The following is a 72089-nucleotide window of genomic DNA, read 5'->3' on the forward strand; positions in this document are numbered from 1 at the left end:
AGACTTCTTTAAAATTACTATGCTGCAAGTCAAGCACAACAAGGTTCTCTAGATAAAGGTTTTGCGGTAGAATTTTCATTGGGCAATTATGCCAACAAAGCCATCTTAGCTCTTTGGAAAGAAGCTCAAAGCGTCCTATGAGACGCACATTTTTGATCTAGAGCAACCTCAAATTCTTCATCTTTGCAAATGCATCGGTTTTCAGATGTAAGTCCGCAAGTGAGGGTGGATTTAGCATGAGACTCTTCATTACTTCAGATGCCTAGCAAAATATGAAGTTAGATTAGCAACATATTCCTCCTCTTTCTAAGGCTAGAACATACTTGAACTGGAGTAGGCCTAGATATTCTGTTCATAACTTAAAAGTCAAACACTTGAGAGATTTAGATATGAATAGCAATGTTTAAACCGAGATTGAATAATTTTTAATATTGTAAGTTGAGCTTTCAACTAACTCTAGAGAAGTTTTGGATCAAATGACATATAGTTAAAATATCTTCACACAATGATGCAGGAAAGCTAACAAGATAGAACTCTCATGCAAGCCAAGAGATCATTTATATATATCTTACCATATGTTCACTGTGTAGTACATTTAACGCGTCCTCGTAAAACCACAACCTACTATGTCTTCCTGGATATTTACGTGAACTTTTGCGAACAATCTCCCTTCCTATATCTTGAATCAAATCGTGCATCCTCAGCTTACCATGGAGATCTATTATTACAACAGACCTGCGAACAAGATTATTAATACGAATATCCAGAGAAAAACCACAACTATGGAGAATTTTGGCAACATATTCTCTATCTATCCCTATAAAGAAGCATGCAATATCAAGGAATATGTCCATTGTTTCCTCATCTTATGAATCAATGCTTACTTGAAGTACTTTTTGAATATCATGGTCAGGCATTTTTTGTAATTTTTCCACTGTGCTTTTCCATTCGATAATGCTTTTTCCCACGAGAAAAGAACCCAAAACTTTAAGAGCTAATGGATGCCCTCCAGTATACTTTACTACACTAATGGACAGCTCATGGTAATCTTCCATTGGATGGGGCATCTTGAAGGCATGCCAGCTAAAAAGTTCAAGAGAGTCTGTGCAAGTCAATTCTTCCACTTTATATTTTTCATAGTTTCCTAATTGCTTTAGCAAATCTTTATCTTTCGTCGTTGCAATGATTCTACTCCCAGCACCAAACCAGTTTGTGTTTCCAGCTAATGCCTCTAGTTGATCCACGTGATCCATGTCATCAAGAACAAGAAGAACTTTTTTTCTAGCAAGGAGTTTCTTAATCCAATAGATTCCTGTATCAACATTTTCAAATGGCCAATCTCTGTTTTTCGAGATATCAGTAAGAAGAGTTTTTTGTAAATTGACTAAACCATTAAACTGTCTTGAAGTTTCTTTAATTTCTCGGAGAAAACTACTTCCTTCAAATCCATCACATACTTGGTTATAAACAGCTTCTGCTATGAATGTTTTACCTATTCCACTCATCCCATGGATGCTAACAATGCGAACATCATTATTTTCCAGATGTAATAAGGCTTTCATCTCCACAACACGAGAATCTAATCCTATCGGGTGTTTGGCCACATTCAAGTGATAAGGGTGTAATTGATGGGAAATTTCTTTGATGATCATATCGATGAACTTTGCTTCATACCTGCAGATTACAATTCAAATGGAAAATAAGACAGTAAGTTATTCTAAGCAATTAAGTTATCAAAGTTATTGAGAATATAAATTATATTTATTTTTGTATAAGTTCTTGTCATATAGCACACATAGCAGACCCACCAAACTCATCACACTTGCTAAGATTTTGCAGCATATAAAGTTTACAATTGGAGATACAGACACATAGATCGACACCTATATCTGAGATTTAGCAAACAAGTCCTACACAGTGAACATAAAGAAAAGAGAGAATTAAAGGAAATAGAATCTTAGGGACTTGATGGGGCTTTCTTGTTTTTGTTTGCTTGCTGTTAAGATCAAGAACAATAAATTTCATTAAAGGAGGGTAGATATATTTCTTTGGTTGAATGGTCTCTCCATGAAATTGTCGTGTCAAAAACAAGTCTTTTGAAGCACCATTTCAACATTCCTTTTAGCTGTGTTTGTATGTATGTATGTATGTACATACGTATATATACATTCACATACATACATACACGACACGCGCGCGCGCAAATAGATATATATTATATATATATATATATATATATATGCATATATGAGAATATTTCAGAATTCTTGGATTATAATGTGTCCGTCCAAACAGCACAAGCATGACCAAACTAAGCCCAACGTGAAGCATGACGTAATAATTTGAAATTGTTTTTGTATAATACCCGTTGGAAACACTCTCGAGATCCAAGCCGGAACAGTTTGAAGCTTCAGTTAGAGCTGCTCTCCACCTTTTTACCCTCATCATGTCCTCCTGAAACTGCTCTTCATGCCGCGCAAATGATTCGGCAAAAGTTCCAGTCTGGTTTCGAACATCTGTCGGGCTCACATGATAAAATACAGGAAAAAAAGTGTGACGTTTCGTATTCTTGCAACGCACAATTTCTGCAAGCTCTTCAAGACACCTCTTAGAAGAAGCATACCCTTGGGAAAAGACAACAATGGAAATCCTTGATCCACGGATCGCATTGAGTATTTCGGTAGAGATGTTTTCCCCTCTTCGAAGCGCGTCGTCATCTCGGAAGGTTTTAATTCCGGCTCTCACCAAAGCGGAGTAGAGGTGATCGACGAAACTCTTGCGAGTGTCTTCACCTCTGAAACTCAGGAAGAGTTCATAAACCCACTGATCATCAGAACGGTGTTCCAAAGATGATGGAAGGTTTGGAGTAGCCATGGAAACGAAGGTGTTTCTTGGGATTGAGATTGATTGGACTGGAAAAGAGACAAAACTTGTGAGTTAACAAACGGGATATAGAGAGGTTGTCACTTCTCAGAATCAGAGAAAGAGAGAACGAAGAGCATAGAGAGAGAGAGAGAGAGAGAGAGAGAGAGAACTAAGAGCTTAGAGAGAGAGAGAAGTTGTCGGCAATCTTTTGAGTTTTGAAGCCTTCGTGCGTTGACAATTTCCTAGTGGTACTGCTCAGTCAATTGCAATGCTGAGCGAGTAGGGTATGTTGCATCGATCCTATTCGTCCATTTTTCGTCAACGAAGTGGCTGCCATGGCAGCTTACCTTCCCCGACAGTCACAGCTTCGTTATATAAATTCAAAATAATGCAAATTGCGTTATCCTGTGTAATTTTGTTTTTCTTGCTTTCACACACATTCACACCCGTCCAGTGTTTGTCTATACTCCAAAGTGAATGGATTTTGAAGCCATCTAAATTACGTGCTATAGGATGCAGATCGAGGAGATTTTCTAATCCACATTCCCAAGCTCTCTTTGTGGGTGGGTTTCCAGAAGGACGTTCAAGCAATCAAAGCATATCGACCAGCATTCTTTGAGTGCCAGTACCTGCGAACCTCGTTCTCCGGCCAGATAAAATCGCGGCCATTCTCGGCACCTAAGCATGCAGCAGGTGTGTGAAGAAGATTTTTTCCATGCATTTGTCGGATTATAAATTCCATTCTCTGTAGAAACGCAGCTTTTATTACACGTATCCGCCTGCATCCATATGGGGGGCATTTTAGTAGAATAACGACGTTCTTATAACTAGTTTACAAAAATCTCAATGCATTTAAGAAAAATGATATTTGCTATTTTAGAGAGAAGTGTCAAGCATTTTTTTTCAATAAGTTTGGGATTTATATAAAAAGAAAATTATTTTTTTAATAATAGACCAAATATTTTTTTAAAAAATATATTTTAAGACTGTATCTAGCATAGCATTACTTTACATTTAAATCAGGATTTGAAAAGAATTTATATAAAATATTTATAAATATTTTTGTGACAAACATTGATATGGTACGTCAGATTGTAAAATTATATTTAAATACATCTAACGTATCATATAAAGTCACATTAATTTATAAATTTAATTTTATAAAATATGTTTATGAATATAGCACTTCTAAAAAATATATGGAATCCTATCATCTTCCCTCGTCAATGGTCAATGACTCGTTAGTGTAGTTATCTATCTTGAAGGTCACATCCATTTACATTGTCTCAATAATAAAATTACGTTTACAATATAACATTTTCAAAAAAAAAATCTTCTAAAAAAATAATAAATAAATAGGAATGTCACTTCACTAATATACTATAAGATATATTTTATCCATTCATATAAAAATAAATAGATATATTACACATGAGGACAACAAATTACCAATGTCAATTGTCAACTTTATCCATTTTATTAAAAAAAATATTAATGAACTCAAACATTTAATCATAATGATATGACGATTCAATGGATAAAGGATCCACATTCTTAACTAATTAAGGAGAATGGATATATAAACCATCAAATCTTGGGCTGGATATTTGACATGTACATGCATCTAACAATAACAATTCAATACAAGCATTCACATATTTAAGAAAATAATAATAATTTGTACAAATATTCATGTAACTAAAAAAAATCGAACTTGACAAGTGTCCCAAAAAGAATTTTATTATAACCAATTTATGAAACCTTTTACCTAAAAACAATTTATGTAAAAATTATTTTCGAGACTCGGATTAAACTAAAAATAATAGACGTGAACTTCTTAGACAAACTCAAAGCTCACATTTGCCAAAGGTGTCGAAAAATGGTCATGGAAAACGACTGCATGCTCCTAGGCGCACTGTGTGGGCTTTGTTTCCACTACGACAGGTTTGGAAGCTTAGATGAGATAAAAATTTTTTATCTGATCTCATTTTATCTGATTTTATTTTATTCTCAAATATAATTCAAATACAAAATTTTTAAAATAATCATTACAACTTTTTTAAATTTTAAAATAAAAAATAAAAAATAAAAAATAATTTCAACTTTTTAAATCCTCAAATAAAAATAATATTATAAAACTATATTATTATAATATTTTAACTTTATAATATTTTTTTATTTAACTTTTTTTTTCTCTCCTTTCTCAAAATCTAAAAAATACTCAATTCAAGTTATCTCACTATTATTCACAAATTATTTTACAACTATTCACAAAATTATCATCTCATTTTACTTCCCAATCAAGCCCGAAGCAACATTGTTATGATGCGGAGAGTAGGGCTGCAACCTGACCGGGTTTGTGCCCGACCTGGCTCGGGAACTAAGGAGCCAACCCGAACCGACTCGACCCCAACAAAATCAAATCGAGTTGAACTCGTATGACCTAACCTTTAAAAAAAAGGTCGTTTTCATGCTTCTAGAAATGAAAACCGATTCAATTAGGGAAAAAAAAAAAAAAAAAAAAAAAACCGATTCAATGATTTACAAACCATGGGAGAGGAAGAGAGAGAAGGGGTCTTAGGATCGAAGGAGAAGATCTTGGGCTGAGGTGAGGCATCCTAAGCCTTGACCTGCCCAGCACCAGCAGCGGCATTGGCGGCAGCAAATCTACAAACGGCGGCGTCTAGCTCGAGCAAAGTTATACTGAAGGCAGAGAACCAGATCTGTAAATGGCATGCTGAATCTGATCAAGGGGAGACCCGCCTTCGTGGAAGAAAAGGTACTCGGAGCTTGGGTCTGATAGTGGTGGTGGTGGTGGTGGAGCTGGATTAGACTCGGGTTGGGGAGCGAAAGACAGAAGAATAAAAAAGAAGCTCAAAGGATGATGAGTTGCTTTCATGGCGAATTTTTCTTGGTATCTCTAATTAATTTATTTTCTTTCTCCCAATTCATCTCTAGTTTTCGTCTTGCAAATTTTCTGTATGGTGAGCCTGCATGTGGGCTGTGTGGGCAGCTAGTGGTTTGAGTTTGAGGAATCAAAGGTCCCAAATAATGATATTTGTTCAAGCCTTAGAGGAGAAATAGTGCTAGAAAAATAGAGACGGAACACATCTAAAGGGTTTATTCTCTATGGTGTTTTAATGGAGTCTTTGCCATGAGAGAAAAGGCTTTTAATGCAAAAAAGAAAGAAATTGGAAGAGATGAGTATAAAGGGTGCAAAGGTAATGGAGGAGAGAGAGAGAGAGAGAGAGAGAGAGAGAGAGAGAGAGAGTAAAAGGCAAAGGATGAACCTGAACATTCAGAACTTGTGCTTCTCAAGGCATATCAATGGCTAGAAATGGTGAAGCTTTACAGGAGATGTAAGATATGAAAGACAATGCAAGATGGTGTCAGAGCCAATAAAAAAAAGTTGCGGGAGTCGTACTCGTACGCATTAACTTATGAGGCAAGTTTTAAATTTATAGAGTCAGTGGAATTAACACCCAAAAACAAATCTGACATTAGGTGGGTTGAGAACCGATTTGTAATGACTCGTCATATTGTTAGACGGATTGGATTGAATAAATCGGACCAATTGGTTCGTTAGCCCATGTTCATAGGCCTAGCGGAGAGTATATATTACCTCCACTGTTTCTGGCATTTTCAAACATCAAAAACACAAAATTTCGGCATACTAATGTGTATGTGTCTACATCGTGGGAAAAAAGGATCAGAAGTGTAAGGGTGATCACACTCACAAGACCAAGAGTGGGTATATCATATATGTAGCTTATAAAAACAAAGGAAGTGGGGTCGTTGACTTCTGGCTCTGGCTACAGCATCCGCTTCAAGCTCTGTCTCATAGTGGTAGTTTGCCCTCTTGTTGGGCCATAGGTTTAGCAGAAGCTACAAAATGAGTAAAGAAACCAAAGCTAGAGAGGTTCTCATGAGAGCTATAGGAGCAAGAGAGAGATGGGGGAGAAGCTTTTTTTTTTAGATTTTTTATAGGCAAGATAAACATTATGCTAAAACTAAAATAGAGTACAAATCCTAACAGAGGGGGGCTCCAACAAATATCCCAAACGAGTAATGATACACACACAACACTTTTCACAATACATGATGAAAAATGTGGATAGTTTTGTAAAGTTATAGTACTTTTATATGTTATTTTACAATAGTATCCCTCGTTTTAAAACATAATTGTGAAATATGTTGTGAAAAGTATTGTGTGTTTATCATTTTTCTTCTGTTGAGTTTTTAGTATCTTTAAAACAAACGGAGCCATCCCATTTATCAAATCTATGTGAATGCAGGTGGCACTGTATTTTTTTGGTTACTAGTGTGAGTCATTTGTTGACGTAATGTTTTGCAGGCTTGGACAACTTTACGCAAGCACTGCTCGAGCGATCACCTGCACAGTAACTAGGGAGGGACCTCGGGGTTCATTGATCCTCTGATACTTAAGTCAGTGATGATGAAGGAGATGATAAACAGTAGTCAAGACAAGAGTGTATGGTGATAGTGGAGGATTACCTTGTCTGCTACTGATAGTGTCTTATTTATAGTTACCGACCAGGTCTCCACGATTGTGGGGTGTTGCATAGCAAGGGAAAATATGCTTGTGCTGTCAATTTGCGGAGGTGCTCATGTGTCATCACCTCGCCTTGCTATGAAGTGCTCAGGGTTGCTGTGCATTGCTCGGGCCTTGGGTCGCATTGAATGCGGCATGCCTTCTGCTCTGGGCCGCATTGACTCGTTACTGAACGATGAGAACATTCGCCGTTATATTGTTCTCCCACACCATGCACACGTGTTAGGTCGAGATTTCTTATCGGTGCCACCCTTTCCTCCAAGAGAGAAGTGTTGCGTAGCTTCTCCACCCTAAGGCAACTGCCCAAAGCTGTCTCGAACGGAGGAAGGTGCTTCTGTTCCTACTCAATCGGTGCCTGCCAAGGAGATCCCTGCCACTTCCTCGCGTCTCCCTAAGCCAAGTGCTCATCGTAAAGAGAAGAGGGGTTCCCAGCAAGTTGCCCTAGAGGGCAGTTCTCACCTAGCTGCTCTAGAGAGCGATTCTCATCGAGCTGCTCCTAAAAGCAGTTCTCACCTAGCTGCCTCGGAGGGCGGATTTCACTGAACTCCTCCTAAGAGCGGTTCCCACTGAGCTACTTGGGAGGGTAGATCTCACAGAACTGCTCCTGACCATAGTTCTGACCGAGTTGCTCCAGAAAACAATCCTCCTGGAGGTAATTTTTTAAGATTTCCAAATCCCTTCCTTTTGTTACATTCGTTTAAGCAGAAGATAATAGTGTTTCGCCTTCTTCCCTAGGTCCCGCTAGGGGAGTTGAGGTAGATGTTGCCATTGCCTTTCTTTTTGCCTCAACTTTTGACCATCAGGTGCCTTAGGGTCTTGGTCCAGTGATGGGAGCTTTTACCTCTTTTGAGGAAGCTCTTACTCAGGAGGAGGTTCCCCTACGTAAGCCACCAACCCGCTTCGAGGAAAGGCTCACCGAGGTTGAGGCATCCTTCGGGGAGTGTTTAACTAACTCCCTTATTTCACCCCCAGAGCTCCCAGGTCTGGTTTCCCTTGGCGACTCTTCAATTCCCATTCCAATAGTCTTCGCCTCCCCTCCTATTCCGCCCTTGGATATAGAGGTTACTCCTGTTGGAGACGAGGGGTTAACTTCTTCTGAGATCGCAGAGCACGACTCGGAGGCTGCTGAATGGCCTGAGACTATGGAGTCGTGTTCCGAGGGGGCTATGGAACTAATTCCTCCTAAAGTTCCAGTCTCCTCATCAGTATTGGAATAAACTACCGAGTCGGTTCCTTCACGATCCCAGAAGTTTTCCCTCATCCTCCAACTTTCAGGTTTTCGCTTCTTTTACTCTTGCTTGAACTGTTTTTCCTTCTTTTCTCCTTGTTATTGTGTCTTATGCTGAGCTACTTATTTGTCTCAGGAAAACACCATTCCTCAAGCCGAGTCTTCTCCTTTGTTGCAGGAAGACGTTGTCATAGTGAAGGTGGGGGACGATTCTCCACCTGCGAGTAGTTCCCCCCATTCGGGGGCTGCCCAGGGCAAGAGTTAGGCCCAGGCTGGGGAACAACCAAGTTCTCAGTTCTTCCTCCCTCATAATCCTCAAGTCGAAGTTCCTTATCAATGTGAGGAGGAGTCCGGCTTGCCTCACGTTCCTACTGAAACTGTGCTGCCGTTAGTATGTGCAGAACCTTCCTCCTCTTCGAGGCAAGAAAATTCGCAGGAGCCCAAGCCATGTTACAGGAAGGTGTGGGCGGAATCTTTTGAAGCTCAGGCTCGGAAGTTCAGGCCCTTTTTCGCCAATGTAAGCACTTCTCCTATATTGTCGTCTTGATCTTTCATACTTTGCTAATAAATTTTGTTACTGTTGATTTTTCAAGCCACCGATCAACTAGCCGAGATGGTTTCTCGAGAGCAGGAGGCTCTTGGAGAAGATTTTAGAGCTTTCAGTGCGTTAAACAAGCTGATGAACCTACGAGGAGAGAAACTGATGGGTGACCTCTGTGCTCTAGAGGTGGAGAATGAATCCCTAAGAGGGGACAACGCGCTCTGCCATAAGAAGATGGAGCATACGATGAAGGTAATGGCCATGGAGCTTGAGCTTAAAAACAAGGAGATTCAGCTGAAAGACGTAGAGATTGATATAATCCGTACGAAGATGTCCTTAGTGGTTGAAGATTTAGAATTAGCAAAGAAAGAAATTGAGGATCTTCGAGTCCAGTCTGATCTTCTTTTTACGAAGAGGGGAGATGCCCAAGTCGAGGTCTAGAGGCTGAAGTGCGAGCTGGAGTCCGCCCAGGAAAAGCTGAGGCAAAGAGAAGAAGCCGTCAAAACATTGGTGAAGGAGAAGAAGCGTGCCATCGAAGTTCGATGCCAACTATTCCACAAATATTTGGGGATAGCCAGACGAGGAGATAAGATAAGGGCTTTAGCCCAGGTCACGGTTTCCCATCTGGAGTCTTCTCTAGAGGTAGCTTGGGACCTCGCAGACGAGATTGAGTCTCAGCTCAAAAAGACTCCCGCCCTGCGTGATCAAACCTGGATTAATGGGTATAAGGAAGGTCTCGAGCGTCTTCAAAAGGTGCTTCTTGAAAATCCCAAGACCGATCTTTGTACTCTAAATCTTCGAGAGCTCCTGCAAAATACGTTTGCTTACGAGGAAATGTTGATGTGGGGTGTCAAGGACATGCCTTTAGCCTTCCACGATGCTCTTTCTTAGTTTCCAGCTCCCATTCTGTCTTTCGTGTTACTAGACCCGCACAAATTTTCAATGTAATTTTGACAATACAAATGAATGTACTTGGTTCTGTATATATCTTCCCATTTTATCTTCTTTTAGTACTTATTGTATTTGATGGTTTTACTTCATTGAGTTGTACATCTCGATCCATTGTTGATAGAGATTGATCATATTATCTTCCAATTGATAATATTATCAATTGGAGCGGCATGTTCGTTGGGGTCAATGCGTTGTTGCGAGCGAGACCCTTTCGTATAGATGGGTACCGAGCAGGTACTTTTGTAGGGGTGATTGCCGAGTGGAAACTCTTCGCACCGATCTAAACCCTTGTTAAACCTTCATATTTGTGTGGATGTATGTTGATCACTTGTGTACTACCCCCCCCCCCTTTTTTTCCAGACCTGTATTTGGTCTTTGATGTAATTTTGATAATCTGTACAAAAGAATATACCTTTGGTTTGTCCTAGTTCGGCAGATTCAAAGCCTTTTATTTTTCTCCTTTTCTTGCTTGTTGCATTTTGTAGCTTTCCATTGCTGAGCCTGTGTCAAGCGTTTACTACACATTAAGCTTTTTGCTGAATGCATAAAGTGTTTACCGCACGGCGTCGCTTTGCTGAGTGTTTACTGTGCAGCACCACTTTGCTGATTGTTTACCTCATGGCACCACTTTTACGCACGTAGGCGTCTTGACCTACTATTGATTCCATGTTGTTACATTTATGCACATGCGCATCTCAACCTACTGTTGATTCCTTGTTGATCCTGAACCTACTTTTATTAACGTCTTTTCATTCCTTGTTTGCTTTGAATGTTGTTTAGTCTCGTCGGTATAGTTACGCCTGCAGTTAATTATGTCATTAACTTTTCCATGAACTTCATGTAGCACGCCGATTGAGGTTTCTGCATTTAACTCTGTTATTAATTTCCCCATGGACTCTGTATAATGTGCCAGTCTAGATCTCGACATTTGACTCTGTCATTAACTTCCCCACGAACTTCATGTAGAACGTCGATTGAGATCTCCGCATTTCTCGAATCTCAAGGGTCTATGATTTCCCATGAGAGATGCGTGGACAATCTGGGAGGTTTTGGAGACATATGGTCGCCTAGGGAGGTCTTGGGAGTTACAGTGCCCTGGGGTGTCAAACGTCACCATTGCCTATCAAAGGGGCCCTTCCCTTTTCCTGGGGAATTCATCCCATTCCGCTTCTTTCTTCATTCTCCAAATTTGGCAACTTCCATGGCTTTCTCCTTTTCTTTCATGTTTTACGAGGGGTGATGCCTTCTCCTCTGGTGTTCAGGCTGTCTCTGGTTATGGCGGTTTGAGTATCCAAGAAGAAACAAGCTTCCCATACCTCTTGTCCTTGCCCTTTTGCTCATGGTGCCTCGCTTGTTCTTGCCCCATTGCTTACAGGGGCCAACTCCCTTAAGTATTGTATAGGGACTCACTGCATACAAGTCTTGTATGGAGCATGAACAAGACAGCGGCACAATGGTGGTGTGTGAGGAGGACAGGAATAGACGGTCCAAGGTGGCAATCAAATCTTTGTAGTTGATTCCTCTTGTCTCCCTATTGTCCGTATGTTCTTCAAGACTTCCACCCTGCTCAACCCCGAACCCAGTTCGCTCTCCTGAGATTTTGGGTGGGGTGCCAATTGACTCCCCTCTTCTTGAGAAGGAAGATATAGTAGCGCTGAGCATCCCATTCGATGTTGCGTGGGGATGGTTCTACACTGCTGAGTGTCCTAGTTCTGCTGATTCCCCTATTCTGTCTGGATAGAACGAGATTCCACTGGACGTCTTCCTTCCTGATGGAGATATTGCACTGCTAATCATTTTGCTTTTATCTCCCTATTCTGTCTGGCCAGAACGACATTCTACTGGATGCCTTCCTCCCTAATGGAGATATTGCACTGTTGATCATTTTGCTTTTATCTGGACAAAAATTTTCTTTTTGTTTTTGTAGCTCTTGTCGATGTAATATTCTTCTTGTAACCCTGTTTGTAACCTTGTTTAGGAAATAAAATGACTTCACGATGCTTTCGTATTCCTGTTTGCACAATTTCTTGCTTTCATTCCATTCTTGTATATTAGGCTTTTGACTCCAAGCAGTGAAAAAGTCCACTAACGTGGGGTTTCACCGAGCTGTTGTTTTCCTTTAGCTTTTGCTTCATTCAATCAAGCGACTGGGCTTGTATCCTGCGAAGGTCGGACTGTACAATTAATAAAATAATTGTGTGTACCTGGCTGTTTGGTTTCCTCTTTTGCTATCTTCCTCTTTTGCTTCCTTCGTGGTTAGCCTAGAGACTGGGCTTGTATCATTTTTCGCATCTTTGCACGAAGCTCGGCAAGTCATTTTGACTGCGTTGAGAATAGCTGTTAGCAGGTCAGAGCTCATGGCTCGGTTCTTGTACTTTATACTTCGTGGATTGACCCTTATAGATTGATAGAACCCAAGGGCCCTGCTCCCTCACCAATGCATCGTTTTCGCATCCTTGCACGAAGCTCGACAAGTCATTTAGATTGCATTGAGAATAGCTGTTAGCAGGTCAGAGCTCATGGCTCGGTTCCTGTGCTTTATACTTCGTGGATTGGCCCTTATAGGTTGGCAGAGCCCGAGGGCCCTACTTTCCCACCAACGCATCATTTTCATATCCTTGCATGAAACTCGGTAAGTCATTTAGACTGCATTGAGAATAGCTATTAGCAAGTCAGAGTTCATGGCTCGGTTATTGTGCTTTATACTTCGTGGATTGGCCCTTATAGGTTGGTAGAGCCGGAGGGCCCTGCTCCCTCACCAACGCATCATTTTTGCATTCTTGCATGAAGCACATCAAGTCATTTAGACTGCATTGAGAATAGCTGTTAGCAAGTCAGAGCTCATAGCTCGGTTCTTGTGCTTTATACTTTGTGGCCAATCTAAATACCAGGCTTCTTTGATTTAAGCTGTTTGCAGGAGACACAATAATGCAACATTCGAAATTAGTCCATGAAATTTAACTAATCACAATCTTACATTGTTTGAGCTTGGCTCAGATTTTTCATACAAAATACTTCCTCAAGTGCTCGGCGTTCTATGGGTGTGGCAACTCATGTCCTTCGTGGTTCTTAAGTCGATAAGAACCAGGTCTTCCAATCGTTGTTACCAAATACGACCATTCCTATTTGGGACCTAGTTTGCCTTCATCATGTGTAGTAACTCCTGTTTGTTTCAATACCATGTCCCCCCCTTTAAAGTTGTGGGGCCGAACCCGTTTGTTAAAATATTGTTCAACTCTCCGTTTGTTGGCTGTTGCTCGGCTTACAACTTCCTCCTGCTTTTCTTCCAAGAAGTCCAAGTTTTCTCTCAATCTCTCGTTGTTGCGATCTGGATTGAAATGTTGTACTCGATATGTGGACACCACCACTTCAGCTGGTATCATAGCTTCAGTCTCATAGACGAGGGCGAAGGGAGTTTCCCCTATAGGGGTTCTTACTGACATTCGGTATGCCCACAATGTGCTGCGAAGTTTTTCAGCCCATTCCTTTTTCTGGCTTCCCAGCTTCTTCTTTAGCATGTTTAGTAATGTTTTGTTGGTTGCTTCTACTTTCCCGTTGGCTTGGGGATTTCCTGGTGATGAGTACTTAGTCTTGATTCTAAGCTTCGAGCATCACACTCGATAATGGGAGCAATCAAACTGTCTCCCATTGTCCGAAACAAAGTTTTGGGGGATCCCGAAGTGGCAGACTATAGATTTCCAGAGGAAATTTGTAATTGCCCAAGTCGTAAACGTTGCTAGAGCTTCCGTTTTCACCCATTTTGTGAAATAGTCGGCTGCAACCATGACAAACTTTACCCCTCCTTTGCCCACTGGGAGGGGGCCAATAAGGTCCAATCCCCATTGCGTGAAGGGCCATGGAGAGGTGACAGAAGTGAGTTTTTTTTTTTTTTTTTTTGGAGGGGGCAATGAGGAAGAGAAGCGTTTTCCTGGCACTTGAAACACTTTCTAGCGAACTGGTCAACATCTCTGTGAGAGTTAGGCCAATAATACCCTGCTTGAGTAGTTTGCGCCGCTAGTGCCCTTCCACTAGCTCGATTCCCACAAACTCCTTCATGTATCTCTGCTAGCACGTATTGAGCTTGTTCGGAAGAGATACATCTTAATAGAGGTTCAACGTAGCCTCTATTGTATAGGACTCCTTCTACCAAAGTGAATTTAGCTGCCTGGTTCTTAATATTTTGGGCCTCCTCCAGGTCATCTGGAAAGACTCCCTCTTGAAGAAATTTTAGAATGTCAATAGCCCATTCTGAGGGCTGTATGACCTCGATAGTGGACACTCGAATTCCCACTGCTGCCAAATCAATAGTCTGAATTACAACATGATTTGTGAGTGGCACTTCTTCTTGACTTGAGGCAGCCCTTGGCAGTCAATCAGCTTCCTAGTTTTCCCCTCTCGGGATTTGATGGATGGAAGAGTATTGGAAGAGATCACGCTTTTCTTCTACCAACAGGAGATACCTTTTCAAATTTTCCCCTTTCGTAAGGAATTGTCTAGTTACCTGTCCAACTAGTATCTGGGAGTCAGCCTTTACTTCAACTTCAGTAGCCCCCCAATGATTTGGCAATTGTTAGACCTGACAAGAGTGCTTCATACTTAGCTTCGGTATTGGTAACTATGAATCCGAGCTTGAGTGCGTAGTCAAGTTTTTCTCCTGAGTCTATTATTATATGTACTCCCACTCCTCCCCTGGTCCGACAGGACGAATCGTCAACGTAGACCTGCCACGGCTTGCCTTGGGGCATAATGATCATCTCCTCTGGAAAGTTTAAGAATTCGGCTACAAATAATTCTACCAATACCTGACACTTAGTTGTGATGCGTGAAAAGTACTCGATCTCAAACTCACTTAGCTCGATTGCCCATTCACAAATTGTCCACCAATCTCTACTTGCTTCCGTTGGGAGGCTGTGATTTGTTTCTCGGCGTCAATTGGTTATGCACCCTTAGGCCAATTTTATGGGATTTTGATAAAATTACAATGGGCTTTACTAGGCACAACATACTAATTCTTTTGAAGGGATTAATCCCATCCATGCCTACACTTATGTAATTGCATGAGTTTTGCGCCCATTCGAGTCCTCACACAAAGGGTTGTTGATTCACCTATTGTAGGCCGATTCTTCCATCTCTACTCCTGTGGTACCCCTGACACTTCAACCATTGCTTTCTACATATGCTAACGTCTTTTGGGAACCCATCGGCTTACCTCCACACGCAACCAAGACCATAAAATCCAGTTGTTTGAAGGGGCGGGTCCTGTCAGCTCAAGGCCTTACCGATATCCCTATTACCAAAAGGGTGAGATTGAAAAATTGATAACTGAAATGTTGAGCAGTGGCATTATTCGACCAAGCCAAAGTTCCTATTCCCCTCCAATCCTACTCGTACGCAAGGCTGATGGTAGTTGGCTTGTGTGCGTGGACTACCGCTCACTTAACAAAGTAACCATTAAAGATAAGTATCATATCCCTCTTATTGATGAACTTTTGGATGAATTGTGTGGGGCTATGATTTTCTCTAGACTCAATCTCCATTCCAGGTACCACCTAATTTTGGTAGCACCCGAGAATGTCCCTAAAACGACTTTCCAAACTCACCAAGAACACTATGAATTTTTAGTCATGTCGTTTGGCCTCACTAATGCCCCATCTACTTTTCAATGCATCATGAATGACATTTTCCGTCCCTGCGTGCACAAATTTGTTTTGGTTTTTTTTTTTTTAATGACATTTTGATTTATAGCAAGACTCTTACTGAACACATTTCCAAACACATTTCCCACCTAAATGTTGTTCTTAACATTTTGCAATGTCATCAACTATATGCCAAATTATCTAAATGTCATTTTGGTTGTCGTGAGATTTAATACCTTGGTCACCTAATTTCGGTACATGGTGTCAAGGCAGATCACAAAAAAATAACTTTCATACTTCAATGGCCCCTACCCAAATCAATCCGTGCTTTACGTGGTTTCCTTGGCCTGACGGGATACTATCGCAGGTTCATGAAAGACTATGGCACCATTGCCGCACCCTTGACAAAACTCCTGCGCATGGATTCCTTTCACTCCACATAGCCACCATAACTTTTGACTACCTAAAACAAGCCCTGACCACACCCCCTGTCCTAGGCCTCCTTGATTTCACTAAAACCTTTGTCATTGAATGTGATGTCTCAGGTGAAGGCATTAGTGCTGTGCTTATGTAGGACGACCGACCCTTAACTTATCTTAGCCAAGGATTGCAAGGTAAAAACCTCCATCTCTCAACCTATGAGAAGGAGCTCCTTGCCCTAGTTCTGGCAGTCAAGAAATGGCGTGCATATCTATTGGGGCAAAAGTTCAAAATCCGTATAGATCAGCAGGCTTTAAAATATCTGGTGGAACAGCGTGTTGGTAGCCCAACTCAGTAAAAATTGATCTCAAAACTTAACGGCTTTGATTTTAATGCTGAATTTAAAGCTGGCCGTGAGAATAAAGCTGCCGATGCCCTGTCCAGGATGAATCAAGATACCCAATCACTGCAAAGCCTTACCATCGCAGTGGTACAAACAACTTGGGTTCAGAAAATGCAAGATGCTTACCAATGCGACCCTCAGCTCCAAGCCTTGTACCATAAGTTGCTTCAAGAAGGTTTCCACGATCCCAAGCTGACTCTACATAATGGTTTAATCCTTTACAAGGATCGCCTTCACTTGGGCGGTTCAATCGACCTGTTCAAACAAGTAATTCATCAAATGCATAACAGTCCCTTGGTAGGACACTTAGGATACCAACAAACGTTAGCTCGTGTAAGGAAGAATTTTTACTGGCCGAGTTTGAAGACAACGATACAACTTCACATTTGGGACTGTGACATTTGTCAACGCCATAAGGTTTAGCATTGCCATCCGCCAGGTCTTCTCTAGTCGCTGCCAATCCCGAATCACCCATGGTCAGATATCAACATGGACTTCATTAAGGGCCTTCCCAAATCACGATCCAAAAATTTTACTATGGTGGTTATAGACCGATTGACCAAATACGCGCACTTCATTACTCTCAGTCACCCATACACGGCCCACACCATTGCTCAATCCTTCATTTACAACGTTTTCAAGCTCCATGGGGCTTCGAAAACAATTGTTAGCAATCATGACACCATCTTTCTTTCACATTTTTTATTAGAATTTTTGAGGTTGCAACATACACAATTGAACCTCAGCATGGCATATCATCCTCAGAGTGATGGCCAGACGGAAATTGTCAACCAATGCTTGGAGGGATACTTTAGTCGCTTTGCAAGTGATAAACCGCGGGATTGGAGCACTTGGTTGCCGCTTTCTGAGTATTGGTATAACACAACCGTACATTCCTCCACAAAGACATCGCCATTTGAAGCTGTGTACGGATTCCCACCTCCAAAAATCCTCAAGTATGTCCTAGGAACAAGCCGAGTTCCAGCCATCGACGTTGCCTTGAAAGATTGAGATGTGATCATGAAACTCTTGAAAGATAACCTGCATGAATCCCAGGACAGGATGAAGAAATTTGCTGATCTTCGGCAAACGAAGCGGGAGTTTGAACCGTCTGATTGGGTTTATTTGCACCTCAAGCCCTATCACCAACTTTCTGCATCACTTCGACGGCACCAAAAGCTCGCCCCACGTTTCTATGGCTCGTTTCAAGTGGAACGAAAAGTGGGGACGGTCGCTTACCAGCTCCGCTTGCCCGACAAGTCCAAAATACATCCCGTGTTCCATGTCTCCTACCTCAAGAAAAAGCTTGGCAACTCTGTCATTCCTTCATCGCACCTTCCTCCTGTGAACTTTGATGGATCTTATCATCTACAGCCATAGAAAATCCTAAATCGACGCCTGAAGTGGATCAACAACTCGACAGCAACAAAAGTTCTGGTGAAATGCATGGGCTTGGTGATGAAAGTGCTACTTGGGAGGAACTTAGGGATTTCCAGAAGAAATTTGGGAACCTTGCAGACAAGGTCCTCGAAGAAGGGGGGTCTGTCATGTAACAAACCACGTGCACCGATCCCAACCGTCCGATTCATCTGATGGTTATCTATTTGCACTTAATTGTTTTCTCGTTTATGTAGAAGTCTAGAAGAGTCCAGAGTCTAGTGTTTGACTCAGTCTTTTATTGAGAAATGCTTGGGAGCAGCCCGAAGCCGCAGCATATTGTGAAGATTTTTTTTTTTCACTTCAGTACGTTGAGTGTACTGGGGACTCTACAAACAATAGAGTGTGATTTAGATTTTTTCTTATTATTATTGCATCTTGGGCCACTAGGCCATCCGTAAGTTATGTTTGTTATTTTCCATAGTTCGTGGGCCACTAGGCCATTATCTTCTCATGGTTTGTTAATGGCAGATAAGTCCAAGGTCTATATAATGTAATTCCGATTGATTAATGAAGGTATTAATTTTCCTTGAATTCAATTATTGGTGTATTGGAGGTTGGCCCCTCGAAGAGCCTTATTTTTATTACTGAATACCTGACAGCTTATATCCCAACGGTAATATCTTCTTTTCTCTTATAGTGTAGACATTTCTTTAGATTAGTTTGTTAATTTGAAAATAATGGGTTGTTTATGATGCAATGACAAGAAATCTGAACTGCCCTCGACAATAAATTTCAATGTGGTCATGAGCAAGTCTGAAAAGGGGTTTTTGTTTGTGGGGTTTCTCTGAACTATTTTGGACAATGTTATTGTTGTTCTTGTTGGTATTGATGGTTGTTAATTTTTAATAACAATCGAAAAGGACATTTTTGTGTGTGGGGTTTCTTCCCTCTGTCCCTTCTTTTATAAGATGTATTTGGTAGTGTTATACATTATTAGAGGTAGGAAGTTTTGTGCATTTTATTTTTTATACGTTTTTAAATTTATGCAAACTATTTATGCAAACTAAAAGATGCTAAAGTCTACTTATAAAAAAAAAATTATACGTTCTGGGCAAATCGGTGGATTTCATTTTCTTTTTTGTACATTATTAGCAAATGTGAAAGAGTTGTTTGTAATCATTTGGAAATTTGTGATTTGTTGTTCTATTTGTGACCTTTGCCTAAGTATACTTATTTTGAATATTTGGTCATGTAGAGAACGTGAACCCTGATTGAGTGATAAACATGGATGGTTAGAGTGGTGATCTAAATACTATCACATAACAAAATGAAAGTGTGGACGAACCAATAGTTGAAATGACCTTTTTATTGGAAGAAGAAGTCAGATCATATTATACAAAATATGCTAGACACATGAGTTTTGGGGTGTCAAAATGAAGCTCTAGACCTGGAGATGATGAGAGGTTGAAGTACTTCAACCTAGCTCGCGTTCAATAAGGCCATACAAAATCTTCAAGTTCTAATGTCCTTAGGCCAAGACCAATTATATAACACCCCGCTCCCCAATAAGGTCATTTTTAGATTTTTCGGATAACCGTTATGCTACTAAACTTAAATTTAAAAACTTTTCTTTAACGAAGCCCCAGGTAAAAAAATTCTTTATAATACAATCTTTATTAAATACTTTAAATCCAAAAGAGAGTCTGCGGAAGCACTTATTTAAATTCAATAAAGTATCATGTGCTTATCAAAAGAACTTATTAAATTTTAAATCATAAAACTGAGCATGACATAAACTATCTAGGTCTCTTCCTTGCCTCCCTAGCCAAGTCCTATAATGCAGCCTCATCCTCATAAATATCATCACTCGGGGTGGTTAAAATATAAAAACATACAAAAAATGAGTCAAATACTTAATAAACAGCACATCATATAATAAACATTATAAACATAAGGTTTCTTGAAAAACATGTATACTCATAAATACATACGTAAATCACATGACCATGAACTTATCTTTCACTTGTCATACATCGGTACCCACTGTTGACCCCATGAGTTAGGGTTAGCGAATTTAAGTATATTCCGATTCAGCTCGTGGCTGCGGATTATGGAATCCATACATAAGGAAGACACACTGGGTGCACTAATGGCCGTATACAACCTGGCAATGCAATATGCCCATACCATATGGTATTGTCTTCATATCGTAACATAGGCCGTTATGTATCTTATAATTCATACTTCATCATAATCATACTTGCATACTTTTCATATCATAGGTTTCAAATGAAATCACATTCTTTCATAAAATGTTGTGATACATGTTTCCTCACATAAAATCATGCATTGCTTTTCATAAATATTTTAATGCATAACTCTCACATCAAATCATGACATTTCATAAATATTTTGTTGCATAATTCTTCACGTAAAATCATGGATTTGTATTATTTTATCATGATTTGGGTACATAAAAATGGGCTTCCAATGGAGGGCGTGCATGCAAATATTTTTATAAAAGACATGTTGTTTACCATACATATGTGTAAGGGTTTGATCAAGCTACTTATCTTGTAACGTTAATTCAATATTTTCGGCATGAAACTGATCACGTGAACTAGAAAGAGAGAGAAAATGTGAGGGAGTGGACTAGAGGTGCTTTGCATGATTTTGGATAAGTAGAAACTACACTTGGGTTTGAAAAGGGATGAGATACACGTAAAGTGCATGGGGCTGAGTGTATATATAATGAGTTGGTTTAAGAGTTTTAATGTGAAGATGATTTGTAGAATTGTAAGAAAGTTCTATTGGGGTAAGAATCCTAGTTGAATGTGGAGACATGCATGGCTTTAGAGTTTGAGAAGGCAGTCGGTTAAAGAGTTTTAACGTGAAGATGACTTGTAGAGTTGTAGAGTTGTTGGGAGAGAATTCCATTGGTGTGAATCCTAGCGGAAAGTGGAGATGTGCATGAATTAGAGTTTGAGAAGGCATTCGGTTAAAGAGTTTTAATGGGAAGATGACTTGTAGAGTTGTATCCCTATTAGGATAGAATCCCATTGGCGTGAACCCTAGTCGAAAGTGGAGACGGGCATGAATTAGAGTTTGAGAAGGCAGTCAGTTAAAGAGTTTTAACGGAAAGATGACTTATAGAGTTGTATCCCTGTTGGGAGACAATTCCATTGGGATGTGAATCCTAGTGGAAGGTGGAGACTTACATGACTTAGAGTTATTGAGCCTAATGGGTTTGAGCTCATTTCAAAGGCCAAAAATTCAGAAATTTTAATTGGGTTTCTAAGAAATCGGCTCATTAATTTTCGCTAAAATTTTCAACTAATCTTAACGACTTTAAAATAAAATTTTGGGCCTTTGGGCTTATCTAAATCCTAATAAATAATAACTCGTAGATTATCCAATATGTCCCATAAATATAATTTAGGCCCAATATAATTATCAATATTCTAATCTTAGAATTATTGGGCCTGGTTGCTACAAATTAAGAGAGTGGGAGGTAAGGCAAAGATTAATGCAACTCTTTGTCTCAATTGAAAATATGTACTTTGTATTGAGTCCAAAAAATTCTAGAATTTTTGGATGCAACAAGAAAATCAATTCAATCACAAAAGGAAGGCTGGAAAATCTATACAAAGTTGGTATAGGCATTAGAAACTTTAAGTCTTTGGTACTTGAAGCTGGTGGGTATGAGAATCTTACTTTTGGATAAAAGTATTGTCTCAATTACATTGATAAACAAGTTAGCTTAGACTTGATGAAGGAGGTGCTTAAACACTTTGAAAGTACTTTGTGAGAATGCAAAATAAGAATGATCATTTTTATTATGTAATAGATGTAGATGATGATTCTCGTCTAAAAAATGTGTTTTAGGAAGATGCACGAAGTAGGGCTGCATATGAATATTTTGGAGAACATTCGACACAACTTACTTGACGAATGCTTATATGAATATGTTGGAGAAGTAATTACATTCTGAGGAATTTGAAGACAAATGGGACACGATGCTTGACACCTTCAATCTACATGATAATGATTGGTTGGATTGGTTGTATGGGGAGAGGCGTAAGTAGGTGCCAGTGTATGTAAAAAATACTTTTTAGATTGGGATGTTGACGACACAAAGAAGCGAAAGTATAAACACATTCATTGATGATTAGATTAACTCAAGGACCTCTCTGAAGCTTTTTTTTTAGCAATATAATAATGCTTTGAAAAGAAAATTAAAGAATGAGAAGGCAACAAAATTTAGCTCTTTACATACCCAATACCATGTATAACCCATTACTTTATTCAGAAGCAATTTCAGTCACTATACACTAATGAAAAGTTCAAAGAAGTTCAAGATGAGTTTCGTGGATTTTTATATTGTCGATCTTTCTTAGTCAATTGTGAAGGCCTAGTCCACACTTATAAGGTTATTGATGATGTGAAAGTGGTAGATGGGTACATTAAACGAATGGTGCTTTGGGTTTCATACATTGACAATAGTTTTGTTGTTGAATGAAATTGTAGATCGTTTGGATTTCAGAGAATAATGTATAGGCATGCCTTGTGTATCCCGACAATACTTGATAAGATGTTGCTGCCCTCAAAATACATTCTTGATCGCTGGAAGGATTTGAAAAGAAGATATTCTCTAGTAAAGAGTAGTTATGAGGATTTGGTGGATAATCCTGAAGTAAAAAGATATGATAGACAAAAAAGGCATTTTCTGAAATTGCATTGTCGACATCGGAAAGTGAGGAAAGTTGCAACTGACTAATGAGATGTTTGGATATGTTGAAAGTTGACTTTGTACATTGTGGAAATCAATGCAGTGGCAACAAAACGTCTTGTGACCCCATTGATGCATGCCCCAATGACTATGGGGGAAGCAATTAGGTGCTAAACCCATTAGTTATTCCCTCTAAGTGAAAAGTCTCCACTGTTGAAAAGGCTACTCATAGATCAAAGGCAAAAAAAAAAAAAAAAAAAAAAACAAAAGAGGTTATCTCTTATTGATTTCATTTGTTTTGAGATTTATATAATTTATTTGACTTACAACTTTGTGTGTCTATGCCTTCTAAACCGAAGCCCGTTGAGGAAGCAAACCTTTACGCACCTTTAATGCAACATGTAATGCATCAAACACAACATCGACTAAGTCTTTCCAGAGTATTTTTTAAGATCACTATTATTCTATTTTAGGATCACTGTTATTTAGTTTTAAGATTACTAATAAGATGTCATTGTTTTTTATTTTTAGGATCACTATATTTAGAGTCAAGCAAGTACACATCTTGGTGCTCCTTCCGCCATACAAAATGATGAGTAAGGTAGATGCGGTGAAGATGTAGATCTTAATATTAGTAAACACTTTAGTCAAATGTGAAGACATGAATTTTTTTTGTTAATAACTCAAGATTGGAATTAATATTGTTAAGCACCATATTTTCAGGTTGACCCGCGCATTTTGATAGCCATTGTTGTAGGTACGTATTTTATCTTGTTTGTTTTGTAATATTTACACCAACCTTTATAACATCTAATATTTTGATCTGAAATGATGCCTTGCAGGTTGGCGTCATGATTTCGGAAGTCAAGGTAGTGGACCATTGGACAAATAATGATGCCTTATGATGTAGTGAAAAATACTAGATATGTAATTGACATGCCATGTATTTTGAGTGGAGCTTGCTGCTATTATTAGGATGTCATGTACTCAACAATTGAACTTATTTTTGGGCGACTTTGTGTGTTGAGGATTAAGGTTGTCGCTATTATTATTATGTCATGTATTGATTTTAATGGGCTTCAATTATAATGTTGATTGCTCCTTTTAGAGCATAAACTTGTGTTGAGGATTCAAGTTGTTGTTATTATTAGTGTCTCATGTATTTATTTTAAAGGGCTCCAATTATAACGTTGACTACTCATTTCAGAGTATAAACACAAATTTGGCTCAATTGTAATTCCTTTTTTATCATTATTGAATATAATAGATTCTAAAAATTGCTCAATTTCCTACCTATCATTTTTCTGATAAGGATGTGACTAAATATAATGATTCTATTTTAGCACCATTTAGAAAATCAGGAAAATCTAAAATACTTTTGGGGGCTTTGATTTTCTATTTCTTTCTTTTATTTTTCCTTTGTACATTTTTTGTAAGGGTTTGAGGAGGAAATGCAATGTTTCGCTTTTCTTTTCTGTTTATCTTACGTTCGTTTGTTTACTTTTCCATTAGTTAGCTTCTCTTTGTCTTATGTCCTTTTAAATGAATTGGTGTCAACGTAGTGTTTTACGTTTTTGTTAAGTACGGATATATACCATTTCTCTTGTGGAATACATAGCCAAACTGCACGCGACGCCTAGAAAACTATCGTTAGAGATATGGATGCCACGTTAATCACTTATATATTTTGAAGGGTTAAACTGATGGGAAGACATGTAATAAATAGATTCTTTGAAAAACATTGTCAGTATTTCATATTGTAATATAAATTGAATATTTAAATTTTTTGAACTTTTTTAAAATAAGTGATCATTTAAACTATTAAAAAGAGGTGAATTTTTAACTAATAAGTACAAAATTTATAAAGAGATCTTGTAAAAATAAGTTTAGAAATTGGTGTGACTAATACGATAAGTTAAATCTACTTTACAACAAATAATATTTTATAATCTAAGTACCATATCATATCAATATGTAATTTTTTTTTTAAGATCCATTTATAAATCAAGTATTTCTCTTTTTAATTGTTTAATTTCTATTCTATCTGTCCACAACCAAAACAAGGGCTACTTTTTAGCTTGGGTTGAGTTTTGGTACAACACAAACCATCCACACTCCTCTCCTCATTGCAGAACTTGGAAGAAGCATGGCTTTGAGAAAACACCGCAGTGGAAATCCTTGATCTGTGAATCGAATTGAGAAGATCGGTAGAGATGTTTCCCATCTTCGAAGCACATCACATCTTGAGAAGTGTAAATTCTTACTTGCATCAAGGTAGAATGGAGGTGATTGATGAAGGTCTTGCGAGTGTCTTGACCTCTAAAACTCAAGAAAATTTTGTAATTTAGGTCTCATTTGGATACAAAAAAATTTTCATCTCATCTTATCATTACAATTTTTCTAAATTTCCACACAAAATATAATAAACAATTTAACTTTTTTAAATTCTAAAACATTAATAATATTAATACTCTAACAATATTTTATTTGACTTATAACTTTTATTTAAAATATCTCATCTTATCTTACTATCCAAACGGGCATAGACTTTTTTGAACTAACTAGGTTCTTGAGATGATAGAAAGGATGGATTAACTGTGAAAAGGATGTGCTTTTTGAAATAGTGTGAAATGGAGTAACTGAAAAAGGGTTGCTTATTGGCACGTTTGGTGGTGTTGGGCCCTTGGGTTGGGGCTTGAGTAACACAAATCTAAGCTCAAAATCACTTTAACAGAGCATAGAAACTGATAGATAGATTAGAAATGTCAAGGAATTAAAGATTATGGCGTAAAAGTGGATTAGAAACCGCTGCAGGTAGTGGTGCATGTGGCTCACACAAGCCTTACAAGGAGGCGCGTGAGACCTACGTGCCATCTGAAAAGAAGCACCTCCGATGGCTTTCAGTAGGTTGGTGTGTGTAGATTATGATAGTGGTGGAGGTGTTGAGAGGTGGAGTGTTGGGCGATAGATCAAGCCATGTTATTTGTGAATTTATTTTTGTAAGATCCATTGGTGGATGAATCATTTCTCTGTTGGAATGTATTGAAAGAAGAAATTGACAATAGGTGTGGCGTAGTGGCCAAAAAGGACTCTAGGGTAAGTCGTACAATTTTGACATCCTAGATTTGAGTAGCCATTATGTGCAATCACATCTTGGAGTTATTGGACTAAAGAAATTTAATTGTCCCTTGAATTATCTGAGATACACTGAAGGAAAACTATTTTTCGAGAACTCGTGTACCTCTAGATTTAGTTGGTACTTTATTTTTCAGGTGTTCGGTGTCAAAGAAAAAAAAAGTTATAAAAGACTTCCAAATTGATCATTTTCTTTTATGTTTACTGATATGACATATTTCTACACCAAAGATGTGCTTGATATGTTAATCAAGCTTGCAAATTACGAACAGATTTTTCTTTCCATAGCAATTATTGCTTATTTATATTGAATTTTTAGCATCTTTAAAACAAACAATGCATCTCATTTATCAAATATATGTGCAGGCAGGCGGCACCGACATATTTTTTTAGTTTACAGGTGAAAGTCATTCAATGATTATTTCCATGGTAAAGCTCTCTTCATGGTTTTGTTGTGAAAAATGGTGATAGAAAAGTAAAATAGAGCAAGAATCAATCAAAACGACACAAATTTATGTGATTCGGCAATATGCTTACGTCCACAAAGTTGTAAATGATTTTATCTCTTGAAGAATATCAAAATACATTGTGAGGCAAAAATACAATGCTCAAAATGATCATACTGTTCATAACATACATATATATAGGGTTACATGGCGAAAACCCTAATTTCAAAATTATCAGGTTATTCGCTCGAGCAAACTCACCGCTCGAGTTTCGCTCGAGCCAACTGTCAAGCGAGTCTTGAGCAAACTTTATGTTTGGTCTTTGCTCAAGCCAACTATCAAGCGAGTGTCAAGTGAATTTTCGGCTTGCCTTTGCTTAAGTCACAAACCAGGCTCCACAAGCCCAACAATTCTCCCAATTAGAGATTTATATGACCAACGTATCAACACTTGCCACCAAAATTGAAATCCTCCACCTTTGCAGATCATAGCCCTTGTCTTCCAGCTAGAAGAGCACACAACTTCAGTTTGTCAAGTGTAACACCACCCTTTGTCAACATATCAGTAAGGTTCTTGATTCCACAAATCTTCTCAACATATCAGCTGTTATGGAAGATGATGCAATTGTTTTCTACAAGTTTGAACCCCAAGATACGGCAGTATCACCTAGAGTGTATACAAAACATGTGGTACTCTCTCAGCTATCAATGCCACCAGTCAAATTAGCATCAACATAACCCTATAGATTCATATCTGCTCCAATAAGGCAAAGACATGTCCCTGAGGAACCCCTCAAGTACCTCAGAATCCACTTTATTACCTCCCAATGCAGCTTTCTTGGGTTACTCATGTACATTCTGACAACTGCCACTACATGGCCAATATCTGATCTCGTACAGACCATAACATACATGAGAGAACCAATAGCAAAGGCATAGGGAACCTTACTTGTGTAGTCATGCTCCTCCTTTGACTTAGGTGATTAATCCCAAGAGTAAAGTGACTACCCAAGGGTGTACCCATTGGTTTAGCTTTGTCCATGTTGAATCTATTGAGCACTCTTTCCACATACTCTGCTTGTGAAAGTTTCAACGTCTCATTGACTCTATCACTGATGATCCTCATACCAATGGTTTGCTTCGCAACTCCTAAATCCTTCATTGCAAGCTGCTTTAACAAGTGCTTCTTTAGATTATTATTCTCCTCAATGCTGGATCCTGTAATGATCATATCATCCACATACATCAACATAATGATATAGGAGTTGTCAAATATTTAACGTAGCAGCAGTGGTTTACATAACATCTTATTTACCCTGGGCTACACAGGAAGCTATCGAACTTCTTGTACCACTGCCTGAGAGTTTGTTTTAGGCCAAACAAGCTCTTCTTCAGTTTGCAAAGTAGAATTTCCTTCCCTTTCATTGTGAACCATTCCTAGTACTAGCCCGATAGTTGTGATTTTCACAATTGCAAAGAAAACCTCAGAGTAGTGAATGTCTTTCTTCTGTTGAAAACCCTTCACAACAAGTCTTGCCTTATACTGTCGTCATGCTTAGTTTTTATCTAGTGTATCTACTTGTTGTGCAAGGCCTTCTTCCCTACTGAAAGTTCTGTCAGCTCTCATATTTGATTTACTAACAAAGAATCAATCTCCTCCTTCATAGTTGACTCTCACTTATTAGAATTCTCATCTTGCAAGGTTTCTTCATAACTTTGCGGCTCACCACCATCAGTCAGCAGAATGTAATTATGGGTGGGTGACAACCATTGTGGGGGTCTAATTGTCTTTGAAGACCTGCGAACAACAACTACAAGTGTGGATGACTATGGATTTCACTGCGGAACAATGAGAATGGACGCACTAGCCTCACTCTCCCCATAACTTACACCTCTGCTATGCACTATAATCTCAGGAAGCTCGTCCAAGCTCACATACTCAAACTAAGGAGGAGTTGCATCTGTTGCTATACTGGACCTATCCTTATACATAACTTTGTCATTAAAAATAACTTTCATACTCTTAATGATTCTCGAACTCTGCTCATCCATGAAGATAGCCAAACAACTCATCTCCATAGCCAATGAAATAACAGGTTCTTAACTTGGCTTCAAGCTTAGTATGATGAGAAACACGTAAGAAACACAACCAATATTCTAAGATGAGAAAGTTTCACATCTCTTCTGCTACAAACCTCCTCAAGTAGTTTGCACTCCAATGGAACTGATGTTCCTCGATTTATCATATAGACTACAGTGCTGACTACATTTGCCCATAATGTCAATGGTAACCCAACATGCAACCTCATCTCCTAACACACTCATTGATGATCTTTTTTAGTCACTCAGCAACACTATTCTGTTGTGGGGTCTTGGAAAGGGTATTCTCCATTCCAATACCTTGTGTTGCGCAATACTTCTTGAATCCTCTATCAATGTGCTCTCCACCAATGTCAAACTTCAAGCATTTCAGCTTTATGTCTATCTTTGTCTCAATTAGGACTTTTCATTTCTTGAATATATCAAATATGTTAGATTTCGATTTCAAGAAATAAACCCATACCTTTCAACTGTAGTCGTTGATGAATGTAAGGTAGTACCGAGAACCTCCAAAAGATGAGTTCTTGGAAGGTCCCCACAAATCCATATGTGCTAGTTTCAACCTTCTTGACCTTAGTGCTCTATCGCCCCTTAAGAAACTAACGTTTTTCTACTTCTCCAGAATGCAACTCTCACACATGTCCAAATCAATCAACTTCAACTCTGGTAGTTTTTCTTTCGATAGTAGTTCCTTCATTTCTTTTTTATTCATGTGGCCAATGCTCTATAGTACTCTCAGCCTTAGTGCTAGCAATCATGTCACTCGATCTTCATGTCATCTACATGGTACCTGTCTTCTAGCCACTAGCCAACACCATCGCTCCTCTTGTGACCTTCTGCGTGCCACTCTAGAAAACTATTGAGTGATCGCTATCATCAAGCTGTCCCACAAAGATCAGGTTCTTCTTTAGCTCAGAAATATGTTTGACTTTCTGTAAAGTTCACACATTCACGTTGGGAGTACAATATCCACATCTCTCACTCGTACTATATCCAATGCTGCTCCATCAACTAAGTACACACCAAAGTCACCAACAACGTAGTTCTACGTTATTTCTTGGTGTGAGGTGGTGTGAAAAGAAGCTCCTAAATCTAATAGCCAATCATCAATTGGATTGTGAACTGCAAGAAGTAAAACATCATGTACTTTTTCAGCTACCACGTTAGCAGGTTGATTCTTTGTTTTCTTTGGATTTTTGCAGTTCCTCTTAAAATGGATTTGCTGCTTAGACCTTGACTTGCCTTTGTCCCTTTTCCTCGATTTTGATCTGCTCCTATTTGAGTCCCTATCATGTACTCTGCCCTGAGTATCAACATTCTGTATGGAACCCGAACCCAAGGTCTCACCATAACCTCTCTTGCACACCTCCTCAGCAAGAATCCAATCTCGGATATCTTCATATTAAATTTCAACTTCCCAACAGAATTCCTCACAACCATTCTCATGGTTTCCCAACTATTCGGCAATGATGTCAATAGAATCAATGCCTAAACTCATTATCAAACTCAACTTTTACTGACGTACCTTCAATTTCTTCATCAGATGATGGGCAACTGACGCACCTTTTTTCATCTTCACGTTGAACAATTTCTTTATTAGATGCACCTTGTTATTCACCAATTTGTCATACATACTAGACAAAGCCGCCATAAGATCCATTGTGGTCTTCTCCTTAAAAACGTTGTGTGCAACTGACCTTGACAAGGTCAGCTGAAATAGCCCCAAGACCTATCGATCTAACAGGTTCCAATCAACATCTTCCATGTTGTCTAGCTTCTTCACCAATAGAGGAAGATGGAGTCTCTTCCCATTAGAAATAATCCTCATTTGGCATCCTTAACCCAAACCTTGACTCTTGATACCAATTGTTGTGAAAAACGATGACAAAAATCAATCACACGACACAAAATTTACGCGGTTCGATAACATGCCCATGTCCATGGAGCTGCAAAGAATTTTATTCTCTTGAGGAATGTCAAAATAAGGATGAAGATAAAATGCTTAGAACGGTCATACTATTCATAACACACAAACACACACACACACACATATAGGGTTACACGACGAAAGTCCTAATTTCACAATTATCGACTTATTCGCTCAAGCGATCATCCAGCAAATTCACTGCTTAAGCTTCACTCAAGCCAACTATCGAGTGAGCCTCGAGCATACTTTCTCTCTGGTCTTCACTCGAGCCAACTGTCAAGTGAGTGTCGAGCAAACTCTTTATCTGAAATTCACTCAAGCGTTGTGTAGAGTGAAAGTCAAGCAAACTTTCGACTTGCCTCTGCTTAAGTCATGAACCAGGCTCTAAGAACCCAACAAGTTTGAGGATGACATTTACCCGATCGTTGAAGTTCACATGTTTTGGTTTCATATCTTTCACACAAATCTCGCAATTCGTTTTCTATGATTTTTGGGGGAAAACAAATGGCTTCATCATGAAACAAAATTAATCTAGCTCAAGAATCTCACCACGAATTCCCAAGCCTTTTATGGGGCTTTACCAGGGACATATTTCAACAATGGTATTGACTATTATGAAACTTTAGAAAAGTTAGAAAATACTATCTCTAAAAAACATATGAAGTTTCTTCCAAACATTGAAATGCTTTCAAGATTGTACCAATTTTTAAATTGTTCAAGTCCTTTCTATTAGTAATATTGGATTACGATGTACAAGCCACAACCATAAAAGAAATAAGGCACAGAGAACATGGCCTCCTTTTATGCATACCAACCCCAAGTGACTACTGGATTTCCGAAAAGACTGAATCCATCAACTTCCCAATACACCATCTCAAGACGTGGAGATGGTTGCATAGCCTTCTTTTATGCATACCAATCCTAAGTGGCTACTACCAATTTGACGACTTGGAAAGGGGGAAGAAGGGAATACAAACAGACTACCAATCCACTATCTCAAGACATGGAGGGAGAAGCTGCTATCTCCCTAAATGCTCTTATACTGAAATTTATTACTTGCAATTTATATTCTCACTCCAAACGAAAATCTGGCCCTGCCCATTTGGATACAATAAGTTTTTATCTCATCTCATATCATCATTATAATTTTTTCAAATTCTCACACAAAATATAATAAACAATTCAATTTTCTCAAATTTTAAAATAATAATAATATTAAAAAATAATATTCTAATAATATTTATTCAACTTTCATCTCATCTCAACTCACTATCCAAACTGCAACTTAATCTTTTAATTTTTAATTTTAACTTCGTTGAACCAAACTAGGGACACAAGAATAGGTATTGGTGAGCTTACTACAACAAGTAATCTGGATTAAAGTTCAGAGACTCCCTCCATATGAGCTCCTTTATATCTTCCTCATTCAAGGATGTATGCTCAAAACTAAAGTTAAATTGGATTTTATCGAGTTTGGGTGAATACCAGTTATGCGTTTGCATGGACCAATGACTAGCATTTTCTCTGCAAGATCTATTGCCAGTGGGGACAAATTCGGAAACTTCTTTGTAAACGGTTGCTTTGGAAAATGAGGGAGCTGTTTCACATATAGTTGAGCATTATCACTTTTTAAAAACCAAGATCTGAATCATCTGGTGAACCTAATAGCTGTTTTGACAATGATTAAAAAATAGGAAAATTTTATACACCACATTACCATCTCGTTTTCATTCCACTACGTAAGATTTGATACATTTATACTATTGGATGATTCTTTATTGAATGATTCTTTATCATTCAATGGTGATAAATGTGTTACATCTTATATAGTGAGATGAAAGTACGATAGAAGTGTGGTGTATAACATTACTCTAAAAAACATATAAAAATAGCCATATAAAAAATATATACAAAACCCCCACTCTTGATTTAACTTGATTACCATCCAAATTCTATCACAAATAATACAGAAGGCTTCCATAATACAACATGGAAGCCAAATTTCTCAATATCTAATAGAAATAGTTAGAGAGAATTTTGGCATTAAGGCGTGAGTGATTTAGGTTTATTAAACCTATGTTTCGTAGATTTCCCTTTCTCCATCGTAGACATGGATTGTTCCAATCGGGCCAGTTAAGGCCCCGTTTGATAACTGACCCGATTGGTTTCACAAATGATCTCAACTCATCTCATATCAACATTCAAGCATCATTTAAAAACAAATTAACACTTCGTAATTTTAAATTTTTAACTTTTTCATCTAATCATTACCTAATCATTACAACTTTCACAAACTTTCAAACGAAACATAAAAAACAATTCAACTTTTTTAAATCTCAAAAATAAAAATTATATTAAAAAATGATATTATAACAATATTTTAATTTTATAATATTTTTATTTAACATTTTCTCTCTTCTTTTCCAAAATCTTATAAACCATCTAACTTAAACTAATTCACTACTATTCACAAACTATCTCACTACTATCTACTGGTCTCATATAATTGCTAAAATTTTATTTTATCTATCTTCTACTTCTCGCCAATCTTAAAATACCTATTTTAGAACGACATTTCATTCTACGAAGTATGGAAAAGGTGCCATAGAATTTAAGCCAGTTTCCATTAAAATGATCAAAGATGGCCAACATTGCAAAAGGGAAGAGCAATGAAAGGGAAACATGTTCTCAGTTACCTTCTTATCCATAAGCGCTCATTTCAAATAAATTTGTCAATACCCAATAAAAAATCAGTACTTGTAGAAAGCAAAAAAGAGTCAAGACCACGTGAACGAGAAATTTAGTTTATATACGGTGATAATGCATGTTGTAAAGTAAATTAATGCAAGATCAATTACAATGAATATATTACACTATACTACAAAAAAAAAAAAAAAACACACACACACACACACACACACACACCCCAAGCAATACCTTATTCTTCTAGGCACCATTGTTCCTCAAGTTTCACCTATATTTGAGAGAGAAATAATACTTTTCATCCGACATTTTTAAGTGATTATCCATTAATATGATAAACGTTCGAAATCACTTAAAATGTGTCACGTCAATAAATTGGACTAGAAATAACAAAGTCTAGGATAATAATTACTCTATATTTGTTGAATAGACCTGCACAGATACCTCATCATCTGTTGTCTTATCACGTTAAGGGACTTTACCATCTATAGCAACATGGCCTTCAAACACCACACCATCTATATTAGCATCATCTTCAAAGACCTCATCATGCGTGGCAACATGGCCTTCAAAGACCACACCATTTGTAGCGACATCTCCGTCAAAGATCTCATCCTTTGTACTAATATGATCATTTTCACAGACCTTACTATCAATAGAAAAACCTGATTCAGAGACCTCATCAACTACAAAAGCATCATCCTCAAATACCCTATCAGTAACAGCATCAGAACAGATATATTGGATATCACTTGCATTTTTGTCCGTTATGTTTGGGGCATCAACCAAGACATGAACTCCACACTTCTTCACCTCAGCAAATGCCCCTAAATCAAAGGAAAACTTGATTTCGTCTCCACTTACTAGCTCCATTATCTTGATAGAATTACCAAGCATCACAAACTTGTTTCTTAAAATAGACCATTGGAATAGAAACAAATTATCTAAATAGCTCACATGCAGGGAACTTGGTGCAGCTGGAAGAATAACCTGTTGGTAGCCTTTGGTTTTATTGTGAACTTCCATCTTGATTCGAGGCCACTCGATATAGTTATCTTCTAACCACCACATATGGGACGTTTCTGTGCATGTGTAAACAACACAAATATATAATATACGAAAATCACCCTCTGAAAGCGAAGGTACATGAAACGATATGGAAGATCCCATTTCCTTATTGCTGAACCAATTTGGAATCTCACTAGTAGGGAAGATAATCAAACTGCTACAAGGAGCATAGTTGGTCCGTGTACACTGTATCAAACAAAAAAGGGTTCAAAGAATTGTTAAGAGAGAGATAGAGAGAGAGAGAGAGAGAGAGAGAGAGAGAGAGAGAGAGAGAGAGAGAACCTGAAGAACACTCTTGCTAAAATCAGATGACAGATTGTTGCACCCAACCAAATCAACTTGTATGTTAGATTCCAAGTTTAAGCCTTGAATATCAACCAGGTTGCAGCACCCACCAAGGTAAAGTACAGCTAACTCAGAACTTGAGGAAAATGAGAGTATTTCCAATGATGAGCAGCCCCAAGCAGATAATATCTGTATACTTGCAGGAAGTCCCGAAATCAAGTAAAGAGACTTATTTTGTTGTAAGAATAGAGATTTTAATTTAGAAAGGCCATTGATGCTTTCTGGTAGGATACGAAAATTGTTTTCTGATAAATCCAAGCCTTGGAGGCAAGAGAATCCCCCAAGGTCAAGGGGAATCTTATCTTCCGACAAATTACAGTCCCTAAGAGCTAGTTTTCCCAAAGTGCCATATCCAGAAACAGAAGCTTGTGACAAAGTTCTGGGATTCAAACTTCTTGGTGATAACCATGAAAAGAAACGTGATAGCCAAGATCCTGAGAATTTTTCTTTGCACTCAGATAAGGATAAGCCTTTCCAATTCATCAAAAAAATCAAGGATGATGCGAGTTGCTTAATGGCAGTTCCTCCAACAAAAAGCTCTTTCGAAGCAATCATATTCCCCAAATTCTCTGGTAACTTTTCAAGCTGTAAGCAGCCAGACAAGTTAAGAGTTTTAAGAGATTCTAATTTTGAAATGCTTTTTGGGAGATTCCTAAGGTTCTTGCATCCTTTCAAATTCAACAAAACAAGCCCTTCAAGATATTGTACAGAGTCATGAAGCTCAATCAAGTTTATGCAACCTTCCAGAACTAGTATCTCTAGATGTGGGACTTGTGAGAAGCATGGTGATTTGCAGAGATTTTTGGAATAGCTGAGATTAAGGACTTTCAACTTGTTGAATACCTGGATTATGTATATAACAACTGAGAGTTTTGGAATAGCCAAGACTTTTGGTGTGTGTGAACAAAAAGATTTAGTGCTTCCGATTACTAACATCAAAAGAGGAATATAAGGTACAGTAAAATTCGTTACCCTGTTCTCCTTCCAGACTTCTTTAAAATTACTATGCTGCAAGTCAAGCACAACAAGGTTCCCCAGACGAAAGTTTTGTGGTAGAATTTTCAATGGGCAGTTATGCCAACATAGCCATCTTAGCTCTTTGGAAAGAAGCTCAAAGCGTCCTGTGAGATGCACATTATTGATCTGGAGCAACCTCAAATTGTTCATCTTTGCAAATGCATCGGTTTTCAGATGTATGTCCGCAAGTGAGGGTGGATTTAGCATGAGACCCTGCACTACTTCAGATCCCTAGCAAAATATGAAGTTAGATTAGCAACATATTCCTCCTCTTTCTAAGGCTAGAACATACTTGAATTGGAGTAGGCCTAGATATTCTATTCATAACTTAACAGTCAAACACTTGAGAGATTTAGATATGAATAGAAATGTTTAAAACTTGATTGAATCATTTTTAATATTGTAAGATGAGCTTTCAACTAACCCTAGAGATGTTTTCGATTAAATGACATATAGTTAAAAATATGTTCACACAATTATACATGAAAGCTGACAAGATAGAACTCTTATGCAATCCAAGAGAGCATTTATTTCACGTCTCAATATATATGTGCACATGGTTATGCATAAATATAAATGTCTTACCATATGCTCACTGTGTAGTACATTTAACGCATCCTCATAAAACCACAACCTACTACGTCTTCCTGGATCTTTACGTGAACTTTTGCAAACAATCTCCCTTCCTATATCTCGAATCAAATCGTGCATCCTCAGCTTACCATGGAGATCTATTATTACAACAGACCTCCGAGCAAGAATACTAATACCAATATCAGGAAAAAAACCACACCCATGGAGAATTTTGGCAACATATTTGGCATCCATCCCTATAAAGAAGCATGCAATATCAAGGAATATGTTCATTGTTGCCTTATCTAATGAATCAAAGCTTACTTGAAGTACTTTTTGAATATCACGGTCAGGCATTTTTTGTAATTCTTCCACTGTGCTTTTCCATTCGATAATGCTTTTTTCCATGAGAAAAGAACCCAAAACTTTAAGAGCTAATGGATTCCCTCTAGTATACTTCACTACACTAATGGAAAGCTCATGGTAATCTTCCATTGGATGGGGCATCTTGAAGGCATGCCAACTAAAAAGTTCAAGAGAGTCTGTGCAAGTCAATTCTTCCACTTTATATTTTTCATAGTTTCCTAATTGCTTTAGCAAATCTTCATCTTTAGTCGTTGCAATGATTCTACTTCCAGGACCAAACCAGTCAGTGTTTCCAGCTAATGCGTTTAGTTGATCCACGTGATCCACGTCATCAAGAATAACAAGAACTTTTTTCTCAGCAAGGCAATCCTTAATCAAACAGATTCCTCTATCAACATTTTCAAATGGCAAATCTCTGTTTTTCAAGATATCAATAAGAAGGTTTTTTTGTAACTTGACTAAACCATCAGACTGTCTTGACGTTTCTTTAATGTCTCGGAGAAAACTACTTCCTTCAAATCCATCACTTACTTGATTATAAACAGCTTTTGCTATGACAGTTTTACCTATTCCACTCATCCCATGGATGCTAACAATGCGAATATCATTTTTTTCCAGATGTAGTAAGGCTTTCATCTCCCCAACACGAGAATCTAATCCTATCGGGTGTTTGCCCACATTCAAGCGATTAGGTTTTAATCGATGCAAAATTTCTTTGATGATCTCATCGACGCACTTTGCTTCATACCTGCAGATTACAATTCAAATGGAAAATAAGACAGTAAGTCATTCTAAGCAATTACGTTATCAAAGTTATTGAGAATATAAATTATATTTATTTCTATATAAGTTCTTGTCATACATCACACAAGGCAGACCGACCAAACTCATCACACTTGCTAAGATTTTTCAGCATGTAAAGTTTACAATTGGAGATACAGACACATAGATCGACGCCTATATCTGAGATTCAGCAAACAAGTCCTACATAGTGAACATAAAGAAAAGGGAGAATTAAAGGAAATAGAATCTTAGGGACTTGATGGGGCTTTCTTGTTTTTGTTTGCTTGCTGTTAAGATGAATAACAATAAATTTCATTAAAGGGGGGTAGATATATGTCTTTGGACGTTGAATGGTCTCTCCATGAAATTGTCGCGTCAAAAACAAGTCTTTTGAAGCACCATTTCAACATTCCTTTTAGCTGTGTTTGTATGTATATACGTATGTACATACGTATATATACATTCACATTCGTACATACACAACACGCGCACACACATACATATACATATATATATATATATGCATATATGAGAATATTTCAGAATTCTTGGATTATAATGTGTCCGTCCAAACAGCATAAGCACGACCAAACTAAGCCCAACATGAAGCATGATGTAATAATTTGAAATTGTTTTTGTAGATGAAAATCTTGATTAATTTTGAATGCTTATATGATTTTGATTAAAAAAATAGTATAATACCCGTTAACAGTCTCGAGATCCCAGCCGGAACAGTTTGCAGCTTCAGTTAGAGCTGCTCTCCACCTTTTTACCCTCATCATGTCCTTCTGAAACCGCTCTTCATGCCGCGCAAATGATTCGGCAAAAGTTCCAGTCTGGTTTCGAACATCTGTCGGGCTCACATCATAAAATACAGGAAAGAAAGTGTGACGTTTCGTATTCTTGCAACGCACAATTTCTGCAAGCTCTTCAAGACACCTCTTAGAAGAAGCATACCCTTGGGAAAAGACAACAATGGAAATCCTTGATCCACGGATCGCATTGAGTTGTTCGGTAGAGATGTTCTCCCCTCTTCGAAGCGTGTCGTCATCTCGGAAGGCATCAATTCCGACTCTCACCAAAGCGGAGTAGAGGTGATCGACGAAACTCTTGCGAGTGTCTTCACCTCTGAAACTCAGGAAGATGTCATAATCCCACTCATGATTTGAACTGTGTTCCACAGATGATGGAAGGGTTGGAGTAACCATGGAAACGGAGGTGTTTCTTGGGATTGAGATTGAGTAGAATGGAAAAGAGACAAAACTTGTGAGTTAACAAACGGGATATAGAGAGGTTCTCACTTCTCAGAATCAGAGAAAGAGAGAATGAAGAGATTAGAGAGAGACAGAGGTTGTCTGCAATCTTTTGATTTTTGAAGCCTTCGTGCGTTGACAATTTCCTAGTGGTGCTCAGTCAATTGCAGTGCTGAGCGAGGAGGGCATGTTGCAATATCGATCCTAGCCGTCCATTTCTGGTCAACGAAGTGGCTACCATGACAGCTTACCTTCCCCGACAGTCACAGCTTGTTTATATAAATTTAAAATAATGCAAATTACGTTATCATGTGTAGTTTTGGTTCTCTCCCTTTCACACTGCCAAGAATAGAAAATAGAGTTTTGTTAAGGACAATTGAGTTTGTGTATCAATCTGTGTATTAATGTTATTGTCTTTATATTCTAAATTTAAATTAGTACTATTTTCAATAAAATCTACTTTCTGACCAATCATATTGAATGAGTGCGCATATTAGTGTGTAGAATCACTTATAATTAAATTTTTCCTAGAAAATATCATACGTAGACAAAATGAAAAATATTGATTATTTGCGTTTACAATTATTTATACTAAAAATAGAAAATAACTAACTAATGTATATTGTCTACTTTAACCTTCTAACTAATGTATATTGTCTATTTTAACCTTGGTCTTTCCTTCTTTAGATTTTAACTCCATGTTTTCTATCTGAGATGCTATTCCCCAACACACACATCCACACCCGTCCAGTGTTTGTCTATACTCCAAAGTTGAAGGGATTTTGAAGCCATCTAAATTACGTCCTTTTGGATGCACATCGAGGAGATTTTCAAATCCACATGCCAAAGCTTTCTTCGAGTGCCAGTACATCAGAACCTCGTTCTCCGACCAGATAGAATGGCGGCGGCCATTCTCGGTACCTGAGCATGCATGCAGCAGGTGTCGCCTGCTCCCCCCCGTCGATCTCTCTCTCTCTAAGCAAATAATCTCTCATTCGAAACCCCCTCCCTCTCCTCCAATTGTTGCCCCCCGCAACCTCAAGGAGGACATCATCAAGAGATTTTGGATGCAGATCGAGGAGATTTTCAAATCCACATGCCAAAGCTTTCTTTTTCTGTGGGTATCTGGCAGGACGTTCAAGCAATCAAAGCATATCTAGTAATCTACCAGCATTCTTCGAGTGCCAGTACATAAGAACCTCGTTCTCCGGCCAGATAGAATGGCGGCGGCCATTCTCGGTACCTGAGCATGCATGCAGCAGGTGTGGGAAGAAGATTTTTTCCATAAATTTATCGAATGGATAATAATTTAACACGATATTTTTCAGAACAGTTCGTACATTATGTTTTAAATAAGGGAATATTTTTATATATTTTATCTTCATCTTATAATATTTTTATAAAATATATTCTATAAATATCATTATTCGTGAAAACAGTAAAAAATTTAATTATAAATTTTAATTTTTATAAAAATAAATAGGTGAAGCTCCCAGCATGTTTAATCTCCTTTTAAACCCACCAATAAGGAACTGCCACATAGGCATTTCAGCAAAATCGAGTTTATGTCTACACGCATATGATTACTTCTTTTTTTATGTTATCCCTCCTTCCCCCCTCCCTCCCCTGCCTGCTCCCCCCCATCGCTCCCTCTCTTTCTAAGCAAATAATCTCATTCGAAACCCCCTCCCTCTCCTCCAATTGTTGCCCCCGGAACCTCAAGGAGGACATCGTCAAGAGATTTGTGGACGCTGAGAGATCAAATCTTCAAGGTCTCCGAGAGATTTGTTGCCATCGTCGAGAGCTATTAGGCATTGTTTGTCTTTCTTCTTCATCTGTATCTATATGTGTACGGTGCATCATTGTATAGCTTCTGAGAAAATGTGGGAGGGATTTCTGTTTGGATGTTGAGAGAATGTGGGATCGATTTCTGTTTGAGTGAGCTTAGTCTATAATTATTGGGTAGTCCTTTCAAACTTTTATTCTTCACTAAACCCCACGGTTTTCCTGCAATACCATACTATAGCATTAATTTTTAAAGAACAAAGTGTTATTTCTCCTTCAAGTTTAAGAAGGTGTTTCTCGACTTAGAATTTTTAAAAAATTGCAATTACTCTTATCAGAACTGTGATATTTTCCATAACAGAAAAGGAAAAGAAAAAAAAACAATAACAAAAAACTTACTCAAATTGGCGATTTCAGAAAACATGAAACCAACATAAGGAAAATTGAAGATTATCCTGTCGAACACTTTCAAATTAAGGAGAGGGTGTAGGATCATAGTATGTGCATTAACATCATGCAAAGTAGTGCATCTCCTATATTTTGGACCAACGGGTGCCACGTTACCATATCACCCGACCGACCTTGATCTCCTATGGTTTGAGATACGGGTGTCACATTAATCACTATATTTTGGTAAGTGATATGGTATGACAAGTGATAAATAGATTCTTTGAAAAAGTATTTTTAGTATTTCATTGGTTACTTTTGTTAAATCACCATTTGTTCTAAAATTTTAAGTGGGGAAGAAGTATATTTTATTATTTATTTTATATCTTGACACTTCTTTTATGTGTGGGACAAACTCTCCCTGAATGTGTAAGCTCAACTCGTGGAATATTTAATTAAATTAGGTAGAGTATAGAGTCAGGATTTGAACGCAAGACATCTGCTCTGATACCATTTAAATTAATCATTTATCCCAAAAATTTAAACTAATAAGAATAGGTAGATTTTATTATTTATTTTATATCTTAACATTCAAATTTTCCAATTCGTTTTCTATGATTTTGGAGGAAAAACAAATGGCTTTATCAGGAAAGAAAATTTATCCAGTTCAAAACTCACCATCAATTCTCAACCCCCTGTGGGGCCTGGCTTTTACATTCTACAAGGGACATATTTTAACAATGATATTGCCTATTAAGAAACTTTAGAGCGGTTGAAAAGTAGTACCAGTAAAAATATATGAAGTGTTTGTTGAAGAAGTTTGAGCAAATACACTAATGTGAAAAAATAAATGTGACTTCATAGAAAATGAAGTGGCATCTTGTAAAAAATCACATTCTACCAAGAACATATTTTAACAATGATACTGCCTATTAAGAAACTTTAGAGTGGTTGAAAAGTAATATTTGTACAAACATATGAAGTTTCTGTTGAAGAAGTTTGAAAGGAACAATAATTTGAAAACATAAATGCGACTTTATAGAGAATGAAGCGGCAACTTGTAAAAAATACAACTCTTGACTTGTGATTTTTTAACTATTAATTATTAGTTTAAAGGACATGATGTTTCACTTGAAGACGAAGAGGCATGCAACCCAATGTATAGGTGCTTTACACCCGAAAGGGATGGCACTGGTAGGAGTCTCCAAATAGACTCTTTAGTTGTTTTGAAGCAATGTGCCTCTTCAGCCCAACATAAGCCTTGATCTGCCTAGGCATTATGCCTCTTCGACCTACACACAAGCCTTGGTCTGTCAAAGCATTGTGCCTCTTCAGTCGGGCTGTGCAGATAGGCCTTGGGCTTAGGCCCACAGGCAGGGCCTTGTGTCCACTGGTTCGGATTGGGCTATGCGCCACTTGGGCCTCTAAGCCTATCTCATGCTTGTTCAAAGTGTAGCCATGGAGTTTCGAACTCATCCCCTTTTCTTTCAAAGGACACACCCTTACAACTAAGCCAATGCATATCTCCTTGTGGTAGTGATTCACGAAAAAAACAATAATCCAGATTCAATAAATCTATATATTTAATATCACAATCTACTATAAATATAATAGTTTCTTCCAAACATGCATCAGGGAATTAGGGTATTACAAAGCAATGGAATGGTCCATGTACTGTACCTATTTAAAAATTGTTTAACTTCTTTCTGTTACTAAAATCGGATTACAATGTACAAGCCACAACTATAAAAGAAATAAGGCTCAAAGAACATAGCCTTCTTTTATGCTAACAACCAGTGTTTTAAATTTCGTATCGTACTGGTTGGTACGACCGATATTTACCATGCAGGGGTAGTGACCGGTATAGGAAAGGCATGTGTTTCATACCAGGTCAAATACCTACCATACTAGTGCATTTCAGTCAATATCGGCCTATTTTTGGTGTATCGACCGAAATTACCGATTTCAAATATCGATCGTACCGGTTTCGGTGTACCAGTCGAAATTATTTCTTCTTTTTTATAATTTTCACTCAAATTCTCACATCTAAAGACTATTTTCTTACCTCTTTTTAATCCCCTTCTCTCGAGGACTAAAAATCAAGTCCCTACTCTCATTTTCTTGATGAAGATGAGCAATTATTTTTTAAAGTAGTTAGATAGAGAACTTAGAAGTATTATTGAGTTTTATAAATATGTGTTTTTAACTTTTTAAGACTTGCATTGATGTTCTTTTGAAATATAAGTTATACATATATAATTTATTTATTATATATAGACTATCCCGAAATGATATCGGTACTGAAATATTTCGTTCTAGTATCTTAGTCGAAACGCCGACAGGGCCACCGAAACGATATTCAAAACTTTCCTTACAACCCCTCAGTGACTACTGATTTCCGAAAAGACTGAATCCAACAACATCCCAATACACCATCTCAAGACATGGAGATCGTTGTATAGACTTCTATTATACATACCAATCTTAAGTGGCTGCAGCCAATCCACCATCTCAAGACATAGAGGGAGAAGCTATCTCCCTAAATGCTTTGCTATTACTTAAGTTTATTAAGACCTCGTTTGTTTTTGCAGATGAGATAAGATAATATGAGATGAGTTAAGTTGATATTAAAGTTAAAAGTTGAATAAAATTTTGGTTAGAATATAGTTTTTTAATATTATTTTTGTTTTGAAATTTGAAAATGTTGAATTGTTTATTTTATTTTATATGGGAATTTAAAAAAGTTGTAATAATTTGATGAGATGAAATGAAATGTGTTGAGAGTAGTTGTGAATACAAACGATAAACTTAATACCGGTCACTACCTCGAAAGTGATAATGACCGATATTTACCAAAGATAGGTATTGGGCTTACTCCAGCAAGTCATCTGGATTGAAGTTCAGAGACTATAGCTCCTTTATATCTTCCTCATCCAAGGATGTCTACTCAAAACTAAAGTTGAAAGGAGAAGGGTAAGTAGGCTCCTCATTTATCTCATGAAGACTGGACAGGTATGGGTGATTCAGTACTTCCTCAACTTCACAATTACTACGAAAAGGAAAAGTTTATAATTCCATCAATAAAGCGATCGAGAAGAGTGAAATTGGATTTTATTCAATTAATGTTTGGGGGAATACCAATTATGCATTTGCATGGACAAAAAATTAGCATTTTCTCTACAAGATCAATTGTCAGTGGGGACACATTTGGAAACTTCTTTGTAAACGGTTGCTTTAGAAAATGAGGGAGCTGCTTCACATACTTTTGAGCATTATCACTTCCTAAGAATTCAAAATTTGAATCATCCGGTGAACTTAATGGTTGTTTTAGCAATGATTAAAAAATATATAAATATAACCATAAGATTGATAGTTTAGCCACTAACGATATGCAACTTGTCCTGACATCATTTGCAATTATGCCCAAAGTATATAACTGCAATCTATTTATACATTCTTTTTATTAGCTAAAACTGAGGGTGCACAAGACAACCTGTTTATACATAACTGCAACCTATTAAAGAATATCACATCAAATGAATCTAAAGATGGACAAAGAGTTAAAAGAAAAGTCCAAGTACCTCAATAATAAGCCCCAGCTGTTGAACATAGTCTTTGTAATGTGCTTCCTTCAATTCACCCACAGAACCTCACACACAAACCCACAATCGCGAATAACAACAAGAACACAGAACAAGAAAATGAGATGGAAACCCAATAATCCGCTTCTTGATTCTTGGAAGAGACTTTCGAGAAACCTCCAGAATGAATTTCGATAACTAAGATTCTGAACAAGAGTCCTTACAATGAATTCGGACTTTATAGTACTAAGCTACAACTAAAAATGCAGTCGTTTTATTACACAAAACACCCACAACGTAACATAAAACTCTTTGTGCACATTAGCTTCTTTCAACTCAAAATGCACCGCTTCACTAATTCCCAAACTGTCTCGTTTTGAGTTTCATTACGTTAATACCGTTGCTTGCCATAAAGTGCATCGCTTCATTTACTCTTCAGAACACATCATTTTATTCACTTCACCACGACAATACTCAACTTCTCTTCAACCCTTTACATTCCTTCCCCTTTTAAGGTCATTGACCTCAAGGCCTTAAAAACTTTACCTCCTCTAGAGGACCTTGCCCACAAGGTGTGGATACAAGTCACACAACTTCCATAGCTGCACCCAGGTACTGTCTTCAACAAGTGCCCCTAACCACTTCACCAACACATCAATTGCAGCATGAATCCTTAGCTTTTTCATTCTTCTTTCCAGAATCACTTCAAGTTCAGGTTGAACTTGTCCCTGTGAGTAGAGAGTCAATGTAGGCAGTGGTATCACATTTTGGCACAACTTTTTCTTCAAAGATGACACATGAAATACATGATGCCTTTTTTAAGAGGGAGACAAATTCAACTTATAAGCAACAATCCCACATTTTTCAAGGGTTTCAAAATGTCCAAAAAAACTTTAGAGCAAGTTTCAAATTGTGGCGCATGAAAACTGTGTTTTGTCTATATGTCTGGAGTCTAAGAAACACCTATTCCCTAACTTGAATTTCCCTCTCAATTCCTTTTCTATCAGCAAACAATTCCATCCTTTGCTAAGACCTTTGCAAATTTTCCCCCAGCATCACCTACAATTGTTCCCTTGACCTGAGTTGTTGATCTGTTATAGGATTAGCAAATGTACCTGCAACATAAGAAGCTAACTTGGGAGGAAGATAGCCATAAAGGGCCTCAAAAGGAGAGACTCTAATTGAATAATAACAAGTGGTATTATAACATCATTCTGCCAATGGAATCTACACACTCCATTCTTTAGGCTTGTCACTAGTGTAGCACCTCAAATAACCCTCCACAGTTTTATTCAATGCCTCAATTTGCCCATCTGATTGTGGGTGATAGGCAGAATTAAAGTTGAGTGAAGTCCCTTGTAGCTTAAACAACTCTCTCCAAAACTTCTTGTAAAAATGGGGTCCCTATCCAATACAATGAATTTGAGAATTGCATGTAATTTAAAAACCCCAGAGAAAAAGACTTGTGCTATCTTACTTGTTGTATAGGGATGTGCAAGAAGGAAAAAATGTCCAAATTTAGTGAATCTATCAACTACTATATGGATCACAGTAAATCCTCTAGAAGGAGGCAACCCTTTAATAAAATCCATGGAAATGACTAACCATGGTGAAGAGGGAATTAGCAATGACTGCAAGAGTCCAACTGAATGGACAAGTTCATTTTTACAAGTCTGGCACCCCTCACATTCTTTGACTAATGCATTTTTTGCGCATTCCTTCCCAAAAGAAATCAATTTTGGCTCTGTGCAATATTTTGGGATAGCTCACATGCCCAGTTTGTGGACTATGATGAATGTAATGCAACAACTTTGTCTTGAATGGTGAGTTTGGAACCACTACAAGCTTTCATTCTCTCAATAACAAACCATGTTGTAAGGTAAAGTGCTTAGGACCCTCCAGACCCTGCAGTAACTTCTCATAAATGGCACTAATTGTAGGACATAGTTGATAACTTTGCTTCAACTCTTCGATCCAAATAGGAGTTGGGAAAGTGATTAAGGCTAAAAGTAGCTGGCTCTTCTTCAGACTTCCCTGAAAGGGCATCTGCCACTTTATTTTCCTTCCCTCTTTTATAGTCAATGGTGAAATCGTAGCCCATTAATTTGGTTAACCACTTCTTTTGAGCTTTTGTGCCAACTCTCTACTGATTGGTCTTCACTTTAAAAACTCCACCCAACAGAAAAAGCCTCCATTTACTTACAGCAGAAACAATAGCCAATAACTCTTTTTCATAAGTCAACAACAATAGTGCCTTACACTTCAAAGCTTTACTGTAAAAAGCAATAAGTTGGCTCTTCAACTTTGAGAAAATCTTTGCCCAAATAATTCATCAAGTAGCTCATCAATGACAGATATGAGAAACTCTTCCTTGATGGTTACTTGCAGAATAGGCTACACACATTCTCTATTATCCATCAAATTTTTTAACAAGAAGAACTGGTGAAGAAAAAGTGCTTTAGCTGGGCCTGACCACTCCACATTTCAACAAATCTATAACAATATTCTCTATTTCAGTCTTCTAGTAGTGAGTGTATCTGTAAGGCCTCATTGAGACTGGGCCAGTTCTCTCCTTAAGTGGAATTTGATGATCAAAGATCTGGTTGGAAGTAACCCCACAGGTCCTACAAAAGCCTCCTTGAATTCCTCTAACAAATCAACCACTTCCCTTACCTGACTTCCAGGTTCCTCTCCTTGCTCCCCACCCGCCAACTGTAAAAAACAAACTTGTTATCTTACCAATGAAGACTCAAACTACCCTACCCATTCTGGATCTTGAACCCGCTAGACTTCAATCCATGCAAGGTGACTTTGGAATGCCCAACTACAAAACTCATTGACATCGCGTTGAAATCCCAATTAATAGGACCCTAGGTTTTTAACCGCCGATCTCCCAAGACAATATCACAGCCACCCAAGGTCAGAACATGAAAAGGAGTTATGAACCTTGAATCTTGAGTTTTTGTAAATTCTTCACACCTGGCCTTGCTAACCAATCTGTCACCATTAGCCCACTCTCACTTGTAACTTTGAGTCATCTTGAACTTGTAACTTTGCTACTCGTACCACTAACGAATCTAGAAAGTTATGTTTACTCCCTAAATCCACTAAGATTTCTACTACACAACTCCATATCCTTCCAAGTAATTTCATTGCATTATCATTAGAACAGCCTGAGATTGCAAGGATGGATATTTGTAGCCCCTTCTTCCTCTGCTACTGACTCTTCCTTCCTAACAACAACTTCTTTCATGAATTCCTCAACTTCTGAACCCTTATTAACAGGTTCTTCTACTTATAATAGTATACTTTTGGATTCTTACACACATGTGCAAGATTCCATTTTTCATCACAATGGTAGCATATGCCCTTCTTTAATTTTTCATCCATTTGTAACGCAAAAACTTTCTTGACTAGTAAGAGAGGTTTCTGCACCCTACGCACTTCAACTGTTGAGTCATTGTGTACTACACTACCCCTCCATGTCCTCTTAGCAGCTAGTAGGTACTTTGCTTGGATCTTTGCCAATCCAAATACAACATTGATATTAATAGGATTGAGCATTCAAACTGGTAATCAAATCTCATCCTTTAAACCACACAAAAAGTAGCTCAATTTATGCCTCTCAGACAATCCCTTTAGCCTATTAAACAAGGCCTCAAACTAAGCTTTATACACAGCTACAAATGATGACTGCTTGAGGCAAATCAAAGCCTCCATTTGGTCATCATAAGCTATTCACCCAAACCTATCTTGTAATGCCTTTACAAATGAATCATAGCCATTAAAAACACCACAATCAATGACATCTTGATACCATATGAGAGCCTCACCCTCCATATGATAGGATGGCATTAGAAGTTTTTGAATCAAGGGAGTTTGATGATAATATCAGAGTATTGATTAGCTTTAAAAATCCATGTATCTGAATTAATCCCATCAAAATGGGAAAAATCTAATCTCACTCAACGTAGTATAGATACCCCTTTTTCATTATACTGAATCTATTATCATGAAAACCCTCCCCAAGTGAAACCACTTGATTTCTACCATGTTTTTTAATCATATCAGTGAGAATATCTAACCTTTAAGTAATGCCATGTATATCATTGTGATGCTCATCCAATTGCCTTTGTAGAACTTCCTGATTCTTTTGACTCCCTTCTTGATGCAAGTTCAACATAGCGAAACATGTACCTTCTACCATTGTAGGATTGATAGCTCTGATGCCAATTGTTACGTGCTTACTTCAATTCACCCACTAAACCTCACCCACAAACCTACAATCAAGTACAACAACATGAACACGAACAAGAAAATGAGATGGAAATCCAAGAATCCACTTCTTGACTCTTGGAAGAGGCTTTAGAGGAACCTCCAACCTCTAGAATGAATTTTGATTACTAATCTTTTGAACAAGAGTCCTTACACTGAATTCAGGCTTTATAGTACTAAGCTACAAGTAAAAACGCAGTCGTTTTATTACACAAAACACCCACAATGTAACATAAAACTCTTCCTGCACATCAGTTTCTTTTAACTCAAAACGTGCCGCTTCACTATTCCCAAAACACCCCGTTTTGAGTTTCAGTCAATTAATATTGTTGCTTGCCATAAAACACACGGGTTCACTTACTCTTCAGAATACACTATTTATTCACTTCACCACGACAATACTCAGCTTCTCTTCAACCCCTTACATTTACCAGGAAATAGTGGCCCTCTTCTGATTATCTCCCAAAAAATACAGCCAACTAATCAAATATCAATGGCTTGGCTACTGTGTATTCTGATCAGTTAAGTAGCAATTCTGGGGCTTGGTACCATCGAGTTACAACATATTATGTCATGATATCTGTCTCTGAGGTAGTTCTTGTAATCCCAAATTCACAAATCAGGTCACAGTTCGTATTGAGAAGTAGGTTGCTTGGCTTCAAATCTTGATGCAAAACATTTGCAGAATGTGCGTACTTCAATACCCTCAACAATTGAAACAGAAAATGCTACAAAAGCATTTAAAGAATATGCTTTTTAATCCATATAATTAGCATCAATAGTTGAACAATTTTACTAGATCTAACAAGTTTCCACAATGCATTTGTTCTAGGCCTCCCCCCTCTCCCTTCAATAATGACATGTGGGTAGGTGAGAAAAAGATAGAGACACAGAGACAGAGACATAGAGAGTTTAACTAATAAATGAATTAATGATTCTTCATCATCTTTTACGACATATTTTTCCTCATCAACCTTACAGAACCAATCTTGACGTGTAGGTGTAGGAAGGAGGGAGAGAGAGAGAGAGAGAAATTAATTACTCATTCCTCGTCCTTTTTCATAACAACATTTTCATCATTACTCCAGTGGAATTGTAAATTAATTATTTGAAGACTTATCCCCCCGTTTGGATAGTGAAATGAGATATTGTTAGAATATAGTTAGAATTTTTAAATACAGTTAAAAATTGAATAAAATATTGTTAGAATATTATTTTTAATATTACTATTATTTTGAGATTTAAAAAAGTTGAATTGAGATTTGAAAATATTGAATTATTTTGTGTAGGAATTTGATAAAGTTGTAATGATGAGATGAGATGAGATGTTTTCTCAATCCAAAATGCAACTATTTGGATACTGGTCTCAATTGTTTTAGCACAATCATGAAAATTACAGGTCAATGGATAATATTATCCTTTAAAGGGATAAGCAAATGCATGATATGTTCCAACTAGTTGACAATAACATCAACATTGGTCAAGCTCTCCAAACTTATACCTATAGGTATCAATAGGAAATTAGGAATAACATATACTCAACTAGAATATCAAACAAAACACAAGCCAGAAACCTAAACGAAAAGCAAATTCTCATCCTTTGTGCCCCTGTGAGTTTACGACAAATATAGAGTCGGCTTGCTTAATATACAAGTCTCTTCTGAAAATATGTTTCCATATTTTTTAAAAAAAAAAACCTCCAAAATATTATTAAAAACTCTCACTTATAGTGGAGGAAAACCCCAATGCTAGGCAAACCAAGAAAATCCTAATGCTAGGCAAACCAAGAAAATCCTAATGCTAGGCAAACCAAGAAAATCCACATATGTACAATTTTTCCCCTCCTCACCTTGCATTGCTAGAAAATCTGCAACCTTATTACCTTCTCTAATTTGGTGCGATATCGTGTAATTAAGACCATGAAGAGCCATAAGCAATTCCTCCCAAAAATTCCATAAAAACCGAACCGAACAATACTTAGTAAGAAGCCACAGTACAACCAAAGGCGACTCACTCTCAATCTCAACTTGAGTAATTCACATCTCCTTACACAGTTTCAACCCACAAGTAAGGGCCCTAAGCTCCTCCTCATTATTAGTACCGAAGCCAAACTTGGAAGAGAAATTCACTACCACTCTCCCAATATCATTCCTAATAACACCCCCACCACCACAGTTCCCAGAATCACCTCGGCAAGAGCCATCAAAATTCAGTTTCTCCCAGCCCTTCTTCGGTCTCTTCTAGGAAATTAGACATAGACTTCTTACCACTGGGTTAATAACATGCAGATCTAATGCAGCCAACAAATCCTCATCTGCCCAATTTAATCTCTGAACTTTGGCAATCGAATCTGAGACTTGCCTTAGCCAAAACCGAATCAACAACCATATCAAATCTATAGACTCATCCTTCCCCTCCATAGGTGTTCTACATTGGCGTAACCACAATCTCCACATGATCAAGCAAGGCAACAAACCAATAAGCTGCCCAAATTGTGATGAATGCCTGGCACAGCAATGCCAATGCCAAACTTTTGGCCACCAAAGATTTACATTTATGCAACTGAAGCCCAACACTTGCGTAGCCCTCCTCCAAACAATATGAGCAACCTCTCTCGAACATAGGACATGATCCAAAGTCTCCACCTTTTTTCTAACACGATAGTTACATGCAGAGGCAAAAGAAATGCCCAGTTTTTGAATAGGATTATCCATTGGTAGACAACCAAACCGCACCTTCCACATGGATAAAGAAATTTTTCTTGGTAGAAACTTATGCCAAATCCTGTCCATCCCATCCACTCTTGGACTCTTAACATGGATCAAATCCCAAGTTGAAGCCGTAGAACAACTACCATCCCGTGTAGGCTTCCAAATCACCATATATGCCCCCTCTCGGCCACTAATAACCTCTAAGACCACCTCCCTAGCCCGAGAAGATCCAACCAACTCCTCAAGCTTAGCGACATCCCATTGGTTTTCTATCTAGCAATCATGCACCAAAATTTGTGGAGTAGAAACATCCACACCTAAATCAACACCCACACCACTAGCAAACGTCCCATTGGTTTCCATATATTAGCACACATAATGCGTAAAAAGCAAGCCCTTGAGCATGATCAAATACTTAGAAGAACCAATAGTTCGCACTATGCAAAAGGGAACTGCTTACCTAACAGTGATCATCTATCAAAGCCTGGCTAGATCGTATAATCTGATTGAGGTAAGTATCCATTAACCCATATACAATATACACATCATTAAAATTTTCTTCTCTAGTGGCCTTATGATTTCCTTAATATTGATAGTTTTCACAATGAAACAATGCAGTGGGTTTGTTCTTACTTCCAGCAAAAGAAAGTATATGTGGGGGGGGGTTGCACATATCCTCTGCGGCACTCCATTCAACCAACTTTGCAATTACATATCATAACATTGTGTTGTACACCAAATCAAACCCATGTGAAATAAATATAACAAAATAGCCTTGAGATACATTGTTGTAACATGCTATGATTGGTACTGTAAACTTTGCATGAAGAAGTGACAATAGACGATATGTGACCAAAAAACCAAAAAGCTCATGTGACTACATCCTCATAGTCCATGTGGCAAAGGAGAATGATCTCTCGAAGTGTCCTTTTGGCATCAATCGTGCAGTCGAATGCATTTCCAATTTTCTTGATTGCAAGCTCTTCTTTGGTCTCATAATTCATTGCATAGCTGCAATAAGAGAATGGAAACCACCCCTAATTATAACAAGTAAAATTCAGAGATAGTAAGAAATATTATCAATGGTTTATAAACATCTAACTGATCGTTGAAAGGTGTACAAACATGAAATAAGTAAGCTTCTAATATTTTAGCAAAATACTCAAAATCACACCATATCATTCTCACTGGAATCACGCTGAAAAGGATTTGAATGTACCTTTCATGCATAACCTTGTGAACAGTGAGTAGAATGTTCCAATGGAACAATATCCATATCTAATATATGTGATATTAATATGGAACAACATGCATAACCTTGGACTTCCTTTGGGGGCTGCCTCAAGAGCTATATCAGTATGGGATATAGTGATCGAGAAGATAGAACGTAGATTGGCAAGATGGAAGCGGTTGTACTTGTCGAAAGGTGGAAGGATTATCTTAATCAAGAGCACTTTTCTAACTTACCCACATATTTATTGTCTCTTTTCCCAATTCCAACTACTGTGAAGGCCCGGATTGAAAATTTTCATTGTGATTTCTTATGGAGTTGTGTGGGAGATGAATTCAAATTTCATCTAGTTAGTTGGGACAAGGTATGCACTCTAATCTCCTCTACTGGATTGAGAATTAGAAATATGAGAATTTTCAATCGGGTCTTACTTGAGAAATGGTTGTGGAGATATAATATGGAATCGGAGGCCCTATGGAAGTCGGTAGTTGATTGCAAATACGGTAGTTTGTAGGAGGGCTGGTGTACTATAAAGTTGAGTGGGGCATATGGAGTGGGAGTTTTGAAGCACATTAGACGAGGGTGGGGGGTTTTTATTCGCCATACCAAACTGACGTGGGAAGCGGGCTCTAAAATTAAATTTTAGAGTGAGATATGGTGTGGAAATAATGCCCTAAAGGACTTATTTCCTTCAGTTTTTTGGATTACATGTGCTCAAGAAGCTTTAGTAGCGGATCCCCATGGTGTTATCGGGAGATCAAGTCCAATGGAACATCACTTTCAGTAGGGCGGCACAAGATTGAAAAGTTGGCAGCTTTGAGGACTTTTTTAGCCTATTATTTCTACGAAGCTGAGTAGCAACGAGTTGATGTGTTCTGGTGGGTACTGACAGGTAAGTGTACATTCTCGGTTCGATCCTTCTACAGGTCCCTCACACACTTGCCAAACAATCAGTTTCCATGGCGAAGGATTTGGCAAAATAAGGCACCTCCCAAGGTGGCATTTTTTACTTGGACAGTGTCCTTGTGTAAGATTTTGACAACAAATAACCTGAGGAAGTGAATAGTGATTATACTAGATTGGTGCTGCATGCATAAGAAATCTGGCGAGATAGTGGATCACCTCTTACTACATTTTGAAATTGCTAGAGCACTATGGAATGGAGTGTTTGGCTGAGTACAATTAGTTTGGGCAATGCCTACTACAACAGTTGAGTTTTTGGCCAGCTGGACACATCTAGGAGGTATTCCATAAATCAAAGTTGTGTAGAAGATGATACATATTTGTATTATGTGGTGCCTATGGCAGGAGCGAAACAACCAGACGTTTGATGACAAGGAGCGTTCATTAGCGGAACTTAGATCTTTATTTTTTAGAACTATATTCCTATGGGTTATAGCTGTAGACTTTAATGGATTTGATTTTCATGACTTACTTACTTCTATTGCTATGACCTAGATATGTCTTATCTCTTGTATATCATCTTGTGTATTTGGATCATGTCTATCATTATTAATACAATCGTTTAATTATTAAAATATATATATATTTATATATATATATATGATTCTACCAACATTTATGGTTTTTATTTACAAACGTATTGAAATTGAAATAATTTAGTGCAATTCAACGAGAGGGAAAATGAAGGGAAGACGACTGAGCTTTAAAACTGACATTTATCATCGTCCAATTAAATATGATCACGTCAATCTTTTCTGACAACAAACATCAACAGAAACTCTGCTCAAAAATGAAAGGGAACTAAAAATAATAGGCAGATTTTGTTTTAATCTCAACTTTATCTATTTAATAGGTAGCATAGAAAAGTATTTTCTTAAAAAAAAAAAAAAAAAAAAAAAAACCAACAACAACAACAACCCCACTCTTGACCAAACCAGTTATTTGTTGTTCACACAAATTATTCCTTAACTTGATTACCATCCAAATTCTATCATAAATAATACAGAAGGCTCCCATAATACAACATGGAAGCCAAATTTCTTAAAATCTAATACAAATACTTAAGCACAGTTTAGATAATAAGTTGAAATGAAAATTAAAAGTTGAATAAAATATTATTATAATATTATTTTTTAATATTATTATTGGTTTGGATAATTTCCAATGTTTATTATATTTTATTTGAAAATTTGAAAAACTTATAATGATGTGATGAGATGAGATGAAACACTTCTTATATTGAAACAGGGCTAGAGAGAATTTTGGTGTTAAAGTGTGAGTGATTTAGGTGTATTAAACATCAGGTTAGTAGATTTCTATGTCTTCATCGTAGACGTGGACTATTTACATCAGATGTGGACTGTTTAAAACGAGTCACTTAAATATTGAGTAATGCTAGATACAAATCCCAAATAGACAAGTTTCATACAAGTTTTTTTTGTAAAAAAGTAGATCTCAGTAATAAAAAATAGTTGTTTTTACACTTTTTTAAGGTGGGGTTCACTTTTTTATAATGGCTAGTATGTGACTTGTCTATTTGGGACTTGTACAAATCATTTCTCCTTAAATATTAGAATCTCTATGTAATTGCTAAAATTTATTCTTCTATCTTCTACTTCTCGCCAATCATAAAATATCTAGTTTAGAAAGACTTGTTACATTCTGCAACTTAAGGAAAAAGTGCCTTAGAACCTAAGCCAGTTTCCATTACAGATCATCGATGGCCAACATTGAATACAATGAATACATGTTGTGAAGTAAATGAATAGGCAAGATCAATTACAATGAATACAAAAGCTAAGCTTCATTTATTTTTTAACATGGCACGCCTAATAGAAGCTTAATTATATTACACTATACAAAACAAAACAAAACAAAACAAAAAGCATTATTCTATTTATTTGAGAGGATTGTAAATATGTCACATCAATAGGTATGACTAAATCTAGGATAAGAACTAGCATTACTCTATTTATTTGAGAGGATTGTAACCTCGACTTGCTGATGGGATCACTTACATTTGTCATATAGAACCTCGATACCTCATCATCTGTGGTGGTATTACGTTAAGGGACCTTACCATCTATAGCAACATGGCCTTCAAAGACCCCACCATCTATAGCAGCATCAGCTTCAAAGACCTCATTGTGCGTAGCAACATGTCTTTCAAAGACCACACCATCTGTAGCAACATCACCTTCAAAGATCTCATCATTTGTACTAATATCATTTTCACAAACCATACTACCAATAGAAAAACCTGATTCAGAGAACTCATCAACTACAAAAGCAACATCTTCAGATTCCCTATCAGTAACAGAATCAGAACAGATATATTGGATATCACTTGCATTTTTGTCCATTATGTTTGGGGAATCAACCAAGATATGAACTCCACACTTCTTCACCTCAGCAAATTTCCCTAAATCAAAGGAAAACTTGATTTCGTCTCCACTTGCTAGCTCCATTATTTTGAAAGAATTACCAAGGATCACAAACTTGTTTCTTAAAATAGACCATCGGAATAGAAACAAATTATCTGAATAGCTCACATTCAAGTGACCTGGTGCAGCTGGAAGAATATCCTGTTGATAGCCTTTTGTTTTATTGTGAACTACCATCTTGATTCGAGGCCACTCAATACAATTATCTTCTAACCACCACATATGGGACCTTTCTGTCATTGTATAAACAGCACAAATATATAATATACGAAAATCACCCCGTAAAAGCGAAGGTACATGAAACGATATGGAAGATCCCATTTCCTGATTGCTAAACCAATTGGGAATCTCACTAGTAGGGAAGATAATCAAACGGTTACAAGGAGCATAGTTGGTCCGCGTACACTGTATCAAACAAACAAAAAAAGTTCAGAGAATTGTTGAGAGAGAGAGAGAGATAGAGAGAACGATAGAGAGAGAGAGAGAGAGAGAACGATAGAGAGAGAGAACCTGAAGAACACTCTCACTAAAATCATATGACAGATTGTAGCACCCAACCAATTCAACTTGCATGTTAGATTCCAAGTTTAAGCCTTGAATATCAACCAGGTTGTAGCATTCACCAAGGTAAAGTACAGCTAACTCAGAACTTGAGGAAAATGAGAGTGTTTCCAATGATGAGCAGCCCGATGCAGATAATGTCTCTATTTTTGCAGGGAGTCCCGAAATCGAGTAAAGAGACTTGTTCTGTTGTAAGTGCAGATATTGTAATTTAGAAAGGCCACTGATGCTATCTGGTAGGATACGAAAATTGTTTTCTGATAAATCCAAGCCTTGGAGGGAAGAGAATCCCCCAAGATCAAGGGGAATCTTATCTTCCGACAAATTACAGTCCCTAAGAGCTAGTTTTCCCAAAGTGCCAAATCCAGAAATGAAAGCTCGCAGCAAAGTTCTAGGATTCAAACTTCTTGGTGAAAACTGTGATGAGAAACGTGATAGCCAAGATCCTGAGAACTTTTCTTCGCATTCATATAAGGATAAGCCTTTCCAATTCATCAAAAAAATCAAGGACGATGGGAGTTGCTTAATGGCAGTTCCTCCTATAAACAGCTCTCTTAAAGCAATCAAATTCCCCAAATTCTCTGGTAACTTTTCAAGCTGTAAGCAGCCAGACAAGTTAAGAGTTTTAAGAGATTCTAATTTAGAAATGCCTTTTGGGAGATTCCTGAGGTTCTTGCATCCTCTCAAATTCAACAAAACAAGCCCTTCAAGATATCTTACAGAGTCATGAAGCTCAATCAAGTTTATGCATCCTTCCAGAACTAGTATCTCTAGATGTGGGACTTGTGAGAAGCATGGTGATTTGCAAAGATTATTGGAATAGCTGAGATTAAGGACTTTCAACTTGTTGAATACCTGGATTATGTATATAACAACTGAGATTTTTGGAATAGCCAAGACTTTTAGTGTGTGTGAACAAAAAGATTTAGTGCTTCCGATTACTAACATCAAAAGAGGAATATAAGGTACAGTAAAATTCGTTACCCTGTTCTCCTTCCAGACTTCTTTAAAATTACTATGCTGCAAGTCAAGCACAACAAGGTTCTCTAGATGAAAGTTTTGCGGTAGAATTTTCAATGGGCAGTTATGCCAACATAGCCATCTTAGCTCTTTGGAAAGAAGCTCAAAGCTTCCTGTGAGATGCACATTATTGATCTGGAGCAACCTCAAATTGTTCATCTTTGCAAATGCATCGGTTTTCAGATGTATATCTGCAAGTGAGGGTGGATTTAGCACGAGACCCTCCACTACTTCAGATCCCTAGCAAAGTATGAAGTTAGATTAGCAACATATTCCTCCTCTTTCTAAGGCAAGAACATACTTGAATTGGAGTAGGCCTAGATATTCTCTTCATAACTTAATAGTCAAACACTTGAGAGATTTAGATATCAATAGAAATGTTTACAATGAATTTGAATAATTTTTAATATTGTAAGATGAGCTTTCAACTAACTCTAGAGAAATTTTGGATTAAATGACATATAGTTAAAATATGTTCACACAATGATGCATGGAAGCTGACAAGATAGAACTCTCATGCAAGCCAAGAGATAATTTATATATATCAAGTCTCTATATATATGTGCACATGGTTATGCATAAATATAAATGTCTTACCATATATTCACTGTGTAGTACATTTAATGCGTCCTCGTAAAACCACAACCTACTACGTCTTCCTGGATCTATAGGTGAACTTTGGCAAACAATCTCCCTTCCTATATCTCGAATCAAATCATGCATCCTCAGCTTACCATGGAGATCTATTATTACAACAGACCTCTGAACAAGATTATTAATACGAATATCCGGAGAAAAACCACAACCATGGAGAATGTTGGCAACATATTCTATATCCATCCCTATAAAGAAGCATGCAATATCAAGGAATATGTCCATTATTTCCTCATGTAATGAATCAATGCTTACTTGAAGTACTTTCTGAATATTATGGTCAGGCATTTTTTGTAATTTTTCCACTGTGCTTTTCCATTCAATAATGCTTCTTCCCATGAGAAAAGAACCCAAAACTTCAAGAGCTAATGGATGCCCTCCAGTATACTTCACTACACTAATGGACAGCTCATGATAATCTTCCATTGGATGGGGCATTTTGAAGGCATGCCAGCTAAAAAGTTCAAGAGAGTCTATGCAAGTCAATTCTTCCACTTTATATTTTTCATAGTTTCCTAATTGCTTTAGCAAATCTTTATCTTTAGTCGTTGCAATGATTCTACTCCCAGCACCAAACCAGCTAGTGTTTCCGGCTAATGCCTCTAGTTGATCCACGTGATCAATGTCATCAAGAACAAGAAGAACTTTTTTCCTAGCAAGGAGTTTCTTAATCCAATAGATTCCTGCATCAACATTTTCAAATGGCCAATCTTTGTTTTTCGTGATATCACTAAGAAGATTTTTTTGTAACTTGACTAAACCATTAAACGGTTTTGAAGTTTCTTTAATGTCTTTGAGAAAACTACTTCCTTCAAATCCATCACTTACTTGGTTATAAACAGCATTTGCTATGACTGTTTTACCTATTCCACTCATCCCATGGATGCTAACAATGCGAACATCATTATTTTCCAGATGTAATAAGGCTTTCATCTCCACAACACGAAAATCTATTCCTATCAGGTGTTTGGCCGCATTGAAGTGATTAGGGTGTAATTGATGCATAATTTTTTTGCTGATCATATCAATGAACTTTCCTTCATACCTGCAGATTACAATTCAAATGGAAAAGAAGACAGTAAGTCATTCTAAGCAATTAAGTTATCAAAGTTATTGAGAATATAAATTATATTTATTTCTGTATAAGTTATTGTCATACATCACACATGGCAGACGGACCAAACTCATCACTCTTGCTAAGATTTTGCAGCATGTAAAGTTTACAATTGGAGATACAGACACATAAATCGACGCCTATATCTGTGATTCAACAAACAAGTCCTACCTAGTGAACATAAAGGAAAGGGAGAATTAAAGGAAATAGAATCTCATGGACTTGATGGGGCTTTCTTGTTTTTGTTTGCTTGTTGTTAAGATGAAGAACAAAAAATTTCATTAAGATGGTAAAAAATAAAGGGGGTAGATATATGTCTTTGCTTGAATGGTCTCTCCATTATGAAATTGTTGTCAAACAAGTCTTTTGAAGAACCATTCCAACATTCCTTTTAGCTCGTGCCCTCATAATTGATAAAAAAGTGTGTGCATGTATATAAATATGTGTATCTATGTATGTATATATGTATGTACATACACATATATACGTGCACATACATATATACACAACATACGCGCGCACACATATATAGTACACACACATATGCATATATAAGAATATTTCAGAATTCTTGGATTATAAGGTATGTGTCCGTCCAAACAGCACAAACACGACCAAACTAAGCCCAACATGAAGCATGCTGTAATAATTTGAAATTGTTTTTGTAGATGAAAATATAGATTAATTTTGAATGCTTATATGATTTAGATTAAAAAAATAGTATAATACCCGTTGGAAACACTCTCGAGATCCCAGCCGGAACAGTTTGCAGCTTCAGTTAGAGCTGCTCTCCACCTTTTTACCCTCATCATGTCCTGCTGAAACCGCTCTTCATGCCGCGCAAATGATTCGGCAAAAGTTCCAGTCTGGTTTCGAACATCTGAAGGGCTCACATGATAAAATACAGGAAAAAGAGTAAGGCTTTTCGTATTCTTGCAATGCACAATTTCTGCAAGCTCTTCAAGACACCACTTAGAAGAAGCATAGCCTTGGGAAAGGACAACAATGGAAATCCTTGATCCACGGATCGCATTGAGTAGTTCGGTAGAGATGTTTTCCCCTCTTCGAAGCGCGTCGTCATCTCGGAAGGTTTTAATTCCGGCTCTCACCAAAGCGGAGTAGAGGTGATCGACGAGACTCTTGCGGGTGTCTTCACCTCTGAAACTCAGGAAGATGTCATAAGCCTGCTGATCAACAGAACTGCGTTCCAAAGATGATGGATGGGTTGGAGTAACCATGGAAACGAAGGTGTTTCTTGGGATTGAGATTGATTGGACTGGAAAAGAGACAAAACTTGTGAGTTAACAAACGGAATATAGAGAGGTTCTCACTTCTCAGAATCAGAAAAAGAGAGAACGAAGAGCTTAGAGAGAGAGAGAGAGAGAGAGAGAGAGAGAGAGAGAGGTTGTCTGCAATCTTTTGATTTTTGAAGCCTTCGTGCGTTTACAATTTCCTAGTGGTGCTCAGTCAATTGCAATGCTGAGCGAGGAGGGCATGTTGCATCGATCCTAGCCGTCCATTTTTCGTCAACGAAGTGGCTGCCATGGCAGCTTACCTTCCCCGACAGACACAGCTCGTTATATAAATTCAAAATAATGCAAATTTGCGTTATCCTTTGTAATTCTGTTTTTCTCGGTTTCACACAGATTCACACCCGTCCAGTGTTTGTCTATACTCCAAAGTGAATGGATTTTGAAGCCATCTAAATTACTTGCTTTAGGATGCAGATCGAGAAGATTTTCTAATCCACATTCCAAAGCTCTCTTTTTGGGTGGGTATCCAGAAGGAAGTTCAAGCAATCAAAGCATATCTACCAGCATTCTTTTTGTGCCAGTACGTGCGAACCTCGTTCTCCATCCATATGGAGGGCCTTTTAGTAGAATAATGACGTTCTTATAACTAGTTTACAAAAATCTCAATACATTTAAGAAAAATGATATTTGCTATCTTAGAGTGAAGTGTCAAGCATTTTTTACAATAAATTTGGGATTTATATAAAAAATAAAATTATTTTTTAATAATAGACCATATTTTTTTCTTCAAGATACATCTTAAGACTATATTTAGCATACTATAACTCTACATTTAAATCAGGATTTGAAAATCATTTATAGAAAATATGATAAATATTTTAGTGACAAAGAGATTTCATAAAAATAAAGTTACACATTGATATGATTTGATTTGATACGTCAAATTGTAAAACTATATTTAAATAGATGTAACGTATCATATAAAGCCACATTAATTTATAAATATGTTTATGAATATAACACTTCTAAAAAATATATGGAATCCTATCATCTTCCCTTGTCAATGGTCAAGGTTGCGTTAATGTAGTTATCTATCTTAAAGTACACATCCATTTACATAGTCTCAATAATAAAGTTACGTTTACAATATAACATTTTCAAAGAAAAATCTTCTAGAAAATTAATAAATAAATAGGAATGTCACTTCCAATATACTATAAGATATATCTTATCCATTTACATAAAAATAAATAAATATATTACACATGAGGACAACAAATTACCATTGTCAACTTTATCCATTTTATTAAAAAAAATATTAATGAACTCAAACATCTAATCATAATATTATGATTTAATGGATAGAGGATCTACATTCTCAACTAATGAGAAGGGGTATATAGGCCATCAAATCTTGCGATGCGTATTCGGCGAGTACATGCATCTAATAATAACAATTCAATACAAGCATCCACATATTAAAAAAATAATAATAAGTTGTACAAATATATTGTAAGATATATATTATCATTCACATAAAAATAAATACATATATTATACATGAGGACAATAAATTTTAAACTAATCATTTTTCAAACTAATCATTATAACTTTTTAAAATTTTCAAAAAATAATCCTAACTTTTTTAAATTTCTAAATAAAAATAATATTAAAAAATTATACTATTACAATATTTTAATTTTATAATTTTTTTTATTTAATTTTTTTCCCTCCTTTCGCAAAATCTAAAAAAATATTTAATTCAAATTATCTCACTACTATTCACAAATTATCTTACTACTATTTACAAAATTATCATCCCATCTTCACTACCCAAACAACCCGAAACATTGTTCTGATGCAGAGAGTATATATGACCTCCACTGTTTCCGGCATTCTCAAATGTCAAAAAACAAAATTTCATCATCCTAATGTGAATGTGTCTACATCATGGGAAAAAAGTATGAAGAAGAGGTGCATGATGATTATGAAGATGTTATTGAGGGAGATTCTGAAACAAGTATGAAAAATACATCTGAAGATGAAGAATAAAAGTACTAAATATTTTATTCATATAAGTGACTATAAAATATCTTGAATTTTCAACATTTATTCTACATAATTTTCTTTGATATAATTAATTATTTTCAAGAATGCTGCCAAAACGACAACAACGAAATGTGCCTCCGCCAAGTCCAAGTCTCGAACCCATTGAGGACTCCCCACTTGAGGAATCCGCTCCTGAAGATCAAGTTAACACGCAACAGAACAACAGCCAGTCCACACCTACTAGTAAGGAAATATTGTCATTGATAATTAATTATATAGTTAATACTTTTGTCTCAATAACTATATAACTATAATTATACTATCTATTATCATGTAGTTGATGCATTTGCACGTCGCGGTCGTGGCTATACACATGGCATCTCTCTTGAGAAAAATAGATGGTACGGAAAACTCAAGATTACCATTCCTGATAATTTCACTGGAGGAGTGGATGATAGTGCAGCAGTGCTTTCCTCTTATATTGGCACAGTAGTTCAATCTTATGCTCCATTTCATGTGCGCTCGTGGCGAGATGTTCCGAATGAGATTAAGGAGCACATTCGAAGTCGTGTGTTGGTGAGTTTACTTTGAGAGTACATTTTTTTCACCTAGATTAATATATCATATTTTTGACCTGATTCACTTGTTAGGATGAATTCAACCTCGATTTTGGCCATAGCGAGAATTTGAGAACCGTGAATGAGTTTATGGCTACACTATTCCGACGTCACAAGGGACGATGTCATGAGCACTTCAAAAAGTTTGAGACATTGGAAGAGGTTGCGTAGTCTCCTTTCCAGCAGATGAAGTTAGATGATTGGAGAAAGTGTTGTGATCTTTTCGCATCTCCAGATTATCAGGTATTTTACATTTATATCTTTTAATTATTTACATTCATATTCGTTCTATATATTATATGTATACGTATTACAATTAACATTCTTAATATATTTTGTAATACTTGAGTTCTACAAATGCATAGAATAGATCCACTCTGACTGTCCACCATCGTGCCGGTTTAAGGTCATTCCACTGTCTTGCTGAGAAAATGGTAATTAAAAAATTATAGAATTCATTTATTTTTCTGATATTCTTTTATTTAAGTACTAAAATTATCTTTTTAAAATTGCTAATGTCGCTTCGTTAGAAACGTGACTCACAAATTTGACTCTCATGTCAGAAAATGCATCTTTGTTGGCTATCCTATTGGTCAAAAAGCTTACCGCTTATATGATCTCAAAACTCACCAAGTCAAGATGTCATCTTTCATGAGGAAATTTTTCCTTTTCATACCACAGAATACTCCCGAGCCACAACCATTTCCCAACCTGAGATAATCGAATACCCTACAGAGTCACTCTCTCTTCCAAATCCTCTTAATTCATCATTACCCGAGACCACTTCCACAGAAAATTCCTTCTCTCCTGTCTCATCTCCAACCCCCCCTCTTCGTAGAAGTGAATGCACCGGAAAACCATACATTCTTCTTCAAGATTTTCATTGTGGAAAAGTGAGTACAATGTCATCAAATGCAACCCCCAACCAAGAATCGTCAACCAAGTCAGGTACTCGGTACCCTTTAAGTAAATACATTTCATATGATTCTTTATCTTCTAATCATAAACACTTTGTCAATGCTATTTCAAGTGTTCTCGAACCAACCTCCTATGCACAGGCTGTATTAGATCCGAAATGGCAAGAGGCTAAGCAACGTGAACTTCATGCCCTCACTACTCAAAATACATGGTCTTTGGTTCCTTTGCCTACTGGTCATCGTCCTATTGGTAGCAAATGGGTATATCATATCAAATAAAATTCTAATGGCACGATTGAATGCTACAAAGCACGGTTAGTTGCCAAAGGATTTTCTCAACAAGAAGGCTTGGATTACACTGAAACATTTGCACCTGTTGCTAAGTTAACAACTGTTCGATGTCTTCTTGTTGTTGCTACTGCTAAACAATGGCCATTACATCAAATGGATGTGACCAATGCCTTCCTTCATGGTGATTTAGAGGAAGAGGTATATATGACTCCACCACTGGGTCTTTGCTGACAAGGGGAGAAGCTTGTATGTCGACTGCATAAGTCCCTCTATGGACTTAAACAAGCCCCTCGAAATTGGTTTGCAAAATTCACTCATGCTATCAAAAAGGCTGGTTTTGTTCAATCACATTCAGATTATTCTTTATTTGTGAAGACTAAAGGTCCATCTACAACTATGATGCTTATCTATGTAGAAGACATAGTAATAACAGGCAATGATGCTACAGCTATACAGAGTCTCAAAGATTTTTTGCATCAACAATTCCACATCAAAGATCTCGGTTCTTTAAAGTTTTTTCTTGGCTGAGAAGTTGCAAGGTCCAAAGAAGGCATTGTAATCTCTCAACGAAAGTATACCTTAGAGATTATAGATGATGTTTGTTACTTGGGTGCTCAACCTTCCAACTTTCCAATGGAAGTAAATCTAAAGCTCACAGATGATCAAGGTGATTTGGTGCATGATCTAGAGCGCTATAGAAGATTAGTTGGGAAATTAATCTATCTCACAATTACAAGACCAGACATTACATACTCAATTAATATCCTAAGCCAATTTATGCATGCACCTAGAAAGCCTCATTGGGATGCTACTCATTGCATTATTAAATACCTTAAAGGAAGTCCAGGTCTCGACTTGTTATGTTCAGCAAGCAATTAGTTCAACTTGAAGGCTTATTGTGATGCAAATTGGGCAAACTGTCCAATAACTCGAAGATCAACTACAAGTTATTGTGTGCACTTGGGAAACTCACTGATTTCATGGAAAGCCAAGAAACAGAAAACAACCTCCAGATCATCCTCGGAAGCTGAGTATAGGTCCATCGCAGCAGCAACTTGTGAATTGACTTGGCTCAGACTTTTGCTTAATGACATGCAGATTTCCACAGGACCAGCAAAGTTATTATGTGATAATCAAGCTGCACTGCACATAGCAGCAAATCCAGTATATCATGAGCGCACCAAGCACATAGAACTCGATTACAATGTTGTAAGAGAAAAGATACAAGAAGGTCAAATTGTTACAGAATTTGTTCCATCTCAATTGCAGCTGGCAGATGTTTTTACAAAAGCTCTTGGAGGAAATGTGTTTAAAAACTTAAGAAGCAAGTTGAACATGCTGGATATACATGCTCCAACTTGAAAGGGAGTGTTAAGATTTGTTGAGATTTGACTAACGTTAGTTTTGGAGATAATCTTTACTGCACATATTTAGGAATATGTAATCCCTTCATTCAAGGGAATTAGGTGAGATTTTATTTTCTTTCCTTGCTGATCAGATCATGAAGTGATCTGTATATATGTATATATTATAGCCTTTTGACACGGAAATAATATAACAAAAACATAAAGCTTTCTCAATTCTCTTTTTGTCATTATTTTAAAACATAATTGTGAAATTTATTGTGCAAAGTATTGTGTTTATCATTTTCCTTCGGTTAAGTTTTTAGTATCATTAAAACAAACGGAGCCATCCCATTTATCAAATCTATGTGAATGCAGGTCGCACCACTACATTTTTTTTGCTTACTGGTGCGAGTCATTCATTGATTATTTCCATGGTAAAGCTCTCTTCATGGTTTGAGGACTATGTTTACCTATTCATTGAAGTTTCTTCCAGATAGGCATCAGGGATTTAGGTTATTACAAAGCAATTGAGTGGTTTCAAGTACTGTACCTATTTTAAAATTGTTCAACTCCTTTCTATTAGTAAAATTGGATTACAATTTACAAGCCATAGCCATAAAAGAAATAAGGCTCAGAGAACATAGCTTTCTTTTATCCATACCAACCCTGACTACTGGATTCTCGAAAAGACTGAATCAAACAACTTCCCAATACACCATCTCATGACATGGAGATGGTTGTACTTCTTCCATGCATACCAATTTTAAGTGGTTATTGCCAACTCACTGACTTTGAAAGGGGGAAGAAGGGAATGCAAACAAACTGCCAATCCACCAACTCAAGATATGGAGGGAGAAGCTCTCCCTAAATGCTTTGCTTAGACTGAAGTTTATTACATGTAATATATATATTCTCAATCCAAACCAAAATCTCAATCTTTTAATTTGAACTTCCGGGAACCAAACTAAGGGAAAAAGGATAGGTATTGGCAAGCTTACTCCCGCAAGTCATCTGGATTGAAGTTCAGAGACTCCCTCCATCACTACAACACAATTGCTTTTTAGTGACGGTTGAGAAATTGTGACAGTCCCTAAACCGTCACTAAAAGGCATTTTCTGTGACAGTTTTTGGAAACCGTCACTAAAGATAGAATGAGATTTTTTTACATTCGAACGTATGGAAAATATGCGTTCGAACGTCACATATACGTTCGAACGTTATGTCTGTTTACGTTGGAACGTAAAATGTTTTGGCGCAACCGTTCGAATGTTATTAATTTTACGTTCGAACGTAAAATGTTTGTACCAATGTTCGAACGTTAAGTAATAACATTCGAATGTTCATTGTAAATTTAAATTAAATGACTTTAATTTAAAAATTATGTGATTTTTATTGTGCATAATTTGTGAACAAGTCTAAAAAATTGAATTGTATATATTTATATATGCACACTTTGTAATATATAAATATATATTATTGATTTATATATATTTGAAATCTAGTGATTTAGTATTAAAATTGGAAATTATAACATCAAAGAAGATTAAAAATTGAAATTAAAAAACGATAAAAATATTCAATAATATTTTTCGTTACAACTATTAAAAATAAAATACAAAATTTGATAGAATGTAGTAAACAACAGTCAGATGATAACGTTATCCGCAAAAGTCGAACTCCGTACTTCTTCAGTCAAGGTATCAACCTTGTCGTTGAGGATAGTTACACGATGGGTGAGTTCGGCAACAGACGCCGATATAGCCTCGAGCGATCGATCGATCTTATGATCAATATGCGCAGTCAGCTGTGAGATGACCGCATCAACCCAAGCAGGCCGCACATCTCCTGCAGATGTACTCGGCGTATGCTGACTACTACTCCCGACATGACCTGGCTCAGGCTGCGTCGGAGGAACTAGATCCTCTACAGGGGGTGGCTGACGTCCCCTCGCCTGTCCAATGCTACGCCGATGCGTGGTCATGTCGAGGGGGCTCATCTGATCTTTGACCCGCTCCTCTGGCTGGGTCGGCACTCCCCGTGCAAGTAATAGTCGGCTGATGAGGACACCATATGGGAGATTATCCGTGGAGACGATGCTCGCCTCGTAACGGATCCTCTCAAAAATGTGCAGTGGCAAATCTATAGGATCTCCACGTGCCACTCGTATCAAAAATTGTGCCCGAAGCCGACTAAATGTGGTTTTATGAGCCACATGATCGACATTTGTTGCAACAATAAGGTGCAACATGCGGAAGAAATGCAGCAGATGGTTCTGGTTGAAGGCGTTCTTCCGCTCGATCTGCATGCGATCCCTCCCGGTGAGGATGTAGAAATCCTCGTCTCGGTCATCATCCCGAGCGTCGACGCCAGTATCCTCAGCCTCTGACTGGCCTGCATCTCTGGCTGATGCTGGCTCACATCCCCGGCCAGTAGATGATGTAGAAGTGCCTACATCCTCACGGGGTGTTGAGTGTGTAAATGTCTCAACTCCTCGATGAATCCCGAGGTGCTCGCCGATGACATCTGCCGATACCTCAATGGAAACACCGCGTACAGTCACGGTGTGAGAGGATGCATCCGGAGGCATGTCACACATCCCCATATAGAATTCTTGAACCATTGAGGGGTATACCTTCCCCCTCAATGTGCAGATATTTCCCCAGCCTCTACTGAGGAAAACATCTCTTAGGTTCGTCTGCTGCCAACAGAGTTCGTCGAACTCATTAATTAAGACCTCTCTCTCTACCATAACAGTACGAGCTCCGATACGGGCAGTGTCCGACGTGGCTCCTTCCCTCCCTCGTTTTCGTGTATGCAGTGGAAGAGCCATATCCTGAAAATAGAAAAGGAAAAAAAAATTATTTACAATAATGCATTTTTTTGTATTAATTTTAAGATGCTCTGCATTAACGTTCGAACGTTTTATCTTTAACGTTCAACGTTAAAGATAAAAACGTTCGGACGTTAATTTATACGTTCGCACGTAAAATAATGTAAATAAATTTACGTTCAAACGTAAAACAAATACGTTCGAATGTACAGATGTACGTTCGAACATAAGCAGTAAACAAATACGTTCGAATGTACGTTCGAACGTATTTGTTTTACGTGTGAACGTAAATATGAACGTCCGAACGTCGAAGCATGAATAATGTAGAAAATCACTACGTTCGGATGTTATAATTAAACGTCCGACCGTATGTGATTTACGTGCGAAAGTAAATATTCATGTTCGAACGTATGTCGTTTAATAATATTCACGTCCAAATGTAAGACGATTAATGTTCGAAAGTGGAAGCTGTAACGGCTCTGTAATTTAAACGTCGTACGTTCGAATGTCTTGGTGAAACGTTCGAACGTTTCGACGCAGAATGGCTGAGTCGACTCAGCCATTATTGAAATCTCAAAAATTTCTCTACAAGGTTCTAAATGCCGAAATGTCACCATGTAAATGAAGTATACACTTCAAGAAACATTTCTACGGTGACTATTCGGCCAATGACTGGCCGTGGTGGCCGGAAAATGAAGTTGAAAATCCGGTAACACTTATCCGGTTTTAAACAAAACTCAATCCAAATCTCAATCTAAATCTCAATAAAATACATGTTATTTGCATAAAAGATGAATGCCTACCTTTTAGTGACGGTTGTGGCGGAGTTGACGGCGGCGGTGACGGAGGCGTGGCGGCAAAGAACGGAGAAGACGATGGATACGTAACCGAATGTCGTTTCGACGTTCGGTTTTGGCCTTATATACACAGAACGTTCGAACGTACTTATTATTACGTTCGAACGTTTGTCAATTTAATTTCCAAAATTTTATCTATAATATATTATATTATAAATGTTTAAGTTATATATTATGATGTTATATAATATTATTGACAATTAGATTATTGGTTTTTTTGTGAGTGCTTGTTATATTTATAAAGTTTAGCAATATGTTTATACATGTTGTTGTGATTTTATGCTTACTCTTGAAATAATTGTGATTATTGTTTGTGAATTTTGTGAATAGTTTATGAGTTTATGGTGTTTATTGATGAATTAATATGTGTATAAATATTATTGTAGAATATTGTATATTCTGTGATATGGATTTAAAATATTGTGATTATTGGAATTTTTATTGAATATGTTTATTATAAGTTTATATATTATTTTAAGTAAAGATTAAAAACGATAATATGAAGTTTAATATATAACATGGAGTAAGTATATATATATATTATATAATTTAAAGTTATTATTCGTATGTCTATCATACTAGCTAGCAATCACGTTGTAGTTGATTCACGCTATGCCATATATAAATCAAGATACGTAGTATATATATATATATATATACAGTGTAGTATATAATTATAGATATATAAAATGTGGTATATATATTATATTATAAGTTAGTATATAATAAAGAATTTAATAAGTAACAATTTAATATATATTATTGATTTATATATATGGTATAGTTTATATATTATATACGTTGATGTTCTCATTTAAAGTATACTATGCTATCATACTATACAATGTTATTGATGGTTATAGATATATAAAATGTAGTATATATATTATACTATAAGTTAGTATATAATAAAGAATTTAATAAGTAACAATTTAATATAAATTATTGATTTATATATATGGTATAGTTTATATATTATATACGTTGATGTTCTCATTTAAAGTATATTATGTTATCATACTATACAATGTAGTATATAGTTATAGATATATAAAATGTAGTATATATATTATACTATAAGTTAGTATAGTAGGAATCGTACGTTCGAACGTTTCAAGTTAACGTTCGAACGTTAAACTAAGAGGCGGGAATTTTCCCGCTCGATTAAGGTATCTGTGTGATTATTCAGACGTTCGGACGTTTATACTATACGTTCGAACACGAAATCTGTTAACGTTCGAACGTTAGTTAAATTAGTGCGGGAGATTTCCCGCTCAAATATGGTAACACTTTCATGAAATGTACGTTCGGACGTTTAAGTTAAATGTTCGAACGTTTATCTATAAATCTACGAACGTTCGAACGAAAAATTGTGATACATTCGAACATAAAATGAGGAAAGTGCGGGAACTTTCCCGCTAGATTTTATGTTATATCATAAGAAGGGTACGTTCGAACGTGTATTGTAAACGTCCGAACGTTCTGGGCGGGAATAATTTTAGAATATAACGTTCGGACGTAAAACTTAAACGTTCGAACGTTTAAACTAGTAATTTTAGAACTTAATCAGTACGCGCACGGGAGGAAGCGCATCATTTCTTCTTCTCCCGTGCGCACAACAGAAAGAGAGGGTCCTGCAGAGAGAGAGAGAGAGAGAGAGAGAGAGAGAGAGAGAGAGAGAGAGAGAGAGAGAGAGAGAGAGAGAGAGGGTTAGAGTGAGAGAGAGTTGAGTTAGAGAGTGAGAGAGAGTTGAGTTTTGGTAAGAAAAAATTTTTATTTCTTGTCTTTATTTGAATTTTATGATATTTATAGAATGTGTTTTTGTTATAGAATATTTCTAATAAATTAGTGTTGTATTTTTTTGAAGGATTGCTTGTTTTGGGAAGTTGGAAGATTTTGATTTGTAAGAGGATATTGTGAGTGCTAGGTATATTTCTAAACTTTATCAATATGTTGTTGTGATTTTATGCTTACTCTTGAAATATTGTGATTATTGTTTGTATAGTTTGTAAATAGTTTGTGAGTTATTGTAAATATGTTGTGATATGAATTTGAAATATTGTGTTTATTATTAGAAATATATTGTCATTAGGCTTTGTTAATACATGTTTATTGCTTGTGGCATGTTATTTTGTGAATATATTGTGAGTTCTTGTGAATATATTGTGATATGGACTTGAAATATTTAAATTATTATTTGTGAATGACGTTTGAATATGTTTACATTGTTACAAATATATTGTCCTTAAACTTTGTTAATACATGTGGCATGTTATTTTATGCTTACAATTGAAATATTGTGATTATTATTTGTATAGTTTGTAAATAGTTTGTGAGTTATTGTGAATATATTGTGATATGGATTTGAAATATTGTGATAATAATATTTCAAATTAAGTAATAACAAATAAAAGTAACTATTTAAGAATTATAATAATTAAAATTATTGTATAACCATTGAAATTTAAGTATGATAATTAAAATAGGAAACTTTAAGAATAGTAATAATTAAATATTTATAATAATATTTGAAATTAAGTAATAATAAATAAAAGTAACTCTTTAAGAATTATAATATTTAAAATTATATTATATTTTAAGAATGATAATAATTAAAATTATAATATAACCTTTAAAATACTCTTCAATAAAAAAGTTTTGAACCTACTAAATAAGTAGAGTTTGAATATATAAATATACTTATTTATTATAAACTAAAGAGAAAGAAAATAAGGATCAAATAGATTCTTATATAAAAATTA

General features: G+C 36.9%; 2 protein-coding genes and 2 pseudogenes across 2 annotated transcripts; all 4 read right to left on the reverse strand.

Annotated features, from left to right (window-relative positions):
* The window catches only part of LOC118343736, a 3522-nt pseudogene extending 648 nt beyond the window's left edge, over positions 1–2874 (reverse strand).
* A 28817-nt stretch (positions 2875–31691) lies between these two features.
* On the reverse strand, positions 31692–52184 carry LOC109021820 (annotated as a pseudogene).
* LOC109022248 (disease resistance protein RUN1-like) lies at positions 33505–38396 on the reverse strand. The gene is made up of 4 exons (XM_035690159.1): positions 37891–38396; positions 36052–37153; positions 34387–35697; positions 33505–34290 (listed from the first exon to the last, which is right to left on the reverse strand). The coding sequence occupies exons 1-4, from the start codon at positions 38394–38396 to the stop codon at positions 33505–33507; spliced, it is 3705 nt and encodes a 1234-aa protein (XP_035546052.1).
* Positions 52185–55440: 3256 nt separating the features above from the next.
* LOC109022222 (disease resistance protein RPV1-like) lies at positions 55441–60405 on the reverse strand. Its single transcript, XM_019005063.2, has 5 exons — positions 59897–60405; positions 57997–59098; positions 57364–57639; positions 56329–57234; positions 55441–56223 (listed from the first exon to the last, which is right to left on the reverse strand). Exons 1-5 carry the CDS (start codon positions 60403–60405, stop codon positions 55441–55443), a joined length of 3576 nt encoding a protein of 1191 aa, XP_018860608.1.
* Between the last annotated feature and the right edge of the window lie 11684 nt (positions 60406–72089).

Source organism: Juglans regia, chromosome 5 (genome assembly GCF_001411555.2).
Source record: "Juglans regia cultivar Chandler chromosome 5, Walnut 2.0, whole genome shotgun sequence".
Taxonomy (NCBI): Eukaryota; Viridiplantae; Streptophyta; class Magnoliopsida; order Fagales; family Juglandaceae; genus Juglans; species Juglans regia.

Coding starts and splice junctions, on each gene's coding strand:
- LOC109022248 (XM_035690159.1), bottom strand. CDS start 38,396: ATGGTTACTCCAACCCTTCCATCATCTGTGGAACACAGTTCAAATCAT. Junction 37,154..37,890: donor GATCTCGAGACTGTTAACGG/GTATTATACTAT, acceptor TGTAATCTGCAG/GTATGAAGCAAAGTGCGTCG. Junction 34,291..34,386: donor TTAGCAAGAGTGTTCTTCAG/GTTCTCTCTCTC, acceptor TGTTTGATACAG/TGTACACGGACCAACTATGC.
- LOC109022222 (XM_019005063.2), bottom strand. CDS start 60,405: ATGGTTACTCCAACCCATCCATCATCTTTGGAACGCAGTTCTGTTGAT. Junction 57,640..57,996: donor TACTACACAGTGAATATATG/GTAAGACATTTA, acceptor ATACTTTGCTAG/GGATCTGAAGTAGTGGAGGG. Junction 57,235..57,363: donor AAGTCTGGAAGGAGAACAGG/GTAACGAATTTT, acceptor TACATAATCCAG/GTATTCAACAAGTTGAAAGT.